The following is a 70347-nucleotide window of genomic DNA, read 5'->3' on the forward strand; positions in this document are numbered from 1 at the left end:
TGGATAGGCTGTCATTTTCTGCAAATCGAGACCCAAATCACCTCCTCAGGAGCTCTGGCCTATTTTTGTCCTATTCTTGTCTACCCTAATTGATATCCTTGGCTACATTTATGACAAATCTGTTTCCTGACCATCCTTTCCTTCTTTTAGAAACCGATCAGATTAAGTACAAGCAATTGACAATTATCCAGCACTTGATCTAAGCCTTTAATTCCTTCAGAGAGAGAAGGAATATACAGATAAAACTCCCACCCACTTGAGGTATGGTTTATGAGCTCTTGCTCAATCACATTACCATTCAGAAGGATTTTCCTAGCTCACTTAAACCAAAAGCTTCATTGTTCCAGTCTGTCATGTCACTGCAGCAACAGCTGTCACCTCAATTATGCAGTATAATTTTTGACATAATTTATATAAGCACACAGAATTCAATCAGCAGCTGAGCAGGGAAGCAATGTTAACAAATGCTATGAATGGGTATATGATTTGCATATTATGTGGCTCATCTGTGGACTGGAGCAATCCATCCATTCCCCTCATTACTCTGAATAATCTAGAAATGGTGGATGCTCCTGGCCAGACAGCTGTATGTTTTAAAAATCAAAAGCAACAAGAAAAGCAGCCTCATGGCTGGTGCACTCTAGAATTAAGGCTATATTAAGCATTTATTCTTATTTCCTCAGCTTTGGGGCTGGGACAAGGGTCCTCAAAACCCTGCTATTTCCTTACTTCTAATTGTGATTCTCTAGCCCTCCTCAACCACAAAAAGAAAAGGATAAAGTAGGACATTTCTTGGGGGACAAACGCAGAAGGATATGATCAGACAAATTTCTCAATATAATAGCAACACAAGAAGAAACCAAAAGGAAATATTTTGCTGAGTAAGGAGAAAAGGTTGTGTCAACATGCTAATAATGCCAGGGCCTGTCACTTTCCAAGGTGATAGTCTTTTAGGAACATGCCTTTATTTTTATTTATTTATATTTTTTAGAGACAGGGGTCTCACTACATTACCCAGGCTGGTCTCAAACTTCTGGCTTCAACAATTCTCCTGCCTCAGCCTCCCAAAGTGCTGGGATTACAGGTGGTAGCCACTGTGCCTGGCCATGAAAATTCATTTTAAAAAATAAGATACAACTATAAGTTTGAGGGTAGAAAAAGGCAAGAGCATTAATATTTTGGGGACTCTTGGTGGTAAATCCAGGAGCCAAGAATGCAAGAGACTTTTAACTGCTATGAATACTTAAAATTGATATTGTGGCCAACAGCTCACCTCTAAAACTTTCCCACTGAAAATAATGGCATAGAAGGGAAACTCGGGTCCACTGAGAAGTGAGGGTCAGGTTTGAAGCCTCTTTGGTAACAGGAATGCTTTGGGAGGCCACAAAAGTTGGCAGGCTTGGAGGGTGCCTAGCACCTTGGCACAAGCAAGCACCAGGCAAACACTCACACCTACATAATATACAGTCTAAATATGAGGAATGGAAAGAAATCATACATACATACCATATGTGATAATAAAGACAATTATACCCTACCCCATCATCCTCATGTACTATAGCTAAAAATCTCCACAGTTAATAATCTTGTCATTTTATCACAAATTGATATCACTTTACAGAAGCAGAAGTGGAGAGTGCTAAAAGCAAGACCAAAAGTCCTGGGGCTAAAAAGAGTGTCTTGACAAATTTCAGTGTAAAATTTCAAATCTTCCAAAGGATGGAGTAATTCTGGGAGGATGAGTGAGGATGAACAACAGAGGGTGGCCCAGAAGACCACACCAGAAACCCTGTATTCTCCTGGGTAGAGCTGAACAAGGTTGGGAAAGCCCCAACAGGTAGGCAGTTGCTATTGGCTTTTTAACAGACGGGCAACATCCTTTCCATCTCAACATGTCAGAACAAAGGCCAGCTAGTCAGCAACATGTTCTAAGAACCAAAGCAAGAAACCAAAATTCAACATCATTGTGACAAAATCCCCCAATCTAAAAATCAAGACTCTAAGGTGATTAAAAAGTTAAAACTCATCTTGAGGTCACAGGGGAGCAGAAGGAAGAGATCAGGGCAAAGGAAAAAAAAATTGTGGGTATTACACTCAGTATGTAAATGCCTGGTCTTCACAGAGAGACACTCATCATTAATCAGACCATCAGTTATGTTACAAGAGAACCAATACCAACATTTCTCCTGTGGAGCACAGTGATAAGCACATTTTTTATGGATGTGTTTAGGATAGAAAGGGGTGGGTAGAAGGGAGAGGAGGCAGGAAGGTGAATGTATTATGTACAAAGAGAAATGACAGAGACCATCCCCTCCTTTAGCTCTTTGCTGTTTCTTTCTCTTTGTTTTCCGCATCCTCAGGATATGCATGCCATGTCAGTCTCTCTTCATAAAATGCTATCACAATTTGTGGACATTTCACGTTAGCTTCTTTTGCAAGAACCAGGTCAGCTTCATCTGTGTCTTTCCTGGAGAGAAATAATATGAGATTTAAAAGGAGAGGAAGAGTGAAAGAATCTGTCCAGACGTAAGTTTATGTCATTATATGGATTTAATTGACTTGAGTTCCTCCTCACCTTGGTGTCAAGGTGAAAAGGACCCTTTCAATATTTTCAAGAAGAAATTTAAGTAAATGGATTAATACCTAATATACAGAAACAGATGTCTGTAGCTAGAATTTAGATGTAAACCATGGTAGGCTTAGGTTAAAAAACTGAATGATAAATAATATTAATCTGCTTCCAAAATTTTTATTTGTGAATACAAGCATGTGAGTGAACCCAATCAAACCTACATTCAGCTCTATTAATTATGCATAAGTCAATTATACACAGGTTGGTCAATCCAGTTTCCAGATCATCTAAGTGAAGGGGTCTTAACCCTCCTCATTTTGTGTCTGTTTAAATACTTATTACCCCTCTGGTCAGAACTGTGGATTGGAACAACAAGCAAATAAAAATTTAGCTACAAATTTCAATTATCTCAGTTACACAACCTCTACTACCAAGTATAACAAAAAAATCTAGCCACATGGTTCCTTAAACATGATTCCAAATCAGTTTTTAAAAAATTAAAATTATCCTGAGAAGCCCAGGCACAGTAGCTCACGCCTGTAATCCTAGCACTTTGGGAGGCTGAGGCAGGTGGATCGCTTGAGCCCAGGAGTTCGAGACCAGCCTGGGCAACATGGCAAAACCCATCTCTACCAAAAAATACAAAAATTAGCTAGGCATGGTGGTGCACACTTGTGGTCCCAGCTACTTGGGAGGCTGAGGTGGGAGGATCACTTGGGCTTGGGAGGTGGAGGTTGCAGTGAGCTGAGATTGAACCACTGAACTCCAGCCTGGGCAACAGAGCGAGACCCTGTCTCAAAATAAATAAATAATAAAAAACAAAATAAAATTATCCTGAGATGTGGACAAGAAAAATTACCACCTTATTGGAGCAGATACTCAAATATGGACTACAGTGGAAAAAGCTAATTAATGTTAATGTAAATCGTAAGTAACCACATATGGCTGAGTAGGAAAAAGCAGTCCAGCCCAGGAGCAGTGCCTCATACCTATAATCCCAGCACTTTGGGAGGCCGAGGTGAGAGAAGCACTTGAACCCAGGGCAACATAGGAAACCTGGTCTCTTCAAAAAAAATTTTAAAAATTAGCAGGCCATGTTGGCATGCACCTGTAGTCCCAGCTACTCAGGAGACCTAGGTAGGAAGATAACTTGAGCCCAGGAGGTCAAGGTTGCAGTGAGCTGTGATCACGCCACTGCACTCCAGCCGGGGTGACAGGGCAAGACACTGCCTAAAATAAAATTTTTAAAAAGCAGTCCAGCCTGGGCGTGGTGGCTTACACCTGTAATCCCAGCACTTTGGGAAGCTGAGGCAGGTGGATTGCTTGAGCTTAGGAGTTCGAGACGAGCCTGGCCAACATGATGAAACTCCGTCTCTACTAAAAATATAAACATTACCCAGGTGTGGTGGCACATGCCTATAATCCCATCTACTTAGGTGGTTGGGGGATGAGAACTGCCTGAACCTGGGAGGCGAAGGTTGCAGTGAGACGAGATGGTACCACTGCACTCCAGCCTGGGTGATAAGGCAAGACTCTGTCTCAAAAAACAAAACAAAACAAGCAGTCCATATAGCTCCTTACTTCTGAATATGGCAAATCTTCCAATACAGGTTTCTGGGTAATTTACCAGCAGTACTCTCATCAGATAAAATATTAAGCCTTTTGATTATATAACTTTTTTTGGGGCGGGGGGACAGTCTCTCGCTCTGTTGCCCAGGCTAGAGCGAAGTAGTGCAATCTTGGCTCACTGTAAGCTCCGCCTCCCGGGTTCACACCATTCTCCTGCCTCAGCCTTCCGAGTAGCTAGGACTACAGGTGCCCGCCACCAAGCCCGGCTACTTTTTTTTTGTATTTTTAGTAGAGACGGGATTTCACCATGTTAGCCAGGATGGTCTCACTCTCCTGACCTTGTGATCTGCCCATCTCGGCCTCCCAAAGTGCTGGGATTACAGGCGTGAGCCACCACGCCCGGTCTTGATTATATAACTTTTAAGGTAACATGTTTCTTTAGTGGCACTGTAACATAAACCCTCTATGTATCACAAATCCAGAATACTTGGAAACAGAGAGGTAGTGAGGGCCACACCATAAATCACCCTGTCTTTAAGAAATCAAATTAGGGCTGGGCGCAGTGGCTCACGCCTGTAATCCCAGCACTTTGGGAGGCCAAGGCAGGCGGATTGCTTGAGGTCAGGAGTTCAAGACCAGCCTGACCAACATGGCAAAACCCCATCGCTACCAAAAATACAAAAATTAGCCAGGCATGGTGGTAGGTGCCTGTAATCCCAGCTACTTGGAAGGCTGAGGCAGGAGAATCGCTTGAACCCGGGAGGCGGAGGTTGCAGTGAGCCAAGTTCGCGTCACTACATGCCAGGCAAAACAGACTCCGTCTCAAAAAAAGAGAAATCAAATTGAGAAGAACTACTTCCTTTTCATCTTAGCGCCATTCTCTCTCTATAGAATGAAATAACTTGTGCTTTGGCCAGTATTAGCTTTAATGCTTTTTGTTGAGATTATTTTTCTCTTTCAGACATTATTCAGCAGGTTTGGCCCTCAGGGATGGCAGAAAGCCTCATTTGATGTCTAGCCCAGGGTCACAGGCCCATAGTCTTACAGTATGTAATTCAGAACTGTGTAAACAAATGGTTAAGTCATGTTGTTTTATATATATATATATATATTTATATATATATATATATTTTTTTTTTTTTTTTAAGAGACGGAGTCTCGCTCTGTCACTCAGGCGGGAGTGCAATGGCTGGATCTCAGCTCACTGCAACCTCCGCCTCCCAGGTTCAAGCAATTCTCCTTTCTCAGTCTCTCAAGTAGCTGGACTACAGGCATGCACCACCACGTCCAGCTAATTTTTGTATTTTTAGTAGAGATGGGGGTTCACCACGTTAAGCAGGTTAGCCTCGAACTCCTGACCTCAAGCGATCCGCCTGCCTTGACCACCCAAAGTGTGGGGATTACAGGTGTGAGCCACTGCACCCAACCTTTACATATTTTCTACCTCAAATTTACCTTTTTTTCTGATATGCAATCTAATATAATTTGGCTTAATAGCAAGCCATTCTGAAGCATAATTCCCATTTAACACCAATAATTGGTATCAGCAAGGATCTCTTGATATTCCAGGAGTTCAAGACCAGCCTGGCTAACACAGCAAAACCCCGTCTCTACTAAAAATACAAAAATGGGCCAGGCACAGTGGCTCATACCTTAATCCCAGCACTTTGGGAGGCCAAGGCAGGCAGATTACCTGAGGTCGGGAGTTCAAGACCAGCCTGAACAACAAAGAGAAACCCTGTCTCTACTAAAAATATAAAATTAGCCAGGCATGGCAGTGCATACCTGTAATCCCAGCTACTTGGGAGTCTGAAGCAGGAGAATTGCTCGAACCCGGAGGCGGAGGTTGCGGTGAGCCAAGATCGCACCATTGCACTCCAGCCTGGGCAACAAGAGCAAGACTCAGCCTCAAAATTAATTAATTAATTAATTAATTAAAATACAAAAATTAGCCAGGCATGATGGTGGGCGCCTCTAATCCCAGCTACTTGGGAGGCTGAGACAGGAGAATCACTTGAACCTGGGAGGTGGAGGTTGCAGTGAGCTGAGTGAGATCGTGCCACTGCACTCCAGCCTGGGCAACAAAGAGCGAAACACTGGTTCAAAAAAAAAAAATCTCTGACATTGAAAATTCATGGTTTGGGAATACACAATCTTGCCACCCTATCTTCCGCACAAATTCAAGTCACTGGCAAAGAAACACAATTGTAACATGAAGCCAAATCTCTCTCACCATTTCATTAGGAACATTAAATCACCACAGGAATCTGTTGCCCCAATGATCTTTTCTGGTTCCAGTCCTCTCTCAAAGCCCCGAGCGATATCATTGCTCTGCTATAAATAGAAGACGAAGAAAGGTTACAGCTTGTGGAAACAGTAAAGAAACTCCCTGTTTCTAGGCTCAACAAAACACAACCTAAGTTAATATCTCCTGATATCATTTCTGTCACCAATTCAGAAAAATTTTTAGAACTTAATACTAAGTACTGACAGTGACAATGAAGTGACAGTGATGCCAAGAGGTATTTTTGTAAGATGTGATTATCGGCCAGGCACGGTAGCTCAAGCCTGTAATCCCAGCACTTTGGAAGGCCAAGACGGGCAGATCACGAGGTCAGGAGATCGAAACCATCCTGGCTAACACGGTGAAACTCCGTCTCTACTAAAAAATAAAAAAAACTAGCCGGGCGAGATGGCGGACGCCTGTAGTCCCAGCTACTCGGGAGGCTGAGGCAGGAGAATGGCGTGAACCCGGGAGGTGGAGCTTGCAGTGAGCTGAGATCCGGTTACTGCACTCCAGCCTGGGCGACAGAGCAAGACTCCGTCTCAAAAAAAAAAAAAGATGTGATTATCTTTCCTGGAATTCCTCCAGAAGATTGGAGGTGAACCCTCAAAGTCTCTAATGTCCTATAAGATATTCTGGAGTCAGCCAGGCATGGTAGCTCACGCTTGTAATCCCAGCACTTTGGGAGGCCGAGGCGGGCGGATCACAAGCTCAGGAGTTCAAAACCAGCCTGGCCAACACGGTGAAACCCCATCTCTACTAAAAATACAAAAACATAGCCAGGCGTGGTGGCAGGTGCCTGTAACCCCAATTACTCGGGAGACTAAGGCAGGAGAATTGCTTGAACCTGGGATGCGGAGATTGCAGTGAGCAGAGATCGCACCACAGAATTTCAGCCTAGGCAACACAGCAAGACTCCGTCTCAAAAAAAAAAAAAGATACTCTGGAGTCAACATCTAGGAATTCCTCTAATCCCACTCACTTGGAATCTCCTTAATATTGTAAATAAGCTTCTGAAATGTTAAAGAATACCCTGTTTACCCTAACTATATCTTTTCATCTTATGAACTTCAAATATACTACCTCTCTCTCAATCTTTATTTTTTTAGACTTTTAGTTTACCTTAACACTAACCAATAATTTTAACACATTTCACAGTCACCTATATTTATGAAAGAATAGAGGTAAGAATTATGCAAGGCCAATACTATTAAATAGCAAAATTTCAGAGATCACAAACACCAATATCTATATGCTTGGTTGGACAGAAGGCCCTGGTCAATGCCTATCCCCTCTGGATGTAGATGATTGCTAGCATTAGAAGGCAGAACTGGACTGTGATTGAAAACAAAAACAAAAAAGAAAACAAAAACAAAAAACTGGCTTGGTGCAGTGACTCATGCCTGTAATCCCATCACTTTGGGAGGCTGAGACAGGAGGATTGCTTGAGACTGGAAGTTGGAGACCACCATAGGCAACTGTCTCTGTAAATTAGCTGGGCACAGTGGTGCACACCTGAAGTGTGCTACTCCAACTCAGGAGGCTGAGGCCCAGGGCCCAGGAGTTCGAGGCTGCAGTGAGCTATGATCATGCCACTGTGCTCCATGGTGGGCAACATAGTGAGAACCTGCCTCTTAAGACAGAAAGAAGAAAATTTGATAATTGATGAGATGAGTACTGAAACTTGGTCTAAATGCAGTAATACAATCTAGACAAGGAGCACAGGTTCTAATCCAGGTGTAATAATACTGATGAGAGCCAAAAAGCAAAATTTTATACAAGCCAGGTAATTTTTTTTTTTTTTTTTGAGACAGTCTCCCTCTGTTGCCCAGGCTAAAGTGCAGTGGCGCAATCTCGGCTCACTGCAGCCTCCGCCTGCCAGGTTCAAGTGATTCTCCTGCCTCAGCTTCCCGAGTAGTTGGGATTACAGGTGCATGCCACTGCACCTGGCTAATTTTTCCATTTTTAGTAGAGGCGGGGGTCTCACCTTGTTGGCCAGGCTGGTCTCAAACTCCTAGCCTCAGGTGATCCACCCCACCTCGGCCTCCCAAAAGTGCTGAGATTACAGGCGGGAGCCATCACACCCAGTTACGCCTGACTAATTTTTGTATTTTCAACATGGTTTCACCATGTTGACCACACTGGTCTCGAACTCCTGGCCTCAAGTGACCCACATGCCTCAGCCTCCCAAAGTGCTGGGATTACAGGTGTGAGCCACCACACCCGGCCTAAACTAGAGAATTTTTAAAAACTTTATTATGGAAGATAATGTTAGCCTCTCCAGTGACAACACAAAAAAAAGATTTAGAGGTGCCCAAATGAACTAAATATCTACTGCCTGATTTTCATAATAAAATCTCTTTGATCTTATGTTCACTTGCTTTCCTCTGAGACATACAAAGCATTTGGGGTCCGGGTGGTCCCCAAAGATACCAAAATCCACAATTGGAAGGAAATTCCATGCATGGATCAATGAGAGATACTGACTTTTAAAAACATAGCCTCTTTTAGGGGCGCTTACGGGGAAGAAGTTCCCAGATGTTCACACAGCTGCTCACAGCTGGAATGCTGGCACATGGACTAAGTTGTAAATCATAACTGGCAACTGAAAACAGTTTGCTACATAGGGAGGGAAGGGGAGGCAAATGGAAGAAAAATGTTCAAGTTGCTAAAAAGGAGCCGGGGCGAAGAAAATGCTAAAATCATCATACAGGCAGTAATCTTAAATCAGGCATAATGCAAACTAACAAATTTCTTCTCCAGGGGTCTTAAAAAAGATACACAATCCCCTCCTGTACCTTTAAAACATACAATCACCTATCATCTCAGCTGTCTACCTGACAGCAGCCAGTACTGCTAAGAATGCTATCAGGGGCCCCAGATGAACATTATGATGTAAGGGACATGTGGGGGTTGTTTTCAAGGTTGGCAGCTTCAGAACCTGGCCTAAGAACAAAAACTCTCTGCACTGGCCAGTGCTTCTAAGCCAGATTATTCAGACAGCTCCTTTTTAAAAATGACAGAGGCCAGGCGTGGTGGCTCACGCCTGTAATCACAGCACTTTGGGAGGCCGAGGCAGTTGGATCACCAGGTCAGGAGATTGAGACCATTCTGGCTAACATGGTGAAACCCCGTCTCTACTAAAAATACAAAAAATTAGCCAGGTGTGGTGGCATGTGCCTGTAGTCCCAGCTACTAGGAAGGCTGAAGCAGGAGAATCGCTTGAACCCAGGAGACAGAGGTTGCAGTGAGATCGTGCCACTGCACTCCAGGCTGGGTGACAAAGCAAGACTCTGTCTAAAAAAAAAAAAAAAAAAAAAAAAAAATTCTAATTTTACTGGTCTGGGGTGCATCTTAGGCACTAGAAATTTTTTTAACGTACCCCCCAGGTGATTGTAATGTGTAGACAGGGTTAAGAACTAATGTTCTAGAAAGGTATATATCTAATTACAATGAAGATAAATAGGGATGATTGTGGCTGCTACTCTGGAAGGCTGGAAGATTCCGAAGTAGACTTATGCTTTTATTAAATGTAAAGTGTATGATACATCCTTCACCACAAAAGGCTTCATAACCTTGAAATAAATGAAAGGAGTGGAAGCTGGGGGCGGGAGGAGATGGAAGAGTGTGTGTATTTATGCGCCCACACACAGATGAAAAAAGAGAGAGGCAATAACAGTGCTTATTCTACTTACTTGAGAGCTAAAAATCAGAAGGATTAAAGCAACTAAATCAAACCAAAATTTCATACACTTCCCAAACTGAAGAAGATTCAAAAGACAAAAATTAATTTTGTATGTCAAGTATGTAGAACTAATAGATCGAGAGAATATAAATGCCACTGAACTGTACACTTTAAAATTGTTAATTGAGCCAGGCCCAGTGGCTCACACCTGTAATCCCAGCACTTTGGGAGGCCAAGGCAGGTGGATCACCTGAGTTCCGGAGTTCAAGACCAGCCTGACCAACGTGGAGAAACACCCTCTCTACTAAAAATACAAAACTAGCTAGGCATGGTGGTGCATGCCTGTAATCCCAGCTACTCTGGAAGGCTGAGGTAGGAGAATCACTTGAACCCAGGAGACGGAGGGTACAGTGAGCCAAGAGATCATGCCATTGAACTCCAGCCTGGGCAACAAGAGTGAAACTCCATCTCAAAAAAATAAATAAATAAAAAATAAAAATAAAAATACAAAAATTAGCTGGCTGTGGTGGTACATGCCTGTAATTCCAACTACTCAGGAGGCTGAGACAGGAGAATTGCTTGAACCCAGGAGGTGAAGGTTGCAGTAAGCTGAGATCATGCCCCTGCACTCCAGCCTGGGTGACAGAGCAAGACTGTATCTCAAAAAAAAATAAATAAAAATAAATATTTAATTGTATATTATATGATTTTCACTGCAAAAAAAGATTATCAACGATTGAAAGCAAATGCTATCACTGGAACAAAAAAAAGGGCCGGGTACAGTGGCTCACGGCTGTAATCCCAGCACTTTGGGAGGACAAGGCGGGTGGCTCACAAGGTCAGGGGTTTGAGACCAGCCCAACCAACGTGGTGAAACCCTGTCTCTACTAAAGATACAAAAAATTAGCCAGGCATGGTGGCGTGTTCCTGTAATCTCACCTACTTGGGAGGCTGAGGCAGGAGAATCACTTGAACCCAGGAGGTGGAGATTCCAGTGAGCCAAGATCATACTATTGCACTCTAGCCTGGGTGACAGAGAGATACTCTGTCTCCAAAAAAAAAGAAAAAAGCAAAAAGGAAGTGACATGGTAAACATTCAAAGCCCCGGCCGGGCATGGTGGCTTATGTCTGTAATCTCAACACTTTCGGAGCCAGAGGCAGGCAGATCACGAAGTCAGGAGTTCAAGACTAGCCTGACCAACATGGTGAAACCCTGTCTCTACTAAAAATACAAAAATCAGCCAGGCGTGGTGGCGTGCGCCTATAATCTCAGCTACTACTGAGGCAGGAGAATCGCTTGAAGCCAGGAGGCAGAGATTGCAGTGAGCTGAGATCGAGTCACTGCACTCCAGCCTGGGCAACAGAGCAAGACTCTGTCTCAAAACAAAACATTTCAAAGCCCCTTTCTATTCTTAAAAAATTCACCAATGATCCTCTTTCTCTAAGATAACTAAGTCCTCTACTTATGGAGAAGGCAGAGGAGTGATTTAACAGTTTATAAAGATTTAATTTTGCCACCTTAATACAATTCAGTGGCCACAAATTACATTTCTCACTTAGCCAGGAGAGGGAGCTGTAATCAACATACCTCCCTGGAAGCTCTTTTGTTCAACAATTTACCTCATAGGTCCATCCTTACAATAGAAATAACCAAAATACGATACTTCTATGTATTATTATTATTATTTTGGCGGCAAAAGAATAGTTTGTGGGGAAAAAGGGGAAGGAAGCTTACCTCTCTCTTTTTTTTGGATTTGATATCATCGGCACTGTTTGAGAAATTGGATTTCCTCTTGTTACTTTCTGACTTCTCCCTGGGTTTATTATTTTCACCCTCCTTCATCTTCTTATACTTTTTCATAAATTCGGAAATTAGCTCAGGGCAATCCAAGTTTTTCTCAGGTTCCCAAGTATTGTGCTCCCTGGGTAAGAAAAATGGGAAAATTTAAAAAAAAAAGGGGGGGGGGGGAAGAGTAAAGAATGAGGAAAAATATCCAATGCCTTATTTCAAAGAGGACATTCAGACAAAAAGCACAGAGAAACCCTACGCTTTAAAGAAGATAACAAATTTGATCCTAGATTTCTACCCAGGAAAAATATATATATAAAAAAAGGCCCACACAAAGACTTATTTACAATTGTTTACAGCAGCATTTTAATAGTCAAAAACAGAAAACAAATTCAAATGTTCATCAATGGATAGTGACATGGAAAAACAAAATGTGGTATATCCATACAAAGGAATATTATTCAACAAAAATAAAATACTACAACATGCTACAACTTGGAAGAAACCCAAAAACATTATACTAAGTGAAAGAAATAAGACACAAGATACTACATATTGTCTAATTCCATTTATATGAAATGTCTGAGAAAGACAAAGTTATAGAGACAGAAAGCAGATCAGCCAGGCACGGTGGCTCACACCTGTAATCCCAGCACTCTGGGAGACCAAGGCAGGCAGATCACTTGAGGTCAGGAGTTTGAGACCAGCCTGGCCAACACAGTGAAACCGTAAAAAATAGCTTGGTATGGCGGTACACACCTGTAGTCCCAGCTACTTGGGAGGCTGAGGCAGGAGAATCGCTTGAGCCCAGGAAGGGGAGGTTGCAGTGACCTGAGATTGCACCACTACACTCCAGCCTGGGAGAAAAAGCCATACTGTCTCAAAAAAAAAAAAAAAAAGCAGATCAGTGATTGCCTGGGGCTGAGGGAGTTGTAATTAACTACAAACGGGAATCAAGAGAATTAATTTTGGGGGACACGAAAATGTTCTAAACCTGGATCACAGTGGTGGTTGCATAGCTCTATAAATTTACTACAAATCATTTAATTGGAGCCAGGCACAGTGGCTAACGCCTGTAATCCCAGCACTTTGGGAGGCACTCAGGAGTTCAAGACAAGCCTGGTCAATATTGCAAAACCCTGTCTCCACTAAAAATACAAAAATTAGCTGGGCTTGGTGGTGCACACCTGCAGTCCCAGCTACTCAGGAGGCTCGGACATGAGAACTGCTTGAATCTGGGAGGCTGAGGTTGTAGTGAGCCAAGATTAAACCACCGCATTCCAGTCTGGGCAACAGAGTGAGACACTATCACCAAAAAAAAAAAAAAAAAAAATCATTTAATTGGGCTGGGCGCAGTGGCTCACGCCTATAATCTCAGCACTTTGGGAGGCCAAGGTGAGGAAATCACTTGAGCCCACCAGTTCAAGACCAGCCTAAGCAACATAGCAAGACTCTGTCTCCACAGAAACTTTAAAATTACTCAGGCATGGTGGCTTGCACCTGTAGTCCCAGCTACTTGGGAGGCTGAAATGAGAGGATCCCTTGAGCCCAGAAGGTTGAGGCTGCAGTGAACCGTGACAGTACCACTGCACTCCCACCTGGGTAACAGAGTAAGATACTGTCTCAAAAAAAAAAAAAAAAAAACAACAAACAAACAAAAAAGAAAATCACTGAATTTGTACAATTTTTTTTTTTTTTAAGATGGGAGTCTCACTCTGTCTTGCAGGCTGGAGTGCAGTGGTGTGATACCGGCTCACTGCAACCTCCGGGTTCAAGCGATTCTCTGGCCACAGCCTCCCCGGTAACTGGGATTACAGGCGTGCGCCACCAATTTTTGTATTTTTAGTAGAGACAGGGTTTCACCACATTGGCCAGGCTGGTTTCGAACTCCTGACCTCAAGTGATCCGCCTGCCTCGGCCACTCAAAGTGCTGGAATTTGAGTGGCCACCGTATCCAGCCTGAATTGTACAATTTCAATGGGTGAATTTTATGGTGTTTATACCTCGATAAAGCTGTTTAAAAACCCAAATTTCAGCCAGGCACGGTGGCTCATGCATGTAATCCCAGTACTTTGGGAGGCTGAAGGGGGTGGATCACCTGAGGTCAGGAGTTCCAGACCAGCCTGGCCAACATGGTGAAACCCTGTCTCTACTAAAACTGCCAAAATCATGGCTGGGCGCGATGGCTCACGCCTGTAATCCCAGCACTTTGGGAGGCTGAGGCGTGCGGATAACAAGGTTGGGAGTTCGAGACCATCCTGGCTAACACGGTGAAACCCCATCTCTACAAAAACTACAAAAATTAACCAGGCGTGGTGGCACATGCCTGTAGTCCCAGCTACTCAGGAGGCTAAGGCAGGAGAATCACCTGAACTCAGGAGGCAGAGGTTGCAGTGAGCCAAGATCAGGCCACTGCACTCCAGCCTGGGTGACACATGAGACTCCATCTCAAAACAAAACAAAACAAAAAACAAAAAATTATCTGGGTGTTGTGGTGCACACCTGTAATCCCAGCTACCTGGGAGGCTGAGGCAGGAGAATCACTTGAACCTGGGAGGTGGAGGTTGCAGTGAGCCAAGATTGCACCACTGCACGCCAGTCTGGGTGACAGAGCAAGACTTCCTTTCAAAAAAAAAAAAAAAAAAAACTTTGCTGGCTAGGCACGGTGGCTCATGCCTGTAATCCCAGCACTTTGGGAGGCCAACGTGGGCAGATCACCTGCGGTCAGGAGTTTGAGACGAGCCTGGCCAACATGATGAAACCCTATCTCTACTAAAAATACAAAAATTAGCCAGGACTGGTGGTGCGCACCTGTAGTCCCAGCTATTCAGAAGGCTGAGGCGGGAGAATCACTTGAACCCAGGAGGAGGAGGCTGCAGTGAACTGAGATCACGCCACTGCACACCATCCTGGGCGACAGAGCAAGACTCCATCTCAAAAAATAAAAAATAGGCCAGGCGAGGTGGCTCATGCCTATAATCCCAGCACTTTGGGAGACCAAGGCGAGCAGATCACGAGATCAGGAGATGGAGACCATCCTGGCTAACATGGTGAAACCCGGTCTATACTAAAAATATAAAAAATTAGCCAGACATGGTGGCGCGTGCCTATAGTCTCAGCTACTCGGGAGGCCAGGCAGGAGAACTGCTTGAACCCAGGAGACAGAGGCTGCAGTGAGCCGAGATCGCGCCACTGCACTCAAGCCTAGGCGACAGAGTGAGACTTCGTCTCAAAAAAAAAAATGAGGCCGGGCGCGGTGGCTCAAGCCTGTAATCCCAGCACTTTGGGAGGCCGAGACGGGTGGATCACGAGGTCAGGAGATCGAGACCATCCTGGCTAACACGGTGAAACCCCGTCTCCACTAAAAAATACAAAAAACTAGCCGGGCGAAGTGGCGGGCGCCTGTAGTCCCAGCTACTCGGGAGGCTGAGGCGGGAGAATGGCGTGAACCTGGGAGGCGGAGCTTGCAGTGAGCTGAGATCCGGCCAAGGCACTCCAGCCTGGGCGACAGAGCAAGACTCCGTCTCAAAAAAAAATAAAAAAAAAAAATGAAAAAAATAAAAATAAAAATAAAAATAAATAAATAAATAATTCTTAAAAATAAAAACCCAAATTTGAATTCTGGTTTCAAAGTGGCAAAAACAGAATGATTTCACACATACAATCATCTGTGCAACTCCCGGAAAGGACAACTTAATAAATAATAAATTATGCAGCCAGGTGCGGTGCCTCATGCCTGTAATCCCAGCACTTTGGGAGGCCGAGGCAGGCAGGTCAAGAGGTCAGGATATCGAGACCATCCTGGCTAACATGGTGAAACCCCATCTCTACTGAAAATACAAAAAATTAGCCAGGCGTGGTGGCGGGCGCCTGCAGTCCCAGCTACTCGGGAGGCTGAGGTGAGAGAATGGCGTGAACCCGGGAGGTGGAGCTTGCAGCGAGCCAAGATCGTGCCACTGCACTCCAGCCTGGGCAACAGAGCAATACGCTGTTTCAAAAATTAAGAATAATATATTATGCACTGCCAGTTTATAATCTTAAATAACTGTTACTCATTTTTTTTAGATTTTTTTTTTTTTGAGACAATGCCTCCACCCTGTCACCCAGTCTGGAATGCAGTGGCATGATCACGACTCACTGCAGCCTTGACCTTCCAGGCTCAAGTGATCCTCCCGCCTCAGAATTCCAAGTAGCTGGGACTATAGCAGCGCACCACCATGTCTAGCTACTTTTTTTTTTTTGGGTAGAGATGGGGTCTCACTATGTTGCCTAGGCTGATCTCAAACTCCTGGGCTCAAGCGGTCCTCCTGCCTTGGCCTCCCAAAGTGCTGGTGTTACAGGAGTGAGCTATGACACTCAGCCCATCTTGGGTATTTTATTTGTTGGTTTTATTTATTTATTATTTTTTATTATGTGTTTTTCTTTTTTTCTTTTTGAGATGGAGTCTGGCTCTGTCGCCCAGGTTGGAGTGCGGTGGTGCGATCTCGGCTCACTGCAAGCTCCGCCTCCCAGGTTCACGCCATTCTCCTACCTCAGCCTCCCGAGTAGCTGGGGCTTACAGGCGCCCGCCACCATGCCCGGCTAATTTTTTTGTATTTTTAGTAGGGACGAGGTTTCACCGTGTTATCCAAGATGGTCTTGATTTCCTGACCTCGTGATCCACCCGCCTCGACCTCCCAAAGTGCTGGGATTACAGGCATGAGCCACAGCATCCGGCCTATTTTTTACTATTTTTTGAGATGGAGTTTTGCTCTTGTCACCCAGGCTGGAGTGCAATGGCACGATCTCGCCTCACTGCAACCTCCGCCTCCTGGGTTCAAGTGATTCTCCTGTCCCAGCATCCCGGGTAGCTGGGATTACAGGTACCCACCACCACGCCCAGCTAATTTCGCCCAACATGGGGCTTCCTCCTGTTGACCAGGCTGGTCTTGAACTCCTGACCTCAACTAATTTGCCTGTCTTGGCCTCCCAAAGTGCTGGGATTACAGGCGTGAGCCACCGCGCCCGGCCTTTGCTTGTTTTAAATAAGGTTTCTTGTTGGGCGCGGTGGCTCACGCCTATAATCCCAGCACTTTGGAAGGTCAATTCAGGCAGATCATCTGAGGTCGGGAGTTTGAGACCAGCCTGACCAACATGGAGAAACCCCATCTCTACTAAAAATACTAAATTAGCCAGGCATAGTGCCGCCTTCCTGTAATCTCAGCTACTCGGGAGGTTGAGTTGGGAGAATCACTTGAACCCGGGAGGCAGGAGGTTGTGGTGAGCTGAGTTCGAGCCATTGCACTCCAGCCTGGACAACAAGAGTGAAACTCCATCTCAAAAAAAATAGTAATAATAATGTTTCTTCAGATGGGAATGATTTGAACACATGCCATAATAACCTGACTCAAGTAGAAAGCAGAAAGATGGAAAAATCTGAGCTATTTACTCTCGACCTAAACAAGTTTCTACAAAAGGAACACAAAATTGAGACAAAATTTATTTCTAAATCATTTGAGCTAATATGGGAAAGCTTCTCCTTTATATCCCTTCTCGCAGCAGAAAAAAAAATTCCTCGGCCGGGCACGGTGGCTCACGTCTCTAATCCCAGCACTTTGGGAGGTGGAAGCAGGTGGATCACCTGAGGTCAGGAGTTCGAGACCAGCCTGGCCAACATGGTGAAACCCCATCTCTACTAAAAATACAAAAATTAGATGGACGTGGTGGCAGGCACCTGTAATCCCATCTAATCGGGGGAGGCTAAGGCAGGAGAATCGTTTGAACCCAGGAGAGGGAGGTTACAGTGAGCCGAGATCGCGCCATTACGCTCTAGCCTGGGCAGTAAGAGCGAAACTCTTGTCTCAAAAAAAAAAAAAAAAAAAAGTTGGCCGGGCGCGGTGGCTCACGCTTGTAATCCTAGCACTTTGGGAGGCCGAGGCGGGCAGATCACGAGGTCATGAGATCGAGACCATCCTGGCGAACACGGTGAAACCCCGTCTCTACAAAAAATACAAAAAAATGGCCGGGCGCGGTGGCTCAAGCCTGTAATCCCAGCACTTTGGGAGGCCGAGACGGGTGGATCACGAGGTCAGGAGATCGAGACCATCCTGGCTAACATGGTGAAACCCCGTCTCTATTAAAAATACAAAAAACTAGCCGGGCGTGGTGGCGGGCGCCTGTAGTCCCAGCTACTCGGAGGCTGAGGCGGGAGAATGGCGTGAACCCGGGAGGCGGAGCTTGCAGTGAGCCGAGATCGCGCCACTGCACTCCAGCCTGGGCGACACAGCGAGATTCCGTCTCAAAAAAAAAAACAAAACAAAACAAAAAAAAAAATTAACCGGGCCTGGTGGCGGGCGCCTATAGTCCCAGCTTCTAGGGAGGCTGAGGCAGGAGAATGGCGTGAACCTGGGAGGCGGCGGAGCTTACAGTGAGCTGAGATCGCGCCACTGCACTCTAGCCTGGGCGACAGAGCGAGACTCCGTCTCAAAAAAAAAAAAAAAGGTCAAGAAAAAAAATTCCTCACACAGTAACTTTTCCCAAAACCCACATACCACATAGTTTACCATTCCAGAGGAAATTAACATACCAATATTGAAAGGTGTACCAACACTATTACACAAGCTGAATAGACTTGGGGGTTGGGAGGAGTCTGTTGAAAGCTAGGAAAGCCAGTCCTATAAGGGGATTATCCCTTTTCCTAACACTTTGGCACTGCTGCTTCTACTTTGGTTTCCACCCAAAAGACAACATAGTATGATTTAAAAAGAGCCTGGGTTGGCCACGGACAGCGATTCACACCTATAATCCCAGCACTTCGAGAGGCCAAGGCAGGCAGATTGGTTGAACCCAAGAGTGCGAGACCAGCCTGGGTAACACAGTGAGACCCTGTCTCTATTTTAAAGATAAAAATATGTAAAAATTTAAATTTAAAAAAATTAAAGTTTTTGAAGAGGCAGGGTCTTGCTATGTTAACCAGACAGGAGTGCAGTGGCTATTCATAGGCCTGATCTCACTAATGCTCAGAACAGGAGTTCTGACCTGCTCTGGTTCACTCCTCCTTAGGCAACCTGGTGGTCCCTCACTCCTGGGAGGTCACTATATTGATGCCAAACTTAATGCAGACACCTGATCCGTTTAGTGCACTATAGCCCAGAACTCCTGGACTCAAGCAATCCTCCCACTTCAGCCTCCCTAGTAGCTGGGACTACAGGCACACACCACCACGCCTGGACTCTAAATGCTTTTATGAGAATCAAAAAAAGCACGAGAGGTAGAATCTGATCACTGTCTAGCACAAAGTAGGCGTTCAGTTATAGACAATGCTGATTTGTTGCAGTCTTTTATGAAATCCAGGGCATTTCTGAAAAAGTAAGGACCAATGTTTAATTTGTCTACCCCAAACCTTATCTTTCCCCCTTTCATCTATGGTACGGCACCAGTAGCTCAATGACAGAGAAAGAGTTTCAAGTATCTTTCAAATACCCCAAATATTTCCAGTGGTGATTCAATGGGCCCAATAAACATCTTCAAAATCTTCAGGTGTTACTTTAGTTCCTATCTGTTAGTGCTCTAGAGGTCTCTCAAACTCAACAGTTCTCATCACTAGTGGAAGCCATGATACCACTCCTCTCTAGAAAGAGGGCATCTTCTGATTGTTGCGCTACCCCATACTTGCACTCTGGGTGCTAGAGATGCTAAGCATCCTGCAAAATGCGTGAATGATCCCACCTACACGCCAATAATTCTCCAGATGAGAAACCTTGATCATGTAATGAAATAACCTCCCGTGTGTTTCAAAGGTTCTTGACACATAGCCTTTATCCAAAAGTATTGGTAAACCACTGTATCTTTCAGTGTATTTAGGTCCTATACTACAGAGCTGTGCCATCCAATATGGTAACCACTAGCCACATCTGCCTATTTGAAATGCAGCTAGTTTGAATGGAGATGCACTATAAAGTGTAAAATATATCCCAGATTTTCAAGTCTTAGCACACACACACACAAAATTTTGTTAATAACTTTTATACTGATTTTAACGCTGAAATAGTATTTTTCATATACTAGGTTAAATAAAATATTATTAAAATTAATTTCACAGCCGGGCACGGTGGCTCACACCTGTAATCCCAGCACTTTGGGAGGCCAAGGCAGATGGCTCACTTGAGCCTGGAAGTTCCAGACCAGCCTGAGCAACATGGCAAAACCCTACCTCTACTAAAAACACAATCACCCAGGCTGGAGTGCAGTGGCACAATCCTGGCTCACTGCAACCTCTGCCTCCTGAGTTCAAGTGATTCTCCTACCTCAGCCTCCCCAGTAGCTGGGATTACAGCTGCCCGCCACCACACCTAGCTAATTTTTTTATTTTTAGTAGATGGGGTTTTGCCATGTTGGCCAGGTGGGTCTCAAACTCCTGACCTCAGGTGATCCGCCCGCCTCAGCCTCCCAAAGTGCTGAGATTAGAGTACAAGCCACCGCGCCTGGCCTTATAAGCACTACTGTTTATCCTTATTCCACTAAGGAGATAAAATGATTAAGGAAATTAGCCAAGGCTATCCAGTTTGTATCATAAATGGTGGAGTTAGAATCTAGATCCAGGCAATCTGACTCCCGAGTCTGTGCTCCTAACCAATTCATTATACTGCCTTTCAAAAGCAGTATCATTAGCACATAAGCTCCACAAGCGGGGAGATTTTGTTTTGTTTACTGCTGTGTCTTCTAACTCTTAGGAAGAGTGCGGGAGGGGGAAGAAAACGACAAAGATGCTCATGATTCCTAAGGAAATAAACCAAAGATGTCTATCTCTACAGAGTACCAAAGCCTGGGGAAAAAAAGAAACTTACTCAGAAAAGCCTTTCCACTTCAGTAGATATTCCACTTGTCCCTTAACTACACGCCTGTCTAGCACCTTCTCCACAACGTACTCCTCCTCATCCTCTGAAGAAGAACTGTCAGCTGTCCGCTTGGTTTTCTTTCCCATGTCGCACACCGTTCCACCTGAAAGACTAAGGCCACCGGGTCCCTGTAAAGGCAAAGGACAAAATAGTTAGAATCCATGTGAAGAGTTAAAAACTTTGTCTCTTCTTGATGGGACGAAAAGGGGATAACACCAAGTTGCCATGTGCCCTGCTCTTGAGTCTCAAATCATTCTACAGATCAGTCCTAAGAATTTAATTTAAAAATGAATCAGTCTTCACTTCCTCAACCACAACCTTCTCTTCGGCTAAAGAGACCAAAATTATTAGAAGGCGCAATTGTCTAACTCTTCTTTCAGATTCCAAAAGACTAGTAGTGTGGTATGTTACTCCTGGCTATGTTTATAACTATTTACAAGCCAGGAACTCAAACAGAAATGTGCAAAATCTTCAGTTAAATCAACCAAGATAAAATTAAAACCTTTTTCTCCAAAGTGAATAAGGGTCTTTATAAAAATGAAAAAAGAAAAGCCACTAAAATATGAGTTTTCTGTGCTCTGAGCATCTTGCCCAGTCTCTCACCAGCACAAAAAAAAGGCTTGCTCAGGCATCTTTCACCACATTTTCAGTGACTTGGTACATTTCCCTTAAACAAATTGAGCTTGTCCCTTCAGAGCATCCATCAGCTCACAAAAGCAAGGCTGACATCTCAAACACACTAAGCTTCCTTTTTAGAAAGCTAATTTGGGGATGGGAGGGAGGCAGAAAGGAGAAAAAAATTTTCAGTCCTAAAATTCAAAATTAGTCACTAGATTGTTGAGTAATTCCCAAGATGTAACTAATCCAAATAGTTAAGAAGGTACCTCTCCTCTTAACTGAAGTTGACTCAGGGCCAAAGGAAGAGGAGGAGGAAAAAGAAGTCTGGCCCCAGACTCAGCATCAACATGAAGCCTCCTCAAAATACAGAGGAACCATTCATAGGCCCAAGGAAAGCTGAAGCAAGGAAACACAAATGGAAATTGAGTTAAGCTCAGAAATATGCACACCAGGGGGTACTCAACAGAGAATCTAGTTTTTAAAATTCCCATGTTGCTCTTCCACAATCATTTTTAAGAATTCTTCCTTAACCATGCTAAATGGCGCCTACAGTCTGGATTACAGAGTAGCAGAAATTGTTTTCTTAGCTGAACTCCATTATTGTTTTCCTGTAATCTTTAAAGATGTTTATCAGCACCCTCTAAATATTTCCACCCTGACCAGAAAACCACTGGGTCAGGGAGGGCCCACTACTAATCTCACAATGATGTTCAAGTCACATAAAAAGTGGCAATTATCAATTCACTTCAAATTAGCAAAACTTTAAAATTTATTACAAGATTATATAGTTGGAAACCATATCCCCAGAACTTATTAGCAATAGGTCTCCCCACCTAAAACACTGCCTATACCCATTACTGCCCTATAAGACTAAGTTTTTATTAAAATACTCTATTTGGAAGAAGTAGTAGGAAAATGTAGGTGCGGGGGGGGGGGGATTAAAATAATTTTTCCATGAATTTAGAAGAGTCCTAAGCTTCAAGAAAATATCTTATGTGGTTTATTTAAAATGAAACAGCCTCCAACCTCACCAGAGACAGGAAATGTCATATTCCAGGGAGAGTACCCCACCCCCACCCCCACTCACCTTGGAATTTCCGGGAGCTGAGCAGTTTAGGTCAGAGCGCTGGGGTTAAAACCAGCACCATGTTAGATGCATGCAGTTAAGCATTGTGGCTATGGCCTCCCCTGCCTCACCAGGAAAAACAAGGATTTACATGTGTTCTTCATTTTGAGGGAGAGAAAAGGAAAATCTCCCTTTATACCTTCATGCAGAAGAGGAGCCCCAAAGGTAGAAAATGAATGGGGGTTCCCTCCTTTACCTACCGGATCGCCCCAGTTCTTTCTTTCCCTCTGGGCTAACAGGAGGGGCCTCCCCTCCCAGGTCTGGGTCTTGGCGGGCTGGCAGCTCCCCCGCCCCCACCCAGCTGCCTGGGCGCCACTGCGCAGCTGTCCCAGTCCGTTGCCATAGCAACTGGCAGCAGTACTACACTAAGGGGGAGAAGCAAATGGAAAAGTTAAAAGGCTTAACTTTCCTTTTCAGTGAAGACTGGGTGGAGAAGTTGGAAGGTACCTCTCTTGGCCTCAAGGCTAAGGCATTCAGAGCTCAAGGGAATTACTTCTTAGGTTTTAAATCCAGTATTTATGCTTATTCCTCTAACAGCACTGTAAATTAATCAATAGCATTTTAAGATCATCTAACAAGATTACAGCTCAACTGAAGGGGGGAGGGGAAAGGCTCGATCCTTCTACAATACGATCAGTACAAACCACCCATCACTTAATACAGCCCACCAGAGCACTTCGGGCAACCCCATTTTACCATCTGTCACAGAACAGTTAATTAAAATTGCTTGAGGGGAAAAATAACAGGAAACAGGGGAAGGGAAGTATTTTAAAGACACTATATAACTTTCCTTCTTTGGGGTGATTACTAGAGATAAAATCCAAAGACACGAAGCACTACCAAAACAACAACCCCCCCAAAAAAATCTTTTAACTAAAATTACAGGTGGAGCGCCGGGCGCAGCGGATCATGCCTGCAATCCCACAACTTTGGGAGGACGGGGCAGGGCAATCATTTGAGGTCAGGTGTTCGAGACTAGCCCGACCAACATGGTGAAACCCCGTCTCTACTAAAAATACAAAAAAATTAACCAGGCGCGGTGGCAGGCGCGTATAGTCCCAGTTACTCAGGGGGCTGAGGGAGGAGAATCGCTTGAACCCGGGAAGCGGAGGTTGCAGTGAGCCAAGATCGTGCCACTGCACTCCAGCCTGGGCGACAAGAGTGAGACTGTCTCAAAAAAATAAAATAAAATTTAGGTGGAAAAAAATTCCCAAGAAGTTTAAAAAAAAAAAAAAGGAGAGCGGTTCTGCCACAACCTAATGGTTGATAAATTAAAACCACTTCTAGGTTGTTCTATAATGTTATGAAACAGATTTTTAAATAATTATTCATCACCTGATACATTATTAATGTACAACTCTCTGTATCAGTATGTCCCAATTCTTGAGAAAAGGAGTACTGGGATAAATAAAAAAGACATACAGAGACTTGAAATACTATAAGTTTTCCATTCTTCTGGCTCTAAAGAACATTTTTGAGAGCTTCAAAACTACTCTGCTTTATAGATATGGGAACTTTAAAGCCAGAAGTGGCTGCCATAGGAGAGTAAGAAAAAGGGACAATCAAAAGCAAAGAACTCAGTTGAGCCAAGCACGGTGGCCCACACCTGTAATCCCAGCACTTTGGGAAGCCGAAGCGGATGGATTACGGCAGGTCAGGAGTTCGAGACCAGCCTGACCAACATGGTGAAACCCCATCTCTACTAAAAATACAAAAATTGGCCAGGCATAGTAGCACATGCCTGTAATCACAGCCACTTGGGAGGCTAAGGCAGGAGAAGCGCTTGAACCTGGGAGGCAGAGGTTGCAGTGAGCCGAGATTGCACAACTGCACTCCAGCCTGGGCAACAAGAGCGAAACTCTGTCTCAAAAAAACAAATAAATAAATAAGAAAGAACGCAGTTGAGAAGAAGCATAGAATGGTGACTATTTTGGCTGTCAAACAGAAGAAACCATAGGGTGTAAGACCAAAGGAGAAATTTTTTTTTCTTTTTTTTTTTTTTGAGACGGAGTCTCGCTCTGTCACCAGGCTAGAGTGCTGTGGCGCAATCTCGGCTCACTGCAACCTCCAGCTCCCTGGTTCAAGGGATTCTCCTGCCTCAGCCTCCCAAGTAGCTGGGATTACAGGCATGTGCCACCACGCCCAGCTAATTTTTGTTATTTTTAGTAGAGATGGGGTTTCACCACGTTGGCCAGGATGGTCTCGATTTCCTGATCTCGTGATCCACCCGCCTCGGCCTCCCAAAGTGCTGGGATTACAGGCATGAGCCACCGCGCCCGTCCAGAAATTTTTTAATTACAAAAGATTTCCTCAAATTGGAATGGATCATCAGCAAACCTCCGATTAAAAACTGCATTTTTCGGCTGGGCGCGGTGGCTCAAGCCTGTAATCCCAGCACTTTGGGAGGCCGAGACAGGCGGATCACGAGGTCAGGAGATCGAGACCATCCTGGCTAACACGGTGAAACCCTGTCTCTACTAAAAAAAAAAAATACAAAAAACTAGCCGGGCGCGGTGGCGGGCGCCTGTAGTCCCAGCTACTCGGGAGGCTGAGGCAGGAGAATGGTGTAAACCCGGGAGGCGGAGCTTGCAGTGAGCTGAGATCCGGCCACTGCACTCCAGCCCAGGCGACAGAGCGAGACTCCGTCTCAAAAAAATAAAAACTGCATTTTTCAACTCTTCTTACCTTTTGTTTTAAACTTTTCATAATTAAGGGATATGAAAACAATACCAAACATTTAAACAGGATCTTGACTCTGATTAACTTGCCATGTGTGATCTTGAGTAAATAAATTTTCCATCTGACCCCGGCATCATTTAAACAGGCTAAATAAATCTGTACTACCCGCCCTACCTACCTCCTAGGGAAAAAGTGAGTTTATGTTGAAACCAAAGATCTATTAAGACCCCCAAAGAGAACCTTCTGTAAAAATATATCACGGCTGAATACAACAGCAGAAGAAAATATGTGACCTTCCAAATTCCTAAGCTAGTAAACCAAATCACATGCAGTAACTCCTGCAGCTCAACACATTAGTAGATAGCAAGAAAATGAGGAACAGTGTCTTTGTTAACTAGGCACTGGAAAACGAATAAACCTTCAGAGAACAGGGTAGGTATGTTCTCTCTCAAGGGCAAAATACTTATTCCTTAAAACTCAGACAAACTTTAAAGATGGCAGAATGAAAAGACTAATAGTAACTCTGTGAAGGAAAAAGGAACAGGAAAGAATGACAGCAATACTAACATTTTGGTGAAATCTTTCAGAGAAAGAAAAGTGAATTTAAAGAGGAAAGAGACAAAAATATTCTGGTGTCCACCCCTCCCCACAAAACATCAGGAAGTAAAAGATTGAGTTCAATTCCCTCCTTTCCACTCTTAAGAACTGCCTAAAGGGCACATGGGCTGAGGTCCTTTTCTTTTTGGGAAATGGGTTTTGTAACCACTGACAAATCAAATTAGGCCTGATGCCAGGAGTCAGAGTCCAACCATAATATTCTTTAAAGGATGGCATGCAATTGTCTTGTAAATCTCCTGGACAGTCACAGATCAGAAGCTGGCAAGGATGACGACATACTTCTGATGGAATGTGTCGTATCTTAACCTTGAAGTTACAGATCTGCTCAGGAGCAGCAGTAAGAAATGAGAAATGCACTCAGACATCGGAGGGGACATAATTCTCTTTTAGACAGTGCGACCCAGAGTATTAGGGTCAAATGAAACACAAAGCCAGTCAAACAATTTAAGGGCTAGAGCCTGGACCAGATAGAGCATCAAGACTGGTGGTTCACACTGAGTTTAGGGGGAGGGAGCTTTCCAGCATGAGAAATGAGACATGGTTGGCAGGATGATGGAGTGATTAAGGTAGAATCCCAATACGATGACAGACGAAAAGAAGGTGAGCCTCTGAACACAACCTTATCCTTGTGGAAATCTCCAAGGGAAAGGGTGAGCAGCTTCTCAAATTTCTAGAGTCTTTCAGGAATAACTGCTCTCAGCCTTCTCTCTTAAATATAGATAGGAACTATCTGGTAAAGCTACCCAGTAACTATAGATAGATTACAGCACCTAAGGCCCATAGAGATGAGAAAAGAGGCTGGGTGCGGTGGCTCACGCCTGTAATCCCAGCACTGTGGGAGGCTGAGGCAGGCAGATCTCCTGAGGTCAGGAGTTCCAGACCAACCTGGCCAACATGGTGAAACCCTGTCTCTACTAAAAATACAAAAATTAGCCAGGCATGGTGGCACACACCTGTAATCCCAGCTACTCGGGAGGCTGAGGCAGGAGAATCGCTTGAACCCAGAAGGTGGAGGTTGCAGTGAGCCAAGACTGAGCCATTGCACTCCAGCCTGGGCAACAAGGGCGAAACTTCGTCTCAAAAAAAAAAAAAAAATCAGCTCCCAGCAATTACAGAGAGGGCATCACAAGCAAGCTAGGGCAACCCAGAAAAACAAGAGGTAGGCCGGGCACAGTGGCTCCTGCCTATAATCCCAGCACTATGGGAGGCCGAGGCAGGTGGATCATGAGGTCAGGAGTTCAAGACCAGCCTGGTCAATATGGTGAAACCCCGTCTATACTAAAGACACACAAAAATTAGTCAGGCGTGGTGTAATCCCAGCTACACAGAAGGCTGAGGCAGTTATGCATCTGTAATCCCAGCTACTCAGAAGGCTGAGGCGGGAGAATCACTTAAACTGGGAGACGGAGGTTGCAGTGAGCTGAGATGGCACCACTGCACTCCAGCCTGGACAACAGGGCAAGACTCCATCTCAAAAAAAAAAAAAAAAGGCTGGGCACAGTGTCTCACGCCTGTAATCCCAACACTTTGGGAGGCCGAGGCGGGAGAATCATGAGGTCAGGAGATCAAGACCATCCTGGCTAACACAGTGAAACCGTCTCTACTAAAAATACAAAAAAATTAACCGGGCATGGTGGCGGGCGCCTGTAGTCCCGGCTACTCCAGAGGCTGAGGCAAGAGAATGGCGTGAAGCCAGGAGGTGGAGCTTGCAGTGAGCCGAGATCGCACCATTGCACTCCAGCCTGGGCGACAGTGCGAGACTCCGTCTCAATATAAAAAAAAAAAAAAAAAAAAAAAAGAGGTAATGATTAGCCCTTGGCATTGACCATTTAATCCTGGAACAACCCACATAGGGCCCCTGGTATCTGCTTTGTCCAGTTTAGGCTCTACTTTCATCCCTCCAGTCATTTGAGACAGGGTCTTGTTCTGTTGTTCAGGCTGTAGTGCAGTGACAAGGACAGTTCATTGCAGCCTCAAACTCCTGGGCTGAAGCAATCCTCTCACCTCAGCCTCCTGAGTAGCTGGGACCACAGGGGCACACCACCACGCCTGGCTACATTTTTTAATTTTTTTGGTGAGATGCACTCTCACTGTGTTGCCCAAGCTGGTCTCAAACTCCTGGGCTGAAGCAATTCTCCTGCCTTACCCCCACAAAGCAGTCACTACTTCTCAATACCAATTCCGGTGGCTTTTCTTACATCTTGTTATAGCCATTTTATTTTCATCACCACTTATGAGCAAAAGTACACATAATTCTAGATCTTTCACTAAGCTTTCTTTTTATTAAGAATGAAAGCCAGGCCGGGCGCGGTGGCTCAAGCCTGTAATCCCAGCACTTTGGGAGGCCGAGACGGGTGGATCACGAGGTCAGGAGATCGAGACCATCCTGGCTAACACGGTGAAACCCCGTCTCCACTAAAAAATACAAGAAACTAGCCGGGCGAAGTGGCGGGCGCCTGTAGTCCCAGCTACTCGGGAGGCTGAGGCAGGAGAATGGCGTGAACCTGGGAGGCGGAGCTTGCAGTGAGCTGAGATCCGGCCACTGCACTCCAGCCTGGGCGACAGAGCGAGACTCCGTCTCAAAAAAAAAAAAAAGAATGAAAGCCAGCCGGGCGCAGTGGCTCACGCCTGCAATCCCAGCACTTTGGGAGGCCAAGACGGGTGGATCACCTGAGGTCAGGAGTTTGAGACCAGGCTGGCCAACATGGCGAAACCCCGTCTCTACTAAAAATACAAAAATTAGCCAGGTGTGGTAGCAGGTGCCTGTAATCCCAGCTACTGGTGAGGCTGAGGTAGGAGAATCGCTTAAACCTGGGAGGTGGAGTTTCTGTGAGCCAAGATTGCGCCATTGCACTCTAGCCTGGGAGACAAGAGTGAAACTCCTTCTCAAAAAAAAAAAAAAAGAAAAAGAAAGCCAATTGGTAAGCTACCTCGCTGAACTACCCACTGAATTATTTAAAGATAGTAATCAAACCAAATGTCAAGATGCATAATCAATGTGCTCTCCATTTTAGAGTTTCAACATAAATTCTATAAGCCCCCTAACAAGGCAAAATCCTTTAGGAAGTAAGCCAGGGTTAAAGAGCAGAGGAGAGTACATATGCAAAGCTCCCTATCACATGGATTAATTAAATATGCCATTGATGAGTGGTTGCAGTTGGCCCAGACTTGTGAAATTCCCACTTCTCCTTAAGGCCCTTAGGGAGACAGTGACTTAGGTGAAGATTAAATTGTCAGCTACAGCAGTCTTCAAGGCATCCTCTATATAGCCTTATTGCAGCAAATAAAACAGATGAAAACAAACCAAACTTACAGAAACATTTTAATCTGCTCTATGTTCCTTGCTCTTTACGGAGCTTGAAGTACTGATGGTCTTAGGTATTTAACACAAACAGCATAAAACTAAAATATCCTCTATAAAGATGTTTTCTTGCAGTGGATTTATGATTTCTAAAGTATTAGCCATGTGGCATTTTAACAAAAACATAGCATAGAGATTCACATTACAGCTTTCCTGGCTGTCTCAGGTTTTGTTAAATGGGCTGATAACTATCACTCCACCTCCACAAAAAGCCCATGAGCACCCAATTCAAGAGGAGTTAAAAGCTTTTTAAATGTCTGTTTAAGAGACTAGATTAGGAAAGAGTTGAAGAGAAAGATTAACTATGGTCGTTAACACCCCTATCATTAACAAGCCACATACAGACAACACAAACTTTATTAACAGAAGAGAGCACGGAGGGAAGAAATGTTCTCCCATTGGCTAGCACAGCTCTAGTTCATGATCTTTTAAAAATCAGGCCAAGAGGCTGGGCACAATGTCTCATGGCTGTAATCTCAGCGCTTTGGGAGGCTGACGCAGGCAGATCACTTGACTTCAGGAGTTCAAGACCAGCGTGGCCAACATGGTGAAACACCATCTCTACTAAAAATACAAAAATTAGCCAGGTAAGGCAGTGCACACCTATAATCCCAGCTACTCAGGAGGCTTAGGCAGAAGAAGTGCTTGAGCCAGGAAGGCAGAGGCTGCAGTGAGTGGAGATGGTGCCACTGAACTCCAGCCTAGGCAAGAGGCAGACTCTTGTCTCAAAACAAAAAATCAGGCTTGGCGCGGTGGCACAATCCTGTAATCCCAGCACTTTGGGAGGTCGAGGCAGGCGGGTCACGAGGTCAGGAGATCGAGACCATCCTGGCTGAAACGGTGAAACTCCGTCTCTACTAAAAATACAAAAAATTAGCCGGGCGTGGTGGCGGACGCCTGTAGTCCCAGCTACTCGGGAGGCTGAGGCAGGAGAATGGCGTGAACCCAGGAGGCAAAGCTTGCTGTGAACTAGATCATGCACTGCACTCCAGCCTGGGCGACAGAGCAAGACTCCATCTCAAAAAAAAAAAAATCAGGCATGGGATTTTTACAGTGAGCATGGGAGTAAAGAGCCTTTTGTTCTCTTAGATAAAAACAGCCGGGCGCGGTGGCTCACCCTGTAATCCCAGCACTTTGGGAGGCAGATCACCTGAGGTTAAGAGTTCGAGACCAGCCTGGCCAACATGGCAAAACCACATCTCTACTAAAAATACAAAAATTAGCCAGGCATCGTGGTGGGCACCTGTAATCCTAGCTACTTGGGAGGCTGAGGCAGGAGAATTGCTGAAACCTGGGAAGCAGAGGTTGCAGTGAGTTGAGATCCCGCCACTGCACTCCAGCCTGGGCGACAGAGCCAGACTTCACCTCAAAACAAAACAAAACAAAACAAAACAAAAGTATACTTGGCTGGGCGCGGTGGCTCACGTCTGTAATCCCAGCACTTTGGGAGGCCAAGGCAGACGGATCACAAGGTCAGGAGATCAAGACCATCCTGGCTAACACAGTGAAACCGTCTCTACTAAAAATACAAAAAAATTAACCAGGCATAGTGGCGGGCGCCTGTAGTCCCGGCTACTCGGGAGGCTGAGGCAGGAGAATGGCATGAACCTGGGAGGCAGAGCTTGCAGTGAGCCGAGATCGCACCACTGCACTCCAGCCTGGGCAACAGAGCCAGATTCTGTCTCAAAAAACAAAAACAAAAACAAAAACATATACTTGGCTGGGTACCATGGCTTACCCCTATAATCCCAACAATTTGGGAGGTTGAGGCAGGATCACAGCTTGGGCCCAGAGTTCAAGACCAGCATGAGCAAACATAGGGGGACCTCCCCAATATGTAAAATAATAATTGTATATATACACATTCTAAATGGCGATAAAGGCTACCCTGTAAGTTCCATTTGGTTGTATGTCCCCCCCAGCTCTGATTACCAACATATTATAAATGAATGTGGGTTACAAGACTCAATTTTCAGAATTGCTTGAAGGTATCAGTCTGGTAAACTGGTGTATTTAGTAGTAACACAAAAATTCTTGTTTGATATCTCATCATTTTATACTGGATTTTCTTTTTTTTCACCCTCATTAAAATCCACTGAATTTCCTCTCTCAACTACCAGTTTTCAGAAACACGCATTCTATTTTATAGAATAAGATGTTGCCCTATTAAAAAAAAGTATCAGTTTTCTTTAAATTTAGCTAGGGTACACCTAAACCCACCACTGGGCAAGAGGTTAAATATCCAATTGTTTCAAGATTTATGAGAAAGCAGAATTTGGCACCACCATGGGAAAATGCCTTCCAGATGGTGTTTTCCAACAACTCTATCCTTGGAAATGTACTGAACTCATCTCAAGGCACCACACTCTCAGGTGGGTGTTAATCTCACATCCACTCCTCTCAAGCGTAATGAAACATGAATTTGGAGACCTCGTCACCTTTCACAAAGAACCTGGCAATACCATCATAAATAAATCTTGAGGAAAATGGGTAAGAGCAACATTTGAGTACATTATCATGAATCTTAGATTTATACATACCACTTTGGCAGATCATGTTCACAAAATATGGAAGGATTAAAAGAAAACTGAAAATGCTCATTCCCAAATAAAATTATGGTGATAAAGCATTTTCCAAATATTTGTCATAAAATTAAGACTCAGTCCTTACCATGGCATTATCTAGCTTGCAGATTTTAGACCTCAATAGCTTAAGGGTTACAAAGGCTCCTTCAGGTCATTTCAACAAATCATCCTTTTTTTTTTTTTTTGAGGCGGAGTCTCACTCTATCCTGGGCTGGAGTGGTATGGCCAGATCTCAATCACTGCAAGCTCCGTCTCCCGGGTTCACAGCCATTCCTCCGCCTCAACCTCCCGAGTGACCAGGACCTAATTAGCCTGCCACCTCCTTAGCTAGTTTGTTGTATTTTTGGTAGGAACAGAGTTTCACCATATTGTAGGATGGTCTCAATCTCCTGACCTGGTGATCAGCCATGCCCCAAAGTGCCTGAGGATCTGAGCTTAAACCCTTGACCCAAATCATCCATTTTAACAAAGAACCTGTGTTAGTCAGGCAATTTTTTTTTTTTTTTTTTTGAGACGGAGTCTAGCTCTGTCGCCCAGGCTCACGAGTACAGTGGCGATCTCCCAGCTCACGCAAGCTCCATGTCGGGTTCATGCCGATCTCCTGCCTCAGCCTCCCGAGTAGCTGGGATTACAGGTGCCTGCCACCATGCCTGGCTAATTTTGTATTTTTAGTAGAGCCGGGGTTTCACAGTGATAGCCAGGATGGTCTTGATCTCCTGACCTTGTGACCCACCCACCTCGACCTCCCAAAGTGCTGGGATTACAGGCGTGAGCCACAGCGTCCAGCTGACAATTTGTTTTCTTAGCATCAGTTTAAAGAAGACATTTGGCTGGGCATGGTGGCTCACGCCTATATTCCCAGCACTTTGGGAGGCGGGTGGATCACTGAAGCCAGGAGTTCGAGAAGAGCCTAGCCAACATGGCAAAATCCCATCTCTACTAAAAATACAAAAATTAGTCAGGCGTGGTGGTGGGCACCTGTAATCCCAGCTACTCAGGAGGCTGAGGCAGGAGAATTGCTTGAACCTGGGAGACGGAGGTTACAGTGAACTGAGATTGCACCATTGCAATCCAGCCTGGGCAACAGAGCTAGACTTCATCTCAAACAAACAACAACAAAAAAAATACAAGGGTATCCTTGGCTGCTCCTGGGCCATGTATTATGATCCTGACCAATTTCTCTCTGTGGGAATTTAAAAGCTGTTAAAAAAAAATACATAATGGGTGATGACAGGAGAAACAAACCCACACCAGAAGTTATCGAACCTTGCAGGTCTTTTCAAGTATCTCTATTGACATTTAAGTTGAGTTACTATGCCACAATATCATAAAAGTATGCTCTACACTTCAGCTATATTGATAGTTAAATGCAAAGAAAGGCATCAGATAAATGGCTAAAGGGATGGGTAATCTCAGACCACCCAGCTCTTCAATTGAGTGTTTTGATGTGTTACATAAGATGTTTCTGACTCCCTTTTTGTCCAGTTTCCAACTACATTCCCAATTCAAATCCTATGCCAAAAACATGATTAATATAGTAATTCTGATCCTTGTTCTAAAATTGGTTGATTATGGGATATTTATTGAGGGCCTAAAAAGTGTCAAGCATTGCATGAGCACAGAGTCTATTCCAGTTTTCAATTTTAAGGCGAGGATTTTTGAATTCCTCCTTGGTCAAGTTACCACCTCCTCCAAAGGCTGTTATAGAAAAGGTAAAAGGTAACTTGTCGCCGGGCGCGGTGGCTCATGCCTGTAATCCCAGCACTTTGGGAGGCCGAGGTGGGCGAATCACGAGGTCAGAAGATCGAGACCATCCTGACTAATACGGTGAAACCCCGTCTCTACTAAAAATATAAAAAACTAGCCGGGCGTGGTGCTGGCAGGCGCCTGTAGTCCCAGCTGCTCGGGAGGCTGAGGCAGGAGAATGGCGTGAACCTGGGAGGCGGAGCTTGCAGTGAGCCGAGATCGTGCCACTGCACTATGGCCTGGGCGACAGAGAAAGACTGCCTCAAAAAAAAAAAAAAAAGGTAACTTGTCAATAGTGGAAAGATCAGGACAGGAGTAAGTACATGTGGGTCTTAAACCAACTAGATCATTAAAAGGTCAAGTTGGACAATTTCATTAACTCTCATGGGTATTAGTTATTAGCCCTACTTAAACATCTGTTGTGGGAAAAACAAGAAAATACTCTGAAAAATATAAAGCAAATAGAAGTTAAATGTCTGACAGTAGATGAAGTTAAAAATAACTGTTTTGGGCCAGGCGTGGTGGCTCACACCTGTAATCCCAGCACTTTGGGAGGCTGAGGTGGGCGTGTCACGAGGTCGGGAAAAACAGACCATCCTGGCTAACCTGGTGAAAGTCTGTCTCTACTAAAACTACAAAACATTAGCCCAGCATGGTGGCACGTGCCTGTAGTCCCAGATACTCAGGAGGCTGAGGCAGGAGAATTGCTTGAACCCCACAGGAGGCGGAAGTTGCAGTGAGTCGAGATTGCACCACTGCACTCCAGCCTGGGTGACAGAGCGAGGCTCTGTCTCAAAATAAATAAATATGTTTTGATAAGCGTTCCTGCTTCTGTTTTCTGGAAGAGTTTGTATAAAATTGGTATTTCTTCCTAAAAAGTTTGGTAAAATTCTTCAGTGAAGCCATCTGAGCTCAGAGTTTTCTTTTTCTTTTGAGACAGAGTCTTGCTCTGTCGTCTAGGCTGGAATGCAGTGGTGCAATCTCAGCTCACTGCACCCCTCTGCCTCCGGGGTTCAAGCAATTCTCCTGCCTCAGCCTCCCAAGTAGCTGAGACTCAGGAGCACACCACCATGCCTGGCTAATTTTTGTATTTTTAGTACAGACGGGGCTTCACCATGCTAGCCAGGCTGGTCTTGAACTCCTGACCTCGTGATCCACCTGCCTCAGCCTCCCAAAGTTCTGGGATTACAGGCACGAGCCACTGCGCTTGGCCTGTGCCTGGCGTTTTCTTTGTGGGATGATTTATATCTACAAATTCATTTTCCTTAACAGAGATAAGGCTAGTAAGGTTCGGAAGTTTTCTTCTTGTTTTTTCCTGTAGAGAGGTCTCATTATGTTTCCTAGGCTGGTCTTGAACTCTTGGCCTCCCAAAATGTTGAGATTACATGTGTAAACCTCCATGCCCACCCAAGGTTCTGTATTTAAGTGAGTTTTGGTAGTCTGTCTTCAAGGAAGTTTCTAACTTCAACTAAGACATTGAATATATTCATATCATTTTTCTTTTTTTTTTTTGAGACGGAGTCTCGCTCTGTCACCCAGGCTGGACAGCAGTGGCCGGATCTCAGCTCACTGCAAGCTCCACCTCCCGGGTTTACGCCATTCTCCTGCCTCAGCCTCCCGAGTAGCCGGGACTACAAACGCCCGCCACCTTGCCTGGCTAGTTTTTTTTTTTTTGTATTTTTTTTTAGTAGAGACAGGGTTTCACCGTGTTAGCCAGGAAAGGATGGTCTCTGACCTCGTGATCCGCCCATCCCTGCCTCCCAAAGTGCTGGGATTACAGGCTTGAGCCACCGCGCCCAGCCCGTATCGTTTTTCAAAATATTCCCTTATTACTTTTATCTGTAGGATCAGTAGCAATATTCCTTATTTCCTAATATTGGCAATTAGTATCTTTTTTCCCGATTTATCAATTTTATTCATCTTTTCAAAGAACTTTCCATTTTACTGATATTCTCTATTGTTCTATATCCCAATAATTGCTGCTTTTATCATTACTATTTTCTTGTTTACTTTGGATTTAATTTGTTCTTTTTCTAGGTTCATAGGACAAAACCTGTCAGTGACCTGCTTTTGTTATTAAAGTACTTAATGCTATCAATTTCCCTTTAAGCACTGTCTTAACTGCATCCCACAAGTTTTTTTGTTTTGTTTTTGAGATAGGGTCTCTGTCACCCAGGCTCAAGTGCAGTGGCAGGATCACAGCTCAATGCAGCCTTGATCTCCCAAGCTCCACTGAGCTTCCCACCTCAGCCTTCCAAGTAGCTGGGACTACCGGTGAGCCACCACTCCTGGATACTTTTTTTTCTAGAAACTAGGTCTCACTATGTTGCCCAGGCTGGTCATGAACTCCTGGGCTCAAGTGATCCTCTCGTCTCAGCTTCTCAAAGTGTTGGGTTTACAGGAATCAGTCACAGCACCCAGCTTCATCCTAAAAGTTTTGATATATCGTCTTTTCATTTTCATTCAGTTCCAAGTATATTTTAGTTTTCTTTGCAATTTCCTCTTTGTAGGTGGGTTACTTTGAAGTGTGTTGTGTAGTTTCACAATATTTAGGGATTTTTCTTGATATCTTTGTTACTGATTTTTTATTTAATTGCACTATGATCAGGAAAGAAACATACCTTGGCCAGGCACAGTGGCTCATGCCTGTAATCCCAGCACTTTGGGAAGCTGAGATGAGAGGATCACTTGAGCCCAGGAGTCTGACATCAATCTGGGCAACATAACAAGACCCTGCCTCTACCAAAAAAAAAAAAAAGGGTTGGGGGGCTAAGCATGGTGGCACATGCCAGTGGTCCCAGCTTTTCTGAAGGCTGAGGCAGGAGGATCACTTGAGCCCAGGAGTTTCAGGCTGAAGTGAGTTGATTGTGCCACTGAAATCCAGCTTGGGTGACAGAACAAGACCCTGTTTAAATTTTTTTTAAAAAACCTTTGATTGAATCCTTTTGAATTTGAGACTTAATGACCCAAAAGATAAACTGTGTAACTGTTCCATGTGCACTTGAAAAGCACATGTATTCTGTTGTTGCTTGTACTATTCTATAAATGTCAATTATATCAGGTTATTGGCAGTGTTGTTCAAGTCTTCTGTTTCCTTACTGATTTCGTCTACCTGTTTTATCAGTTACTGAGAGGCACTGAAATTTCCAAATATAATTGCAGATGTCTGTTATTTCCTTTTTTTTTTTTTTTTTTTTTTTTGAGACGGAGTCTTGCTCTGTCACCCAGGCTGGAATGCAGTGGTGCAACCTCAGGTCACTGCAACCTCCGCCTCCCAGGTTCAAGCGATTCTCCTGCCTCAACCTCCCGAGTAGTTGGGATTAATTACAAGCGCATGCCACTATGCCCAGATAATTTTGTATTTTTAGTAGACAGGGTTTCGCCATGTTGGCCAGGCTGGTCTGGAACTCCTGACCTCAAGAAGTCCACCAACCTCAGCCTCCCAAAGTGCTGGGATTACAGGCGTAAGTCACCGCGCCTGGCTTGTTACTTCATTTCTGTTTTCCTTTGTGTATGCTGAAGCTTTATTATTAGCTTTTAGGACATTTAGAACTGTTATATCCACTTGATGGATTTATTCATTATTACATAACCTGGTGTTTGTTATTTGCCCTATTTCGTAAGTCTATCATGGAAAAATAATAAGAAAATACTTTGGAAAATATATAGGAAACAGAAGGAAAAATGTTTAATAATCAAGGAAGTTAAAATTTTAATGAATTTTCTTTATTATCTGTAAGTCTTATCTATGCTTATCTCTATTCATATAAATGAGGTTTGCTATGTTTTATCAGATCTTAGGCATAATTTATTGTTGTGAAATACTGAACAAATTAGCAGTATATTACCCTCCACAACTCACAGTGAGGTGAGGTGCACAGATTTAGGGATGAGAAACGAGGCACAGAGAGTTCAAGGATTTGCCTTAAAAACAAAACTTAAGATTTCCCAGCCTGTTAGTTGACCTCTTTAGTACAGGGCATTTTATTCCGACATAATTATATTTTATTCTGACATAATTATGCCCTCTGGCTCAGATATGAACTTGCTTTATTCTAAGAAACATAGATTACTATCAGAAAAATACTTGAATCCAATTTAGTTCCTCCTCTCCACAGAAGAAATAAATAACGAGTATGTTATAAAACCTGATCTTCAAACAGTCCTTTCAAGTACACCATCTCAAGCTCAGGGCTTTATCTAGTGTCCTTCCTAGTAATGAAACAGGATGGAACAGGCATTCAGTGAGTATGAAGAATAAGACTGCAAGTGAAAATTTTTACTCTCTCTATAACCTAGTTTCAGGTAGAAAAAAATTTGTCAGTGTTTAATTTTGATGAACTACTACTACTGGAAAGAAAATCCAGGCTACACAATCTATAGCCTCACTAGAAATATAGTGAAAATGTCCCAGCTAGTCTATTACATCCCTTGTAGAAAACCTTTTCTTTAGAAAGGCTTAAGCACACAGCTAACAAATACAGGTTATCCTGTGTTAATACCCCAAGGAGTTAATAGTCAGCCAACAGCTCAGTCTTCCATCCTTCAAGTCCTAGGCAAGAACAGGACTACACTGACACAAAACGTTGTAATTTGTAATGTTTTGATTCACATTTAAAATTACTGACTTAAGGCCGGGTGCGGTGGCTCATGCCTGTAATCCTGGCACTTTGGGAGGCCAAGGCGGGCGGATCACGAGATCAGGAGATCGAGACCATCCTGGCAAACACAGTGAAACCCCGTCTCTACTAAAAATACAAAAAAAATTAGCTGGGCGCAGTGGCGGGCACCTGTAGTCCCAGCTACTCGGGAGGCTGAGGCAGAATGGCATGAGCCCGGGTGGCGGAGGTTGCAGTGAGCCGAGATCACGCCACTGCACTCCAGCCTGGGAGACAAAGCGAGACTCCGTCTCAAAAAAAAAAAAAATTATTGACTTAAAAAGCAAACTCCAAGATGACTTAGGAGTCACTTCATAAAGTCTAAGGTCTAGAAGATTTGTTAATGATCACTTATCCAACTCCTTCCCTATAAGATGAAGAAACTAAGGACTAAAAAGGGCAGATGGCTCACCCATGGTTACACCATTAGATAATGGCAGAGGTAGGACAAGAACCCAGGTTTCTGAGCCTTTTTTCACTTGCCTCTCTTTCTTTAAAAATAACCTTTTCTTTTCTGAATTAGGTCAAATCTATTTGGGTAGAGGTTAGGGAACCAATGTGTAGTAGTCTGAATGATGGCCCTCTCCCAACAGAGATTCATATCTTAACCCCTTGAACCTGTAAATGTTACTTTATATAGCAAAAGATGTGATTAAAAGATGAATCTGGCCAGGCGTGGTGACTCATGCCTGTAATCCCAGCACTTTGGGAGGCTGAGGCAGGCGGATCACCTGAGGTCAGGGGTTTGAGACCAGCCTGGCCACAATGGTGAAATCCCATCTCTATTAAAAATACACAAATTGATCGCCGGGCGCGGTGGCTCAAGCCTGTAATCCCAGCACTTTGGGAGGCCGAGACGGGCGGATCACGAGGTCAGGAGATCAAGACCATCCTGGCTAACACGGTGAAACCCCGTCGCTACTAAGAAATACAAAAAACTAGCCAGGCGAGGTGGCGGGCACCTGTAGTCCCAGCTGCTCAGGAGGCTGAGGCAGGAGAATGGCGAAAAACCCGGGAGGCGGAGCTTGCAGTGAGCTGAGATCCGGCCACTGAACTCCAGCCTGGGTGACAAAGCGAGACTCTGTCTCAAAAAAAAAAAAAAAATACACAAATTGGCTGGGCACCTGTAATCCCAGCTACTCAGGAGGCTGAGGCAGGAGAATAGCTTGAACCTGGGAGGCGGAGGTTGCAGTAAGCCAGGATCATACCAATGCACTCCAGACTGGGTGACAAAGCGAGACTCTGTCTCAAAATAAAATAAACATGAATCTACATTTTTTTTTCAGGGACCTGCCACTTTAGGAATAAAATGTATTTTAAATCTGCTCTCTCAGGTTGAATTAAAAGATAGGAGAGGAGAAATTTATCCTGGTTCATCCAAGTGGTTTCTTATTTGCAATCATACGTATCCTTATAATACAGAGGTAGAGGGAGAGTTCTGATGGAAGTACTCAACAGAGAAGACAATGTGAAAACAGAACAGAGAGACATGCCAAGGAATGCTGACCATAATCAGAAGCTAAAAGAGGCAAAGAACACAGTCTCTCCTACAGCCTCCAAAAGGGCCTCAATATCTTGATTGTAGACTTCTGGGCTCCAAAATTGTGAGAAGAATAAACTCCTCTTGTTTTAAACCACCAAGTCTGTGGTAATTTGTTACAGCAGCCACAGGAAACTAATACACAGGGGGAATAAAATTTTAAAAATCATAAAGTAGACATATATAAAACATTACTGATCCAAAAAGAATTGTGTTTCAGATAACCCAAAGAATGTCTAAAACCTTTAATCCTTCATTTTCAAAGGGTAAATTGAGGCAACTGCAGGATACAATTTGCCCCAAAGAAATTGGCAGATCTGAGAAGAGAAACTCAGAAAGATCTAATATTTACATAGCTGCTAACAGGAACAGTGTAGGTTTTTCTGCAAACATGCTAGCTGGTAGAGCTCCTGGACAGACTAAACATAGGCAGCAGTTGTCACAGTGGGTGTTCTTCCAGCACAAGTGTAAAGCTGTCATCAGAAATGAATATGTGGCTTCGAGTGGCTTACAGAAATCCAACAAATCTGCATCTTGGACTCTGGACAAGCGAACTCTTCTCAGGATGACCTGGACTCCTTCCTATTAGTACAATGATCAGTTAAAATCATTCTCTATAAGCAAGGAAGAAAAATAAAAGTTTATGTCAGGAGAAAAAGATGATTGCCCAGAGTCCAAGTTCACGAATAGCAGATATGTAAACAGCCATACTGAGTCAAGTGGTATCTCATGTTGTAATTTATTACTTTTAAAATAAATATCCATAACATAGCTTTAGGCCCAGTTTCATGTAAGGTGAATGGAAATAAAAACAATCTAAGTAAAAGGACAAAATAAAGACTAGAAATGCTTTACCACGACAGTTATTAATTAAATGGGCTATATCAATAAGATACAGAAATCATGCTATGCAGTTAAAGACCTCAATAGAGCTGGGCACAGCGGCTAGCGCCTGTAATCCCAACACTTTAGGAGGCCGAGGCAGTTGGATCACGAGGTCAGTAGATCGAGACCATCCTGGCTAACACGGTGAAAACCTGTCTCTACTAAAAATACAAAAAAATTAGCCAGGCATGGTGGCACATGCCTGTAATCCCAGCTACTCGGGAGGCTGAGGCAGGAGGATCGCTTGAACCTGGGAGATAGAGGTTGCAGTGAGCCAAGATCACGCCACTGCACTCCAGCCTGGGCAACAGAGTGAAACTGTCTCAAAAACAAACAAACCTCAACAGAAGCAAAAAAATACTTGGTCTTCCTCAAAAATCTTTGTACCCTGATACCAAACCTTTCTCTTTTCTAGAGTATTGTTAAAAGGCTCTGAGAATCTCCAGAATTTCCCCAGCCATATACAAATCCAGCCGCTTCAAATGTAGGCTCACTCCTTCTTTCCCCAACTATCACCCTGCTTACCTACTACCCAAATTGAAGCTTTCCACTTACTAGTTTTCAGACAGAACAGTGAAAAAATATATTCCCCTTTATAGTAAACACTCCTTTTAGATTTGGTTGCAATGGTTAGGTATATCTCTAAGTTGTTCTTTTTTTTTTGAGACAGTCTCGCTCTGTCATCCAGGCTGGAGTGCTGTGGTGTCGAGTCTCGGCTCGCTGCAACCTCCGCCTCCCAGGTTCAGCAATTCTCCTGCCTCAGCCTCCAGAGTAGCTGGGACTATAGGCGCCCACCACCACGTCTGGCTAATTTTTTGTATTTTTAGTAGAGACGGGGTTTCACCATGTTAGCCAGGATAGTCTCAATCCTGAACTCATGATCTGCCTGCCTCGGCCTCCCAAAGTGCTGGGATTACAGGCATGAACCACTGCACCCAGCCGGTATGTCTCTAAGTTCTAAGCACAAATGCTATAACTTTTGTAATTGGAGGCCCAACACATATCACACTGGAAGTTAGGATTTCTAACTCTGTGAGATTCCCAGAATTTCAATGAAAAATTACCCACTAAAATTTCACCACCAGAGAGAAAAGTTCATCATATCTATTAATTATCACATTAGAGGCTGGGCACAGTGGCTCACGCTTGTAATCTCAGCACTTTGGGAAGCCAAGGCAAGCGGATCACCTAAGTTCAGGAGTTCGAGGCCAGCCTGACCAACATGGAGAAATCCTGTCTCTACTAAAAATTAGTAGGGCGTAGTGGCACACGTCTGTAATCCCAGCTACTCAGGAGGATGGGGCAGAAGAATCGCTTGAACCCGGGAGGCAGAGGTTGAGGTGAAGCAAGATCGCGCCATTGCACCCCAGACTGGGCAACAAGAGCGTCTCAAAACAAACAAACAAACAAACAAACAAAAAACCCTATCACATTGTGAGAGATTTTGCAATATTTTTATTGTTTTCCCTCTTTAAGCACTGTGAGACTTCACAATAAAACAAGCAATTTTCACTTGCACACCACAGTAAACTAGAAAGTCTCGGCTTGGCTCCTATAATCTTTCAAAGTAAAACACATGAGTAAAAACACCAAGTAACAGGTCACTGCTTAATCTGTTTAGATACTCCTTGACTTACAGGTTGAAAATACGAAAAATTGAAAATTCATTTCCTACACCTAAGGTGTTCCTACCGAACATCATAGCTTAGCCTAGCCTACTCTTAAATGTGTTCGGAATACTTACATTAGCCTACTGTTGGACAAAATCACCTAACACAAAGCCTATTTTATAATAAAGTGTTGAATATCTCATGTAATTGGTTGATTACTGTACCGAAAGTGAAAAACAGAATGGTTATGTGGATACTTGAAGTATGGTTTCTACTGAAAGGAAATTGCTTTCCACACCACTGTAAATGTGAAAAAATCTTAAGTCGAAATATCACAAGTAAGGGACCATCTGTACAAGGGGCTGGGGCTGGAGATGGAAGGAACTGACTCAGAAAGTAATCAAAGGTGGCATGATTTGGTGACCTATTGTTCAGATCAGCAGTCTTTTTTCCCCCAAAACTCTGGGTCTATAAACAGCTGCGAAATCAGTTCGGTGGAAACTGACTGCTTTCTTAAGACAATGAAATAGTATACTGCAGACAAAAGAGTATCAGAGTGCTCTGCACATTTGTTTGTTGAGTGAAATCTGTTTCAATGTGTGTACAGGATTACTGTAAAATACATTTCTTATTGAAGTCAAAAGTTTTGAAACGTGGATCCAAAAGAATCCCAGTAAAGAATTCCAGTAAAGAGGCTAGCTAGAATCAAGTGAAAAAGACGGATGTGAGGCAAAGTCTACCTTCTTCAAAAACATATTTGCCGTTATTTTAGGAAGCCAAACAAGGACAAGATGCAATCAATCATATGTGTAAGTTTAAGTTGCAAAAAGTGGTAAATATTTCTTTTTTCCTGAGACAAGGTCTCACTCTGTCACCCAGGCTGGCGTGCAGTGGCACGATCTTGGCTCACTACAACCTCTGCCTCCAGGTTGAAGCGATTCTCCCATCTCAGGTTCCTGAGTAGCTGGGATTACAGGTGCCCACCACTATGCCTGGCTAATTTTTGTGGGGTTTTTTGTTTTTTGTTTTGAGACGGAGTCTCGCTCTGTCACCCAGGCTGGAGTGCAGTGGTGCAATTTCTGCTCACTGCAACCTCCGCTTCCTGGGTTCAAGCAATTCTGTCTCTGCCTCCCGAGTAGCTGGAATTAGAGGTACCTGCCACCACTCCCGCTTAATTTTTTTGTATTTTCAGTAGAGACGGGGTTTCACGATGTTGGCCAAGCTGGTCTTGAACTCCTTGACCTCAAGTGATCCACCCGCCTCGGCCGCCCAAAGGGCTGGGATTACAGACATGAGCCCCTGCGCCCGGCCCAATTTTTGTGTTTTTAGTAGAGACGGGTTTCACCATGTTGGCCAGGCTGGTCTCAAACTCCTGGCCTCAAGTGATCCGCCCACCTCAGCCTCCCAAAGTGCTGGGATTACAGACGTAAGCCACTGGCGCCAGATCAAGTGGTAAAAATTTTAATAAAAATTTCCTTTTATCAAATGGAACAATGATCAATTCTGTATCTAAGGAGATAAACATCAGGATTTAGCGATCCATTTACCAAAGGCCACTCCCTAAACACTTCAACCATCTTCTCTCACTTTTACCTATTTTCCAATTGGTAAAATAATGGATTTTGAAAAAATAATAAACTCTAGCATTTTATTTTTATTTTTTAGCAATGGGATCTTGTTGTGCTGCCCAGACGAGTGCAGTGGCTATTCACAGGCATAATCATTTCACACTGCAGCCTTGACCACCTGAGCTCAAGCCTCCTGCCTCAGCTTCCAGAGTAGCTGGGACTACAGGAACACGAAACTGTGCCCTGCATACTCCAGAATTTTGGAAGAATGATTTTCAACCGAGGGAGACTTTATCCCCGATCCCTACCTCTCCGGACATTTGGCAATGTCTGTTAACAATCTGATTGTCACAAATGGGGATGTGGCGAGAGGTGCGATGTTACTGGCATACAGTGGATAGAAGCCAGGGATTTTGCTAAATATTTTACTATGCACAGGACACCCCGAATACCCTTAACAAAGAATTATTATCTGCCTCAAAATATCAACAGTGCTAACGCTGAGAAATCTTGCTGCAGGTTAAGACTGTATTCCTTTCAAACCTAAATAAATCCAGGACAGATACCCTTAACCAGTATCACTTTAGTTCTCAGAAGCTCAGCAACCCCATTACTAGCATACCTACAAATAGGTTTAAAACCAGGTATAAATTATATATAAATACTTTGTCCTTTTGCTAGTGCCAGAGAACATGGAAATTTTTCCTCTGTTCATAAACTGCTATTAAAATCGTTTGTCTTTGGTATAAAGTCGGAAAGGTCTCTAGTCATAAGTGTACTTCATAGGTAGTTGATTTTCAGTATTTAAGTATTTTCCCTTGATCCTGAATTATTGAATAAAGCAGTAAGACTCTGATACAGCCAATGTTATCAAAATTTATTTATTTCTCCAAAAGATCCTGGAATAAGCAGAGGGGGCATTACCAAAAGGAGAGAGACTGCATGTAAAACACACTTCGAAGGAAATCTAATTAAAAGGCAAGGAATAATCCAGGTGATGGATGAGTCTTCTGTCCCCAGAACCCTAAATATTACCCTCTTTAAGCGTTTCTTTTTTAATCCAAAGTCAGATATCCTCAAATGAACATCAAAAAGAGGGGTTTTAGGATATCTTTAATGGTGTAAAGAAAGGAAATGTGTGAGAGGGAAAGTTCCCGGGAGAAAGAGACTAAAATAAAAGCACTGGGCACATGGATTATATAAATCAGAAAAAGGGTGGTAAGTATGTGATTATGATTAGAAACACAAAACAATTGACTTCATTTTTTATTTAATTTTAATCACAAATCATTAATCTTGCAAAGTTTTAAACATTAAAGAACCAGCCTGCCTCGATCCTACTGTGTCCCTAGGACTGACACACTTTGGTGTGTAGCTTTCGAAAACTTTTCTATGGACCTACAAACATATTGTTCGTGGAAATATGCACTATCAGGATATAGAGATTTCTCCTATTCGTTCTAACATTTTAACAGTCTTCCTAAAGAAGCGACTTCTGAAAGTATTATAAAAAAAACAAACAAAAACCTCCTCTGTTCCCCAAACCTCAAGTGGTGAGGAGGCGGGGGAAAAATGGTCAAGTCGAGGAATACAGCAGGAAACGTAGGCTTTCAGGGAGGTGTATGGGACTGAGGCCTAAAGGCTCCGTTAGAACATTAGAAAAGTCATTGTGGATAAAACATTCATCCTCACACGCCATTACAGGCACCGACTCCCCTTCCTCACAACCCCAAATCGAAGACCTCTCTCTTTTGGAGAGCCGATTGGACGACTGGTCCCAGCGCTTTCCTTAGGCTGTCCGTCTACTGGCTCCAGATTCGTTCCATCCGTTTAACCGCCCGATCCCGCATTCCCCATTGGAGTCAAACCGCTGCCTCCTGGAGAAGCCCAACCTACCGCGCGCTTCCTGCTCACTGGCTCAGTGAGACGCTCCTCAGAAGGGGAAAACCCATCTCCCACATTCCGATGGCCCAAGGGCCGATCAGTCGGCAGCTCAAGGCACACCCAATTGGCCTATACACAAGCCAGTCAAAGTCTTCGGCTGCACAGCTCCCAAGAACCTACAGGGATTAAAACATCCCGCCCCCTGTTCTTCTATTGGTTGACCCGATCCACCGCTGCCCCTTGACTATCCCCCACCCCGCGGTCCATTCATTTCACACAATAACGGGCCCAAATGGAGTCAGTTCAAGACCTACTATGGGTAGATAAGACTGTCTGCCACTTACCCGGGATTGAGAGTGATCACTCACGCTAACGTCTGCCCTGTTCCTGTTTGGTGAGGCCGCACCACTAGCCACCACCGCCGCCGCCTTCTGCGCAACGCCAACCGCCCGCCAAAACGGATCCTTCCCTGCGCCTGCGCAACCAATCCTGGGACCGGACCTTTTTTCTCCGCCCACTGCGCATGCGCAAAGCTAGAATCAACTCCCGCCAACACGCAGGCGCCGTAGGTTCACTGCCCAGTCCTGCCCGCCATTTCACGTGTTCCCAGAGGCAGGTGGAACTTCTTAATGCGCCTGCGCAAAATTCGCCATTTTGCTACACGTGCGGTCAACAAGCGTTCTTTGCAAAAAAACTGTGACCTCCTGGCTGCTTGTCTAATACATAGTGTTAATCATGCTTTGCCACGCGACTTGACTGTAATATTTACGCGTGGAAGATGAAAAAGGCGTTAAACACCCCAGGTAGATTCAAACATGAATGATTGGTCGGTTGGCCAATCAGACTGGTTAACAATAATATTACTCGAGAACCAATTGACTCCAAGGGGTGGAGACGCGTAGAACGCCCAAAGGAATGACGTTACACAGCAATGTGGCACCACAGGCCAATAGCAAGGGGAAGCGATTTCAAATGTCCAATCAGAGCTGTTCCAGGGCGGAGTCTACCAATGCCGAAAGCGAGGAGGCGGGGTAAAAAAGAGAGGCCGAAGGTAGGCTGGCAGATACGTTCGTCAGCTTGCTCCTTTCTGCCCGTGGACGCCGCCGAAGAAGCATCGTTAAAGTCTCTCTTCTCCCTGCCGTCATGTCTAAGTCAGAGGTGAGTTAGGCGAGCTTTCCAACTTGAATTTTTTCGTCTCCCTTTCCTGAATCGGTAAGATGCGGCTTGGTTTCGTTCCTTGCACCAGCCGATTCTACAGTTAACTTCGGTCGCTGCCAAGGCCTACCCCTCCCAAAGTTCAAGTCGCCATTTTGTCCTCTTGATCGCCATGAGGCCGCTCTCCGCCAACCACGAGTTATCACGCGGGACTCGCTACTCGTAGCAAAATTCTTAGGCACACAGGATCTTTGTCTTTTTTTAAACCTTGCCTTGGTGAGCGAGATTTCTGAAGAGCGGTTAGTCCCATTATGGAGATGCAGCCCTCCCACCCAAGCCTTTGTTGCGCGTGCGTCGGAAGACGACTAGAGACGCATGCGCTTGCGATTTCCCAGCACTCCCAACCCCCAGCATACTGCCTCCCTTGGTGGGGAGAAGCACGTGGCTTGTTGCGACCTGAACAAACAATAAGTGCTAGGTACACAGTTGGTGTCTAGTTTTTCTTTTCCTTGATGGAAATTGTTTCGTGTTGTAGTCCATTTAACACTTCCCCCTTCCCCCACTCCAGTCTCCTAAAGAGCCCGAACAGCTGAGGAAGCTCTTCATTGGAGGGTTGAGCTTTGAAACAACCGATGAGAGCCTGAGGAGCCATTTTGAGCAATGGGGAACGCTCACGGACTGTGTGGTAAGAATTGGGACAAAGCAGTAAAATAGCCGATTTCCTTGGCATATCTTGGTGCAGTCCTCTCTGAATGCTTATGAAAGTTGTTAGTAGCATTATGGTTAGAGCTTTGTCGGCAAAGGAACATTCTGCTTTGATTTTAAAAGCTACCTGTTAAATCTAGGGTAGTGGCAAACTGGACCGCTTTTCATAAAAGGCTGGTATAAAGTTTCCTATTGCCCTATTCAAAGTTAAAATGACAAAAGCTTCTGCGGTCAGACTTTGTTACATAAATTAACACTGTTCTCAGGTAATGAGAGATCCAAACACCAAGCGTTCCAGGGGCTTTGGGTTTGTCACATATGCCACTGTGGAGGAGGTGGATGCAGCTATGAATGCAAGGCCACACAAGGTGGACGGAAGAGTTGTGGAACCAAAGAGAGCTGTCTCAAGAGAAGTGAGTTATTTTGTGTTGGGTTTTTTTTTGTTTTTTTTTCCCCCTTCAACTCATTTAGAGATGTGCTGCTATGGACTTAAGATTCAGGAGTTTTCTAAACTTACCAGAACAATTTTTTATTTGAATATAGGGTTTGCTAATCTAAACCTGTGGTTTTCCTCCTATTAGGATTCTCAAAGACCAGGTGCCCACTTAACTGTGAAAAAGATATTTGTTGGTGGCATTAAAGAAGACACCGAAGAACATCACCTAAGAGATTATTTTGAACAGTATGGGAAAATTGAAGTGATTGAAATCATGACTGACCGAGGCAGTGGCAAGAAAAGGGGCTTTGCCTTTGTAACCTTTGACGACCATGACTCCGTGGATAAGATTGTCAGTAAGTATCCGATAGTGGCATTTAGTAAGGGTTCCACAATCCATGTGGCATTCTAAACCCTGAGACCATGTATTTATATTTTTTTTAGTTCAGAAATACCATACTGTGAATGGCCACAACTGTGAAGTTAGGAAAGCCCTGTCAAAGCAAGAGATGGCTAGTGCTTCATCCAGCCAAAGAGGTATGCTTGTTGCTGAATTAAACCTTAAAGGTAACTTTGAGTTACTTCAGTATGAATGATTTAATGCTTAAACTTCATTTCTTAAGGTCGAAGTGGTTCTGGAAACTTTGGTGGTGGTCGTGGAGGTGGTTTCGGTGGGAATGACAACTTCGGTCGTGGAGGAAACTTCAGTGGTCGTGGTATGTATGGTTTATGCACGTGTAGTTCTGACGTCACACCGTCTTTGCTATGTAGATTTTACAGTGTGGGAAGTGCATTCAGAATGTCATTTTCAGTGCAAGTCATACTTAAAACTTGAAACTTTTTCTTCCAGGTGGCTTTGGTGGCAGCCGTGGTGGTGGTGGATATGGTGGCAGTGGGGATGGCTATAATGGATTTGGTAATGATGGTAAGTTTTTTAGGACTAAGTAGAGAAAAAATCCTGGCAACCTGGATCTTTAGAATAGGTTGATAAGAGACTAAAATTCTGGTGCATGACAAACTCAACCTTGCCCATAACACGCATGCTGTGAGCAGGCCTTCAGCCATTACACTTGCACACGTTTTCATTGTCAAATACTTTTGTCTTATTGAGAAGAATTGTATTCTTGTAGGTGGTTATGGAGGAGGCGGCCCTGGTTACTCTGGAGGAAGCAGAGGCTATGGAAGTGGTGGACAGGGTTATGGAAACCAGGGCAGTGGCTATGGCGGGAGTGGCAGCTATGACAGCTATAACAACGGAGGCGGAGGCGGCTTTGGCGGTGGTAGTGGTAGGTATCCAGTGATCCAAGTACTTGGTGTGACAGCTAGATTAGCCTTTTAGAGCTTGGGTTCTGGTGCTGTTAAAGCATTGTGTGGTACATTGCATGGTATATTAAAAAAACAAATGGGCTTGCTATGCTACCTCCTCCTAGCTTTAAGCTGGGGCCGCCTCACTCCCAATTAGTAGAGATAAGTGGATAGTATTGTCTTTGAGTTAGATTAGTATCATAGAAGGATTTAGTATCTTAATTCCTTTGGGACCTTAGGCGCTTAGTTGATGTATCCAAGATACTTCTGCTTGCTGTGGCCCTGGATCCATGAAGGCCTTCAAGGCTGGAGAATATGCTTGAGCCACTATGAAAATCTCTTTATTTTATGTCATGGTGAGTTAGGCCAGTTTTCTTTTTATTACTGGATTATTCAACTGAATGCCTTTCCCAGAGAATGAAATGCAAAGATTGGAGTCACCATAGTTTGGGAGAAAGGAAGGCAGATAACTCAACCTTATTTTATTCTGACCACTAAACAGAATTGGAAACTAGCATCATCTTCAGGTAACAGACGAAGGCCCTCTTTCCCATTCATAGGAAGCAATTTTGGAGGTGGTGGAAGCTACAATGATTTTGGCAATTACAACAATCAGTCTTCAAATTTTGGACCCATGAAGGGAGGAAATTTTGGAGGCAGAAGCTCTGGCCCCTATGGCGGTGGAGGTCAATACTTTGCAAAACCACGAAACCAAGGTATGGTATCTGTAATTTGGGATCATGTCAAAAGAGTTGTATCTGTAGCTACTGCTGGGAAGAAAGCCCTTTAACTGCTATGTCTAGGCAGCAAAACGTTTACAGTTTAGAACCTTCAGAAAGTGATAATTTGATCACAAATTTAAAAAGTCACGGGACTGCTTTACCACCTCCTTTGGAGTAGGGGCCATTTTTAAATGGCCAGACACTTGAATTTAACTTTTATTATCTCAACTATGAAAACATTGTGTTACTGTTGGCACTTTGAAACTTTAAAAGAAAAATTGTACTCTTCAGGTGGCTATGGCGGTTCCAGCAGCAGCAGTAGCTATGGCAGTGGCAGAAGATTTTAATTAGGTAAGTAAGCACCTTTTTGTGTGTGGACATAATTTTTTAAATTGCTGATGAACCCAATAACCCTAATGTAGCTGAGCAGTGCAACATAGTTAACATTATAATTGCAGTAATTGTGGATATAAAGTTAATATTCAGATCAGCAAAATTTGTGGGAAGCAAACTTGATATTGGATTGTAGCCTTGAGTCTTAATATGTTTAGATTAACAACTTTATTCCATATTGTTCAACAGGAAACAAAGCTTAGCAGGAGAGGAGAGCCAGAGAAGTGACAGGGAAGCTACAGGTTACAACAGATTTGTGAACTCAGCCAAGCACAGTGGTGGCAGGGCCTAGCTGCTACAAAGAAGACATGTTTTAGACAAATACTCATGTGTATGGGCAAAAAACTCGAGGACTGTATTTGTGACTAATTGTATAACAGGTTATTTTAGTTTCTGTTCTGTGGAAAGTGTAAAGCATTCCAACAAAGGGTTTTAATGTAGATTTTTTTTTTTTTTGCACCCATGCTGTTGATTGCTAAATGTAATAGTCTGATCGTGACGCTGAATAAATGTCTTTTTTTTAATGTGCTGTGTAAAGTTAGTCTACTCTGAAGCCATCTTGGTAAACTTCCCCAACAGTGTGAAGTTAGAATTCCTTCAGGGTGATGCCAGGTTCTATTTGGAATTTATATACAACCTGCTTGGGTGGAGAAGCCATTGTCTTCGGAAACCTTGGTGTAGTTGAACTGATAGTTACTGTTGTGACCTGAAGTTCACCGTTAAAAGGGATTACCCAAGCAAAATCATGGAATTATTGGTTATAAAAGTGATTGTTGGCACATCCTATGCAATATATCTAAATTGAATAATGGTACCAGATAAAATTATAGATGGGAATGAAGCTTGTGTATCATCCATTATCATGTGTAATCAATAAACGATTTAATTCTCTTGAATGAAATGACAACTGTATGGATTTGGGACTGGCAGAGATTTGGACTTTCCCTACCCACTCCCCTTGATGATGTTGAATGCTTCTATCACAATCCAAGTTCAAAGCTCTGCCAGGGAATAGAAACTAGCTGCTGGCTAATGCCGCTCCATAAATCCACAGATTTGAAGTGTTTGGGAGGCCTTTTAAAAATAAGCAATATCAGAAAGTATTTTAATGAACATAAAGATAGGCTTACATTAAAGGAAAACTGCAGTTTCGGTTCTGGTTGGGTGGGCCTTCAGAGGTTTTATCAGTTAACTATACTAATTTGGAGATGAAAACCATACCAATAGAAACTAAATTTTTCTATGTAATTTCGTGTTAACTGCAGTTTCCCTTTATGGCACAAGGTCACACAACCTACCTAAAATGTTAATTGTATAGAAAATGATTTCTAAACCTTTAACAGTTAATATCCAATAATGTGTTATTTGTACATAGATTCTTTTGAGCCTTACCTTTGGTGCTCTCAATTTCAGTGCTATTGTACCTAGTAGCATAGAGATTTGTTTATCAATAGTACTGTATATTCCATCCCATGGGTGTGTTGGAAGTTTGGGGAGGAGGGTGGTGGGAGGTGGGTGGGAGATGGTGGTGGGTGGGAAAGCATGGGTGATAGTCCATGATACTGGCTGAGTTTGCAATAGCAGGTGGAACCTTAACTATTGAGGGAGTTTGCAGATACCTCAGGATTCGTGACAATGCCTTTAAAGATCCAGGAGAGATGTTCAGCTACTAGGAACTGCTAGCAAGTATAGCGCGAATGGCTCCGAGCTCAGACACTCTACAGCTGAGAGTAGACACTTGTGGTATGTGGAGTACAGATAAGCCAGGGGCAGGCCACGGCACGCTCCATGAAAGCTAGGAGGGAGTGAAATTTCAGTGATCATCGCAAGGAAGGAGGCAGACAAGAGTAAGGCACACCTGACTCTTAGGACTAGCAGTCAGAACCAGGAGGAAAGGTTTTATTGCTATGCGGGTAGGTAAGAACAGATTTTACTTACATCCATATAGTGGCTTAAAGTCCAGTTTTCTGTTAAACATTTTTCTTAATATATTGAGCCAAAACTAGTCCAGTTAAGCTGAACTTGGTTTTTCTGGAGATGAATTGTTTTAAATTGACACCCTATTGGTGGCTCCCAGTTGAAGGAAGTGAGCACATTATTTGTACTGTGAATATAAATTTTTGCCCTTTTATTTATCTTCCTTTGACCCATTTCCTTAAAATAATGGCTCAAAGTAATAGACTCTTCCCCATATGGTGGGGGGATGGGTGGGCTATCAATGGGAGGTATGGGGGGTTTAGTTTGAGATGGGACTTGGTCTTAGAAGAGAGCTACTTCTAAAGGCTGTTTACTTTTCTAGGGAGGAGTCTGCTACTAGTCTTATCAGCTCTTAAAAACAGAAACTCACCTGTCCAAGTTCGTGGCAGAAAGGTAAGTTTTTTACAAGTTAGTGGTCAGCAAAAGAATGCCCTGCGTTCCCAAAGTAAAAAGGGAGGACAAGCTGTACCTCAAACCAAAACATTTTGTAATCTCATCCAATTGCAAAAAGTTACTGGTACAACCAGGTATTCCCAGTAGTGACAATGGATATAATTGTGTAGTCATTCACTTCTGTTTATATAAATACTTTATAACCTCTTTTGCCTTTTGCAGGAACATCCTTGTGAAGACCTTTATCTGAGCCACTGTGCTTCGTTATCACTGCCATGTAGTTGACATGAGCTGTTCTGCAGCTCAAATTCCATTTTGTAAATGGGGTTTTTTGTTTTTTTTAAAAAATAAACTGTATTTGACTTATTTCTGCTTGTTTTGTCCTCCTTTGTGATATCTATGGTTAATAACGTTGAAATTCAGGTTAGAGAGGATATGGTTGATTACAATGTGAATTGCTATATTTAGATTCATCCCATTCAGCTTTATGGTTTAATGAAAATAGAAATAAGTTTTCACTGCTGGAGTAATTTTTGGCTCATTATAATAAGTAAACTTTACTGTTGATCCAATTGAGCATGTCCTTTTTCTAGCTCTCCTGGCAAGGGAAAATCAAGTTGTAGCACTGCCATTGAGCTCAGTAGGTCTCTATTGGGACTTATGCTCACCATCTGTTGCAGAAGGACATAATGGGTTTCATCTTTGGCAAACAAGTTGGGTTTATTGGCCAGCTGTCTCATACTAAAGTAGAATTATCAAGCCAGGAGTAAGAAAGTAAACTGAATGGGAGGCAAGACTTAGCCTCTCAAAGATAGTGAGCCTAAAAATGTAAGGGCTATCTTGGAAGTAATAATTGTACCCTCTAGCAAATGCTTAGTTTTTTCTGTGTGTGTGTTTGAGATGAAGTGTCCCTCTGTCACCCAGACGAGTGCAGTGACAATCTTTGCTCACTGCAACCTCTGCCTCCTGGGTTAAAGCAATTCTGACTCAACTTCCCATGTAGGTGGGACTAGAGGTGCCCAGCTAATTGTATTTTTAATAGAGACAGCGTTTCACCATGTTGCCCAGGCTGGTCTTGAACTCCTGGCCTTAGGGGATCTGCTCACCTCAGCCTCCTAAAGTGCTGAGATTAGAACTGTGAGCCACTGTGCCTGGCCACTTAAATTTTTCTGATATTTTCAAGCAAAGTTTATCCAGCCTCAGTTTTGAACCTAACAAAAGTGGAGGTAGAATTATTGGGAAATTTTTGCCTCTTAACACCCATGCTGTTTTGAAATAACTGTGGGACTAAGTTCCATCAGCCTTGTGGTACTTGGAAGTAATGTCAGGGTCTCAGTTTGTGACTTGGCATTTACTAGAGGTTTTATTGTGGACAATCAGATTTCCTTGAAGGGAAAGGGCAACTGGAGGATAGTAGTTTCCTAAAAGCATGCCTATTGAAGAGAAACATTGTTTCATTCCATGTACTTTGCTACATACTTCATTATATGGGATTGTGAAAAGTAAATTCCATATTTTCTAAATCAGGAAATAGGCTGAAGGTAAAATCCTGTCCCAAGTTCCTGCAACCACTGGACCATGTAACCCAGGCTGCTCTATTTTCAAACTTATGTTCCACCTTGTTAGGTCAGCACACCAAACGTGTGTGTGTACGTGTGTGTGAGATGGTCTTACTAGTGATTTTCATGAGTGCACGGGGATTGTCTGTACCTGACATCTCTTAGGTGAACTAATTAAATTTCTGAACAGCTAGCCCAAGCCCCTGCCCTTTGCAACTTGAAATGGGGAGACAAAATGGCTGGGTGCAGTGGCTCATGCCTGTAATCCCAACACTTTGGGAGGCCGAGGCAGGTGGATCACGATGTCAGGAGTTTGAGACCAGCCTGGCCAACATAGTGAAACCCCATCTCTACTAAAAATACAAAAATTGGCTGGGCACAGTGGCTCACGCCTGTAATCCTAACACTTTGGGAGGCCAAGGCGGGCAGATTGCCTGAGCTCAGGAGTTCAAAACCAACCTGGGCAACATGGTGAAACCCCATCTCTACTAAAAAATACAAAAAAAATTAGCCAGGTGTAGTGGCTCGTGCCTGTAGTCCCAGCTACTCAGGAGGCGGAGGCAGAAGAATTGCTTGAACCGGTGAGTCGGAGGTTGCAGTGAGCCGAGATCGCGCTACTGCCCTCTAGCCTGGGTGACAGAGTGAGACTGTCCCCCCACCTCCCCAAAAATACAAAGATTAGCAGGGCGTGGAGGCGCGCGCCTGTAATCCCAGCTACTCTGGAGGCTGCAGGAGAATCACTTGAACCTGGCAGGCAGAGGTTGCAGTGAGCCGAGATCATGCCACTACACTCTAGCCTGGGCAACAGAGCGAGACTCCGTCTCAAAAAAAAAAAAGAAATGTGGAAACATTGCCAGGCGCAGTGGCTCACACCTGTAATCCCAGCACTTGGGGAGGCCTAGGCAGGAAGGTCACTTGAGGTCAGGAGTTCGAAACCAGCCTGGCCAACATGGTGAAAACCATCTCTACTAAAAATGCAAAAATTAGCTGGTCGTGGTGGCAGGTGCCTGTAATCCCAGCTATTTGGGAGGCTGAGGCAAGAGAATCGCTTGAACCTGGGAGGTGGAGGTTGCAGTCAGCCAAGATCCTGCTGCTGCACTCCAGCCTGGGCAACAGAGCGAAAGACGCTGTCTCAAAAACAAAACAAAACAAAAAACAAGAGAAAACCGGTGTGGAAACATTGGATGGCTCGTGACTGTGATAGCACTTTGGAAGGCTGAGGTGTGCAGATTGCTTAAGCCCAGGAGTTCAAGACCAGCCTGACCAACATGGCGAAACCCCCTTCCTACTAAAAATACAAATATTTGCCAGGCGTGGTGGCATGTACCTTTAGTCCTAGCTACTCAGAAGGCTGAGGCGGGAAGACTGATTGAGCCTGGGAGGTTGAGGTTACAGTGGGCCAAGATCAGCCCACTGCACTCAAGCCTGGGCAACAGAGTGAGACTCCATCTCAAAAAAAAAAAAAAAAAAAAATAGGAAGCGCTTCAAGTTGTTTTCATTCCCTAAACTTAGGCTAGAGACCACGTTCCATATCTCCCTAATCACTGTGCTGCTTTTAGGTCTCAGTATCTGTGGTGCCCATTTTGGTTTGAGACACTCACTCGGTTGCCCAGGCTGGAGTACGGTGGCATCATCATGGCTCACTGTAGCTTCGAACTCTCAGGCTCAAGCAATCCTCTCACCTCAGCTTCCAACATAGCTGGGACCACAGGCATATGCCACTGTACCCACCCACTAATTTTTATTTTTTATTATTATTTTTTTTTTGGTAGGGTCTCCCTGTGTTGTCCAGGCTAGTCTCAAGCTCCTGGGCTCAAGCAGTCCTCCCACCTCAGCCTGTGGTGTCTAGATCAGAACTTGGATGTAAGGTTTTAATGTTGGAATGGAGCTAGTAAATTTGAATAAAAAGTAAACGTAAAATATTCTGAAGAAGTAAGCTGTGTAACTCAGGGACTGGGAATATTGGAGACCATACAACTCCAAGCAAGGAGATTGTGTCATATCAGGGAGGTTTGACTGGACTTTAACTGATATGGCTAAGGAATCTGAAACTTAGTCAATTATATTCTGTTTCAAGAAGAAACAAAATAGACTAATAAAAAATATCGGCCGGGCGCGGTGGCTCAAGCCTGTAATCCCAGCACTTTGGGAGGCCAAGACGGGCAGATCACGAGGTCAGGAGATCGAGACCATCCTGGCTAACACGGTGAAACCCCGTCTCTACTAAAAAAGACAGAAAACTAGCCGGGCGAGGTGGCGGGCACCTGTAGTCCCAGCTGCTCGGGAGGCTGAGGCAGGAGAATGGCGTGAACCCGGGAGGCGGAGCTTGCAGTGAGCTGAGATCCGGCCACTGCACTCCAGCCTGGGCGGCAGAGCGAGACTCCGCCTCAAAAAAAAAAAAAAAAATATCTAGGCCACGCATGGTGGCTCACGCCTGTAATCCTAACACTTTGGGAGGCCAAGGCAGGTGGATAATTTGAGGTCAGGAGTTCGAGACTAGCCTGGCCAACATGGTGAAACCCCATCTCTACTAAAAATACAAACAATAGCCAGGCATGGTAGCGGACACCTGTAATCCCAGCTACTCGGGAGGCTGAGGCAAAGAAGGTGGAGATTGAGGTTGCAGTGAGCCAAGATCACAGCACTGCATTCTAACCTGGGCGACAGAGTGAGACTCTGTCTCAAAAAAAACAAAAACCCCAGGCACGGTGGCTCACACCTGTAATCTCAGCACTTTGGGAGGCCGAGGCAGGCAGAACACCTGAGGTCAGGAGTTCAAAACCAGCTTGACCAACATGGAGAAACCCTGTCTCTACTAAAAATGCAAAATTAGCCGGGCGTGGTGGTGGATGCCTGTAATCCCAGCTACTTGGGAGACTGAGGCAGGAGAATCACTTGAACCCGGGAGGCAGAGGTTGTGATGAGCTGAGATCACACCATTGCACTCCAGGATGGGCAACAAGAGCATAACTCCATCTCAAAGAAAACAAACAAGATCTTTAAGGTTCTAGAAAAGGAGGGCCCCAAAACAAGAATTGGGTAGTGTTGGCTGGGTGCAGTGGCTCACTCCTGTAATCCCAGCACTTTAGGAGGCTGAGGCGGGCAGATCACCTGAGGTCGGGAGTTCGAGACCAGCCTGACCAACATGCAGAAACCCCCATCTCTATTAAAAATACAAAATTAGACGGGCATGGTGGCACATGCCTGTAATTCCAGCTACTCGGGAGGCTGAGGCAGGAGAATCGCTTGAACCCGGGAGGCGGAGGTTGCAGTGAGCAGAGATCGCGCCATTGCACTCCAGCCTGGGCGACAAGAGTGAAACTGTCTCTCAAAAAAGTAAAGATCTGGGTAGTGTTTGTCTAACATAACCAGAGAAAACGTTTCACAGGAATGAATATTTTACTCCACTGTGGAGCGAGTTTTACCAAAGCTTGGGTGTGAAATCTTCTGAAATTTTGATGTATAAATTCCAGCCAAGAATAGCCCATTCAATCTTCTGAGAGAACTCTGGCATATTAGGACCCAGGCTGAGAGGCAAGCAGGAGGGGAAGAAAAAAAGAAAGGCCTATGGGCATTCTGGGCTTTTTTGTGCTGGGAGGATTGAGAGAAAAGAGATGTAAACATCAGGAACCTTTGCATAGGGTGTTTAGCCAGTTTGGGCAGCTCTCCAAGCTCTACAAATAGGGCACCACCAGGGAGTGTGGGGTTCTTCAGATCATCCATGGCCCCTTACTCTGAAAAGGAGGTGAAGGTGGTAGATCCCTGTACTGCGAAAGCCCAATTGTTTGTTTGTTTGTTTGTTTTAGATGGAGTCTTGCTCTGTCGCCCAGGCTGGAGTTCAGTGGCACAATCTCAGCTCACTGCAACCTCTGCCTCCCGAATTCTAGTGATTCTCCTGCCTCAGCCTCCTGAGTGGCTGGGATTACAGGCGTGCGCCACCATGCCCAGCTAGTTTTTGTATTTTTAGTAGAGATGGGGTTTCACCATGTTGGCCAGGCTGGTCTTGAACTCCTGACCTCACGAGGAGTGATCGCCCACCTCGGCCTCCCAAAGTGCTGGGATTACAGGCGTGAGCCACCATGCCCAGCCTCAAGCCCAAATTTTATGGTGCCTCTCATACAGAGCTCTGGGGGGAATGAAATGAACGTGGTAAGATTCAAACAGATAGTTATCTCAGCTTCACCACCCTCCCTCAAGAAGGAAGACACAGTAAAAGGCTATTTCTGTAGCGCACTTTATAGACCAAAGCTTAGACGAGGTGGAGGCTGAAGACCTGAGGAGCTGAGTCAGGGAAGACAGATGCCAGCCCTTCGTCAAGGCAAGCCTCTTTGAACACACCTTGGAACTTCCAAACACCCGTTCCCATTGTCATCCTCTTCTGGTCTAGAGAACTCAGCTCCTTCTGGGTCTCAGGGTTGGGGAGTACCTTTATCAGAAGGGAATGAAGGAAATCCCATCACCAGTTCCACCCCTCTAGGCCAGCTCAGTCTGTGGCCTCCATCTTGGTCCCCCGGGGCACCAGGAAGATGGTCCCATCGGCAGCCTGTTGCAGCGCGTACTCTTCAGGAGAGTAGCTGTTGCCTGATTCATCCCGAAGGTGCTGGAAAATGTCACGATACAGCTCTGTCAGCTGTTGGCGCATGACCTCCAGGGTCCGGTCTGCCTCCCCGCGGGCCCTGAGAAGCCGCTCCCGTTCATTGCTCAGCCGCTCCAGCTCCCGCTCCAGCTGCACGATGGTTTCCAGCTTCCTCTTGCGGCAGTTCTGGGCTGCCACCTTGTTTTTGCCCCGTCGTCGGATGTCCCGGACTAGCGCCAGCTGGCTCTCTGTCAGCGGGTACCTCGCCAATAGCTCATTAAAATCATCTACCGGCAAGTTGACGATCTTGTCCGTAGGAAAAGGAATCTTCATGGCCAAGGCCCGACGTTCATCCCGACTCCCTGCCTCCCCCCGTGCAGTGGGCTTAGCCCGCACAGGGCCTGAGGAGGGCTCTAAGGCCAAGGGGGTCTCAGCAGCTGGCAAGGTATAGTTGGAGTGGGCCAAGGAGTTGGGCATGAGTGAGTAGGGGTACTCCACCGGGTACATCTCCACATACTCGCTGCGCCGCCGACCAGCCTCTGTCCCCTCCAGCTCAAGAGATTCAGCATCACTATAGTTGAGGGATAATCCTGAGTCGGATTCTGGGTCTTCTTGGGGCTTAGGTGGCCCCACTGGCAGCCCAATGTCCAGGAGAGCTAAGGGGTCTTGGAGTGGCTCACTGAGCAGGCCCGAGAGGCTCAGTGGCTTGGAGACTGGTATGGTCATGTTGCCATAGGAGTATGGGGCGTCTGGGACATGGGATGTAGATGCTGGGAGCTCATAAGGTGGTGGAGGAAGTGGGAAGCCAGCATCTGGGTGGATTGAGCAGGGGCAGTAAGTTGTGTGTGGTGGAGGTCCAAGGTATGAGGCTGGGGCTTGGGGCTCAAACGATGGCTCACTTGGAGCATTTAGACCCTGCAAGGAAAGACACAAAGAGATTTGGAGACAGACTAAGGAAGAAAAACCAACACTCTCTCAGGACCAAGCTGGATTCTTCTGAAAGACCCAGTGAGATAGTAACAAGGAAACAAAGTTGCCATAATCATCGGAAGCTTCTTGCAAAGTTCTGATACAGTTGTTCCAAGAATAATGCAGTTTAAGGCCGGGAGCCGTGGCTCATGCCTGTAATCCCAACACTATGGGAGGCCAAGGTGGCAGATCACCTGAGGTCAGGAGTTCGAGACCAGCCTGGACAACATGGTGAAACCCCATCTCTGCTAAAAATACAAAAATTAGCTGGGCATGGTGGTGAACGCCTGTAATCCCAGCTACTTGGGAGGCTGAGGCAGGAGAACTGCTTGAACCCTGGAGGTGGAGATTTAAGTGAGCCAAGATGGTGCCACTATACTCCAGCCTAGGCGACAGAGCAAGACTCCATCTCAAAAAAAGAAAAAACGAAAAACGCAGCTTTAGCAAGAATGGAAGTCACTGAGGTTGGACTGCAGAAAAGTCTACCTAACACTGGAACAATTATGAACTCTCCTTGGAAAAGCTCTTACTGGGTTGAAATGGCTCATGTTCTTCCAGGCGTGGTGGCTCAGGCCTATAATCCCAGCATTTTGGGAGGTTAACGCGGGCAGATCACGAGGTCAGATCGAGCCCATCCTGGCTAACACAGTGAAACCCCCTGTCTCTACTAAAAATACAAAAAAAATAGCCGGGTGTGGTGGCAGGTGCCTGTAGTCCCAGCTACTCGGGAGGCTGAGGCAGGAGAATGACCTGGGAGGCAGAGCTCGCAGTGAGCCAAGATCGTGCCACTGTACTCCAGCCTGGGCGCCAGAGCGAGACTCCATCTCAAAAAAAAAAAAAAAAAAAGAAATGGCTCATGTTCCTTTATTTCCTTCAGGAAGTCAAAGCCTTGTTATTCAAGATGACCCCTCAGAACCCTTTCCTGCTGCAGTTATCTAGGGTCAAAGGGTCAAGTTCAGATCCTGGCCATGCCCCGGATGCCCAGCAGAGGGAGCTGCTGTGTGGGAAGAGGGCCTAGGGCAGATCCTGAGGGTGCTAAGCATGGTAGCAGGGCAGTAAAAGGGGGTGGGCTGGGAGCTAAGAAGCACCTTGGGGAGCCAGCACAAACTTTGCCGTCTCCTCTTCAGTCCCTCTGTCCCTGCCCAGGTGCAGTGAGAAGTAGAGAACGTGCTAGAAACAAGGCCCCCAACCCACATCGGGGAGCCACCCTGCTCCAGCCCAGCTGGGGACAAAGGCATCATTGTTAAGCCAACAGACACCCCTTTGTCCAAGTAGCAGGAGGAGAGGACCCTGGCATAGTCCAACTCCCCTTCCTGAGGCCCCTGAACTACTGCTCTGCTACCTGGAGTAAACGGACCCAGTTGCCAAGGGCAGGCAGAGGTAATGACGGAAGAAGATGGCAGGATCAGAGAGGCATGTCAGAAGAGAAGAAGGTGAGCAAGGGAAGGACAGCAGGAGGTGGGATAGAGAGAGATGTGAGTCAAGTGGCTGCTGAGAGAGCATACACTCCCTATCAGATCATTCCCTCCCCACCACTGCTCCTCCACTCCTCCTCCTCAATGTTCCTCAGTGTCTTCCATCCAGATCTTTCCCAGTTCTTCCTTTCCCAGTGCCTGAAGCATTACCAGCCCTGAGCCCTGCTTGCTCTCGCCCTCTGCCTCAGTCCAGGTCAACTCCCTGCTTCTCTCTTCTCTGACACACGCTCTCCCCACCCTATCCCGCCCTTACTCACCTGCAGCTCAGTGATGGACATGATCTCTTGCCAAGTCAGTTCCATCTCTCCTAGCTCTGAAGTGGACAGCTGTATCACCCTGTTCCTGCTCTGCTGGGGAGGACACGGGGACATCCTACTGGGCCAGAGTCTGGTCCAGGTTCCTGGAAAGCCCAGATGGCTCTGGAAACCTGTGTCAAAGGAAAAGAGGTGTTAGAGCTACACCTGCTAGGATCAGCAAGTTTGCACTACCTCCTTGGAGGGGCTCCCTCCAGCTTCCCCTGAGGGAAGGAGAGACTGCCTCCTCCCCATCCTCACTCATGCTGGACTCATCAACCAATCCCTTAAGACGGAAAATCTTTTCCTGTGGTATGATCTCCACCTCGCCAACTATGGCCACAGTCAGTTCCTTTGGTAGCACAGAAGGTCTTTACCTTTTTTCCAGGCAAAATGCCCACTCTTTCCCCTACTTTTCACTCCCCCAAACTGTTTTCCTGGCTAAGGGCAGAGTCAGATCTTCTGTTTCTCTGTTTTCCTGTATTTTGTTTTTCATTTTCTAGGGCAACATCAGGGGTCACCCTGCTTTCCTCCTCTGTCCTCAGTTTTAAGTTTTCAGCCTTTTCTTTCCAAGATGATGACAGTATATGCTTCAGGATCCCCAAGAGCATGTTGTGGAAAGAGCCAAGCAGACAGCTCCTCCCCCTCTCGAAGATATGGCCCAGGCCTGGTGGCTGATAGCAGCTCTGCCCTCTCCTCCTATCCTGGCCCTGGGCTTCCCTGCCTGGGCCAGATAAGAGGTTTATCAGCTGCAGGCGGCAGAGGCACAGAAGGAATGGGCTCTGGAGACACTGGACCTCTGTCCTGTGTCCTCACAGGGTCATTTGGGCCATACCTTAACCCATACAACCAGAAGTCTTTCCTCTTCTGAGGTAATACAACAACCTTAGTAAAGACTTAGTAAGCACTTGTTAAGAACTAAGCTTGATGTTGCAAGCTTAGTTTATAAGATTGGTTTTCACCAGGTGCAGTGGCTCAGGCCTCTAATCCCAGCACTTTGGGAGGCCAAGGCAGGCGATCACCTGAGGTCAGGAGTTCGAGACCAGCCTGGCCAACATGGTGAAACCCCGTCTCTACTAAAAATACAAAAATTAGCTTGGTGTGATGGGGTGGTACATGTCTGTAGTCCCAGCTACTTAGGAGGCTGAGGCAGGAGAATCACTTGAACCCAGGAGGTGGAGGTTGCAGTGAGCTGAGATCGCGCCATTGCACTCCAGCCCGGGTGACAGAGTTAGATTCTGTCTCAAAAAAAAAAAAAAAGACTGGTTTTCACAAAGATTCTAAAGGTACATCAGAAGCTGAGACTGAAACTGATAAATAATAGCAGGATGAGGTCTAGAACCTGACTCCACTTGACTATAATTTCTTCTAGGCATCTTCCCCTCCTGCCCCTGTATCTTCATACTCCAAACCTCTATTGGAAATCTACATTCATCAGTTCTTTCTGTGGAGTGTCAGTCTCTCTTTCTCCTTCTGGGCAATGTCCCTCTAGAGCCTTGAATACACACTGCCATCCAGTCCCTTTTCTTTTGACCTGGGTTCTAGTTGCAGCTCTGCCACAAAGCAGCAGTGTGATGTTGAGCAAGCCATCTCACTTCTCTGGGCCTCTGTTTCCTCATTTGTAAAACCAGGGAGTTGGACAAATTGACCTTGGAGGTCCCTTTCTGCTTGGATAGCTTAGAATTCTCAGCAAACCCTCACCCGTGTCCTTATCTTCTCTCTGTCAGTCCCTCTCCTCATGCTACCTCCCTATTCCCTGAGACCCACCTTCCTTGCATCTGTTTTCCCTGCCGTCAGCAAGAGACTCCAAGTAGATTTGGCAAGGTCTTCCTGATCTCTACGGTCACACATTGTGTGTATGTGCACGCACACAGACATACCCTGCCATATTAGTAAAGGGAAGCAGGCTAGGATGAAGGAAACGTGGGAGAGGGGAAGCACTTTGGGATGCCGAGGTGGGAGCATCGCTTGAGCCCAGGAGTTTGAGATCAGCCTGAGAAACATGGTAAAAACCCATCTCCACTAAAAATGCAGAAATTAGCTAGGCATAGTGGCACACGTCTGTGGTCCCAGCTACTCAGAAGGCTGAGGTGGGAGGATCACTCGAACCTGAAAGGTCAAGGCTGCAGTGAGCCATGATTGTGCCACCACACTCGAGCCTGGGTGACAGAGCAAGACCCTGTCTCAAAAAAAAAAAAAAAAAAAAAAAAAAAAAGGCCAGGTGCGGTGGCTCACACCTCTAATCCTAGCACTTTGGGAGGCCGAGGCAGGTGGATCACCTGAGGTCAGGAGTTTGAGACAAGCCTGGCCAACATGGTGAAACCCTGTCTCTCCTAAAAATACAAATATTGGTCAGGCATGTTGGTGGGCATCTGTAATCCCAGTTACTTGGGAGGCTGAGACAAGGAGAATTGCTGGAACACGGGAGGTGGAGGTTGCAGTGAGCTGAGATCGCACCACTGCACTCCAGCCTGGGCGACAGAGCGAGACTCTGTCTCAAAAAAAAAGAAAAGAAAAAGAAGGACAGAGGATAGGATTGTATGATCTCAAATTGCATGACCTTAGACCACTTACCACAAGGATGGCCCAGCACAGCAATTTAATTTGGAATCTTCTCTTCAACTTACGACAAAATTAGTAGGAACTACAAATGATGCTTTTAAAAGAGTATCTCCCCTAGCTCTTGCCTCCATCCCCTTGTTTTATTGCCATCCCCAGAGATGGGAGTTGGTGTAGGCAACTCTGCCAGTGGGCAGAGTGGGTGGGGTGTTTATGTCTGTCCAGGATGCCATTTCAACACCGGAACCCCACCCTCCTCCACCCAGGTTCTGGCGGAAATTGCCCAAAGGCAAAGTGAATGGAGAAGGGGTTTAGGGGGCAGAGACAATGACTCTTGCTTCATAGTTCTTCACTCACCCCACCCCACCCCGCATTTGTCTCTCCTTTTATCTTCTTGGATCTGACTCTAAGGTGCAGTACAAAGGTCCTGCCCTAGGAGGCAGGAGACCTAGGTTCTCTGGCACTTGAGATACATGACCTTGCCAGGCGCGGTGGCTCACGCCTGTGATCCCAGTACTTTGGGAGGAGGTGGGAGGATTACCTGAGGTAGGGAGTTCAAGACCAGCCTGACCAACATGGATAAACCCTGTCTCTACTAAAAATACAAAATTAGCCGGGCATGGTGGTATATGCCTGTAATCCCAGCTACTTGGGAGGCTGAGGCAGGAGAATCGCTTGAACCAGGGAGGCAAGGTTGCGGTGAGCCGAGATCATGCCATTGCACTCCAGCCTGGCCAACAAGAGTAAAACACTGAAACAAAAAAAAAAAAAAAAAAAAAAAAGGATACATGACCTTGGGCAAATTGCTTCTCATTCAGTCCCTTCCCTAAATGGAGACAGGACTAGAAACCAATTGCTGTGAAAGGCTGTAGGTTGCATCTAGCTCAGGGAGTCACAAACTTCATTGTGTGCCACATTCACCTGGGCTACATGTAAAATCACAGATTCCTGAAAGCCACTTCAAATCTACTGAATTTAATTCATAGACCCAGGAATCAGCATTTTAAAGTGCCTCAGTGGCCGGGTGTGGTGGCTCATGCCTGTAATCTTAGCATTTTGGGAGGCCAAGGTGGGTGGATCACCTGAGGTCAAGAATTTGAGACTAGCCTGGCCAACATGGCAAAATCCCATCTCTACTGAAAATACAAAAATTATCCAGGTCTGGTGGTGCACACCTGTAATCCTAGCTATTCAGGAGGCTGAAGCATGAGAATTGCTTAAACCCGGGAGGTAGAAGTTACGATGAGCTGAGATCATGCCACTACACTCCAGCCTGGGCAACAGAGTAAGACTCTGTCTCAAAAAAAAAAAAAAAAAGGGGGGTGGGGAGCAAGGAGAGGCAGGAGTTTGGAGGGGAGAGAGTTGAGGAGAACCTCTGGATCCATTCCAACCAGCTTTTGGGTGCAGTAGCAAGTTTGTACCAGGTGGCAGGTGGAACAGGATGCTTTTCCCTAGACACTCAAGAATGGGTGGTGTTCTATACACCAGGCATAGGTCCCTCTGGGTCTCCAGAGCCTACCTTTCAGAGGACAGCAGAGCTGGCAGGCAGTGGGATAGATCAGGGAGATGGATCAAATAGAACACCATAGAGGGTATAGAAACTGAGGAGATACTGGGAAAGTGAAGTGGGCTTCCCTGTGTTCCCTTTCTTTTACAATAAGAAGCTCCCACTTTAGTTCAGCTTTCATTTTGAGGTCACACAACCATCTTACTCCCACTGGGTTGTCTGTTCCTTCTCTTACTCCCCAATATTGTGGATTAGGTAGAAATGGGGTTGTCACCAGGGACTAAAGTCCATCCTCCTTACTCTTATCCTGGTGGTCCTACCCAGAAAGATTTTTATCACAATCCCTAAGTACTCACAGAATGATATTGGAGATTCATGCTTAGGAATACAGAGTGAGGACCATTTGGAGAGGGATAATGGAGAGAGGAATACATTTGGCCTTGGCTGCTGCCCCAGGGCTCTTAACTTCCTTAACAAGGGGGAACAATGAGAGGGGGCTTGCCTCAGGATCCCTTTTCGGAGGCTTATTTGACCACCTCACCTCTCCCTGTGTCAATAGGTGCAGTGAAAGGATGAGGAGGGATTAGTAAAACATGGGATATGGGTTGGCAGGTAAGCAACTTATTAGAAAGATTAGGGAGAACTCCCAAAGAGAGAGACGCACACAGAGGTGAGACAGAATGAAGGGGAAAAAAAGGAGGGAGAGAGATTTGAGTATAGTGAGCTCAGTGCCCTGGGGACATGCATGACTCAAGCAAATGTGTGAAAACAAAGGAGAGGGGGACAAGTTTCTGCTATCCTGTCACTTCATCCCTGGACCCCAAACTCCAGTCCTTTGGTACCGATGTCTAGGGGATCCCAGCCCCAGCAGTTCTGATACCTCCTCTCTTCTCTTCCACTGCTTCACAAGCCCCTATTTCCCAAGCAGCCAAGAGTTCCAGTTAGAAGCAACTATGCTGGGGTTGGGATGCCTTCCTTCTCCCTCCAGGTCCAGCTGATCTCTACTGCCCCTGGGCACAGAGAAGAGAAACAGCAAGGGAGGCAAGAACCCAGAGGCGATCTCTCATCCAACCGCCCCACCTTGCAACGCTTCTCAGAGGTTCAGATATCCAGTGTTTCCAATTCCTCAGCTTTCCCCAAACCTTCTCAGCTGCCTAGACAGGGGAGAGTAATGGAATGGAGTTGGGGAAAGGGTAGTCTGTTGGTTCCCCCAGGGTAGCCCACCAGTTGAAGGATTCCTCCTGGCTACTCCCCAGTCCCTCAGCGGTGCCTTGCCTGGGGAGACCACTCTCTGGTCCCCATTCACAGCCTCCACCCCAAGGATCCCAGAGCACCCAAGAAACCATTTAGGTCTTCTCCTAGAGGAGTTCCCAAATATATCAGATTCCTAAACCAGGGGCGATCTAAAAGTCTGAAGTCTCCTAAGAACATACCGAAAGTTGGTTATTTTCCCCCCTCACCTCCTTCACTCCCCCAGCCTGCCCCTCAGATACCACTGGAATCCTCCCCACCCACCCTGCCTTTCAGGCACCTGTGGCAGAGTCCCAGCGGAGTGAGGAGAGAGATGAGGCTCCCGGTGTTGTCTCTGGGGAGGCTGAGCCTGAGCTGACACTGCTGGACGAGGATCCCGGCTACCTTTGAGAATGTGCGAGGACCGCGCCCCGCCCCCGGGCCATTGCTGAGCCTTGAGTATGGAGGCTCAGGCTGGGCTGAGCACAGGAACCCCAGGCAGGAGCACCAGCGTCTGAAACCCTCGGCCTGAGTTCTCAGTCCTTCCTCCAACCCTCCCCTTTCCCCGTGGCTGTCCTCTCCTCCTGCCCCTTTCGGCCAAGAGAGGAAACTTGAGCCTGATGTGGTTTCTGCCCACACCCCGCCCCCACCTTGCTCCTGGCCAGCGGGGGCACACATGGCTCCAAGCCTCTCACAGCCCTGTTTTCAGTCCAGGAGTCCAGCCAGGTCTGTGTTTCTCCCATGCGTTTGATGAATTCCAACTTGATGGTCCCCTCGAACGTGACCTTTAAACTTTATACAGGTTGTCGTCGCCTTGTGTCCCCATGGCTCTCCTAGGGATGGGGAAACTGAGTCAAATCAAGGTGGAAGGCAGCTGAAGGTAAGGACCAGGTGTCTAGCTTACCAGCTGTCTAGGCAGGTGGACGTTTAGGGCATAGCTTTCATTTAAGGAAAACCTGGACTCTGGGAACAAGGGCAGGGGAACTATTTGGAGGAGGAGGGGCAGCTGGCTGCTTTGATGTGTCCTTTCACCTGTAGCCTTCTCCCCTCCCCCCTCAGCCTCAGATGTCCTAGGACAAAGGCCTCTTTCTTGGCCAGGTTTTTGTCAGTGTGTGAGGGGAGTTAGGTGGGGGGCCGCCCAGCAAGGAGATTATTCACCTCCCTTAAAGGGGACCCCAGATGTCCTTTGTCCTCCTTTCTCCCAGGCAAAGCACCCCAGCCACATGGCACCCAACTCTGTTAGGCCAGTAAGTACCCTTATCTTTTTTTTTTTTTTTTCCAAAAAGGAGCTCACTCTGTCTCCCAGGCTGGAGTGCAGTGGTGTGAGCATGTTTCACTACAGTCTCAAACTCCCAGGCTTAAGCAATCCTCCCACCTCAGCCTCCCAAGTAGCTGGTTCTATAGATCAGCGCCACCGTGCCCAGCTAATTTTTTTTTTCTTTCTTTTTTTTTTTTTTTTTTGTAGAAGTGGTGTCTCACTATATTGCCTTGGCTGGTGTTGAATTCTTGGGCTCAAGCAATCCTCCCACCTTGGCCTCCCAAAGTGCTAGGATTACAGGCATGAGCCACCTCACCCAGCCCACTTATTCATCTTTTTGCCTCCAAGCTACACAACCAAAGCCCCAGGTCAAACCCATCTTTCTTCAGAGACTATGAGAAAAGAGCCTTTCTTCCTCCTGATTTGTAATGGCTTTCAGCTCTATATGTCTGGCTTCAATCCTGACATCTGCAGCTTACATTTTTTTCTTCTTACGGTGTTCAAGTTAAATTAGAAACATCTCAAGACTGGGGAAGCAGATAGGTGCCACTCTGAGGCAGGACTGGCATTCAACAAGCATGCTCTGATGGAATTGCGTTTACTGTTAAAATAATGAAAATGTTGTGTCCTACTTGATAAAGGGCAGCTGCTGTGAGCCCTCTAAGTGTCCCCCACGACTCCACCAGTAGCCTAGTTCTCCTCTAAGATCCCCAACAACCCAGCAACACGACCATGGAAGTAAAGAGGCAATGCTAGTACCATAAGGAGTCTCCTGCGCTGCTTGCTTGTGCTGGAATTGGCCAATGCCCATGCCAAACCTATGGTTAAATGCTTTGAATTCCATCCCTATTCCAGCAGATCATGACTGCACATGCATGATCAAGGTAGGACAGGAGGCAATCCAATGACTTCATTGCATGTTATATGTGGGTTCAGAATCTCTTGAGACTTGGGCATGAATCTGGGTCACATAGGTAGGCTCTCAGATATAATTCTCTCATTTGCATACTTATTTGGGCCACTTGGAGGGGATGAAGAATGGTAACAGTCACATTTGTGGCTGACTATATAATGATATCAGGTTACAGATAGTCAACAAACATTTATTGAATAAGAATTATCAGTTCAGGATACTGGTGTTGCATAGACAATTATGGATAACACAAGGCTCATCATTCATTCATTCAACAAATATTTATTGAGTGTCTACTATGTTTCACATCCCAGGAACACAAAGATGAGCAAGAGAGTCTGTATCCTCAGTCAAGTCTAGTCAGGGAATTACATTAATAAGGTGTATATAATAAAATAAAATAGGCCAGATGCGGTGGCTCACGCCTATAATCCCAACACTTTGGGAGGCCGAGGCAGGCAGATCACCTGAAGTCAGGAGTTCAAGACCAGTCTAACCAACATGGTGAAACCCCGTCTCTACTAAAAATACAAAAATTAGCCAGATGTGGTAGCATGTGCCTGTAATTCCAGCTACTCAGGAGGCTGAGACAAGAGAATCGCTTGAACTCAGGAGGCAGAGGTTGCAGTGAGCTGAGATCGTGCCACTGCACTCCAACCTGGGTGACAGAGCAAGACTCTAGCTAAAAAAAAAAAAAAAAAAAAAATTGAATTAAAAAAATAAAGGTGTATATACAGTGCTATGGAGCAGAAGAGGAAATAAATTCTGCCAAGTGAAATTCAAGGAGGGCTTTACAGAGGAGATGACAATTAAGTTAGGCTGTGGAGAAAAGCTAAGAATTTCCCAGGCACAGAAGGGGAAAAGAGTATTCCAAGCAAAGATGTGAAGGCATGGAGGCATAAAATACAGAGCAATACTTTGGGTTTACTAGATTGGCGTATGAGATGGGAAGTAGGAGAAGATAAGCCTGGAAAATTTGACAGGGGCTAAATTATACAATGTCTTGAGAATCAATCTAGGGAGAGTATACTTTATCCTATAAACAATAGGGATTCATAGAAGTGTTTGAGGTCATCTACTACTTATTTGAGGGGACAGACATAGTCAAGTAGGGTGTTCTAAGTGAAGAGACAGCCTTCCTTCACTAAGGGGACCGGCTAGGTGGAGATGTCTCTCCCATCTCACCCTCACTCCTCTCCTACAGAAAAAGAGGACTTCACTGTGGTTCTCAGGCTGTGTCCTGCCTCCAGGACACCCTTTACAGGCTTC

At 45.2% G+C, this 70347-nt stretch overlaps 3 protein-coding genes across 15 annotated transcripts; 1 reads left to right on the plus strand and 2 right to left on the minus strand.

Moving 5' to 3' along the window:
• Nucleotides 1–1977: 1977 nt before the first annotated feature.
• CBX5 (chromobox 5) lies at nt 1978–46142 on the minus strand. Of its 3 annotated transcripts, none has more exons than XM_003906493.3 (5): nt 45998–46142; nt 20725–20903; nt 11846–12032; nt 6375–6475; nt 1978–2467 (listed from the first exon to the last, which is right to left on the minus strand). In XM_003906493.3, exons 2-5 carry the CDS (start codon nt 20859–20861, stop codon nt 2317–2319), a joined length of 576 nt encoding a protein of 191 aa, XP_003906542.1. In that variant the 5' UTR covers nt 20862–20903; nt 45998–46142; the 3' UTR covers nt 1978–2316. The 3 variants fall into 3 exon arrangements, with proteins under 3 accessions (XP_003906542.1, XP_003906543.1, XP_003906544.1); XM_003906494.4 differs by lacking the exon at nt 45998–46142 and adding an exon at nt 22720–22816; XM_003906495.4 differs by lacking the exon at nt 45998–46142 and adding an exon at nt 22481–22751.
• Nucleotides 46143–46187: 45 nt separating this feature from the next.
• HNRNPA1 (heterogeneous nuclear ribonucleoprotein A1) lies at nt 46188–53105 on the plus strand. 6 transcript variants are annotated; one of them, XR_634716.2, is made up of 12 exons: nt 46188–46811; nt 47377–47493; nt 47780–47926; nt 48095–48305; nt 48394–48486; nt 48573–48665; nt 48800–48874; nt 49080–49235; nt 49815–49970; nt 50268–50327; nt 52669–52739; nt 52962–53105. XR_634716.2 is itself a non-coding variant. In XM_031651040.1 (11 exons), exons 1-10 carry the CDS (start codon nt 46797–46799, stop codon nt 50321–50323), a joined length of 1119 nt encoding a protein of 372 aa, XP_031506900.1. In that variant the 5' UTR covers nt 46188–46796; the 3' UTR covers nt 50324–50327; nt 52669–53105. The 6 variants fall into 6 exon arrangements, 2 of the variants coding, with proteins under 2 accessions (XP_031506900.1, XP_031506899.1); XR_004176278.1 differs by having other exon boundaries at nt 50268–52739; XR_634717.2 differs by lacking the exon at nt 49080–49235.
• Nucleotides 53106–58514: 5409 nt separating this feature from the next.
• NFE2 (nuclear factor, erythroid 2) lies at nt 58515–67524 on the minus strand. 6 transcript variants are annotated; one of them, XM_031651042.1, is made up of 4 exons: nt 67209–67445; nt 66558–66687; nt 61576–61745; nt 58515–59789 (listed from the first exon to the last, which is right to left on the minus strand). In XM_031651042.1, exons 3-4 carry the CDS (start codon nt 61687–61689, stop codon nt 58782–58784), a joined length of 1122 nt encoding a protein of 373 aa, XP_031506902.1. In that variant the 5' UTR covers nt 61690–61745; nt 66558–66687; nt 67209–67445; the 3' UTR covers nt 58515–58781. The 6 variants fall into 6 exon arrangements, with proteins under 6 accessions (XP_031506902.1, XP_031506901.1, XP_003906540.1 ...); XM_009180883.4 differs by having other exon boundaries at nt 58582–59789; nt 66558–66831; nt 67209–67476; XM_031651041.1 differs by lacking the exon at nt 67209–67445 and having other exon boundaries at nt 66558–67154.
• Nucleotides 67525–70347: the final 2823 nt, after the last annotated feature.

Source organism: Papio anubis, chromosome 9, assembly GCF_008728515.1.
Source record: "Papio anubis isolate 15944 chromosome 9, Panubis1.0, whole genome shotgun sequence".
Classification (NCBI taxonomy): Eukaryota; Metazoa; Chordata; class Mammalia; order Primates; family Cercopithecidae; genus Papio; species Papio anubis.

Coding starts and splice junctions, on each gene's coding strand:
- CBX5 (XM_003906493.3), bottom strand. CDS start 20,861: ATGGGAAAGAAAACCAAGCGGACAGCTGACAGTTCTTCTTCAGAGGAT. Junction 12,033..20,724: donor AAGTGGAAAGGCTTTTCTGA/GTAAGTTTCTTT, acceptor TTTCTTACCCAG/GGAGCACAATACTTGGGAAC. Junction 6,476..11,845: donor AATCCAAAAAAAAGAGAGAG/GTAAGCTTCCTT, acceptor TTCTATTTATAG/CAGAGCAATGATATCGCTCG.
- HNRNPA1 (XM_031651039.1), top strand. Junction 48,306..48,393: donor CTCCGTGGATAAGATTGTCA/GTAAGTATCCGA, acceptor TATTTTTTTTAG/TTCAGAAATACCATACTGTG. Junction 49,971..50,267: donor TGCAAAACCACGAAACCAAG/GTATGGTATCTG, acceptor TGTACTCTTCAG/GTGGCTATGGCGGTTCCAGC.
- NFE2 (XM_031651042.1), bottom strand. CDS start 61,689: ATGTCCCCGTGTCCTCCCCAGCAGAGCAGGAACAGGGTGATACAGCTG. Junction 59,790..61,575: donor TGTCCATCACTGAGCTGCAG/GTGAGTAAGGGC, acceptor CTTTCCTTGCAG/GGTCTAAATGCTCCAAGTGA.